The sequence below is a fragment of the Leptodactylus fuscus genome, chromosome 5, assembly GCF_031893055.1.
Source record: "Leptodactylus fuscus isolate aLepFus1 chromosome 5, aLepFus1.hap2, whole genome shotgun sequence".
Taxonomy (NCBI): Eukaryota; Metazoa; Chordata; class Amphibia; order Anura; family Leptodactylidae; genus Leptodactylus; species Leptodactylus fuscus.
Window position 1 is genome coordinate 31,342,477 of NC_134269.1, and position 72,089 is coordinate 31,414,565.

General features: G+C 42.6%; 2 protein-coding genes across 2 annotated transcripts in view; one reads left to right on the forward strand and one right to left on the reverse strand.

The window, feature by feature from the left end:
• ASH2L (ASH2 like, histone lysine methyltransferase complex subunit) overlaps positions 1-17,244 on the forward strand; it is an 18,967-nt gene extending 1,723 nt beyond the window's left edge. The window contains exons 3-16 of the mRNA XM_075272852.1: positions 133-275; positions 363-451; positions 1,111-1,205; positions 3,369-3,464; positions 3,577-3,672; positions 9,360-9,435; positions 10,226-10,316; positions 11,406-11,623; positions 11,745-11,912; positions 12,339-12,532; positions 12,620-12,712; positions 15,183-15,281; positions 15,372-15,431; positions 16,896-17,244. Of these exons, the coding sequence (XP_075128953.1) occupies positions 133-275; positions 363-451; positions 1,111-1,205; positions 3,369-3,464; positions 3,577-3,672; positions 9,360-9,435; positions 10,226-10,316; positions 11,406-11,623; positions 11,745-11,912; positions 12,339-12,532; positions 12,620-12,712; positions 15,183-15,281; positions 15,372-15,431; positions 16,896-17,003 (1,626 nt within the window). The 3' untranslated portion in view covers positions 17,004-17,244. The remainder of the gene's footprint in view (positions 1-132; positions 276-362; positions 452-1,110; positions 1,206-3,368; positions 3,465-3,576; positions 3,673-9,359; positions 9,436-10,225; positions 10,317-11,405; positions 11,624-11,744; positions 11,913-12,338; positions 12,533-12,619; positions 12,713-15,182; positions 15,282-15,371; positions 15,432-16,895) is intronic.
• An 8,055-nt stretch (positions 17,245-25,299) lies between these two features.
• STAR (steroidogenic acute regulatory protein) lies at positions 25,300-42,321 on the reverse strand. Its single transcript, XM_075276121.1, has 7 exons — positions 42,258-42,321; positions 36,110-36,223; positions 35,887-36,014; positions 35,146-35,304; positions 27,363-27,547; positions 26,987-27,080; positions 25,300-25,413 (listed from the first exon to the last, which is right to left on the reverse strand). Exons 1-7 carry the CDS (start codon positions 42,319-42,321, stop codon positions 25,300-25,302), a joined length of 858 nt encoding a protein of 285 aa, XP_075132222.1.
• Between the last annotated feature and the right edge of the window lie 29,768 nt (positions 42,322-72,089).

Sequence of the window (72,089 nt, forward strand, 5' to 3'; positions counted from 1 at the left end):
AATATATTAATATATTTTTTTCTGTATTGTCCCTGGCCCCCATCTCCCCCAGATCGCATAGGCATCCCCTGCCACCTTCTGCATGATGCCGGGGTTCTTACACTTTGAACAGCCCCTATCTGTCTCTTCTAGGACTCCACCGCAGAAGGCGAAGTCATGGACACTCAAACTGGTTCAGTGGACGAAGAAAATGGCCGCCAACTTGGCGATATTGAGCTGCAATGTGGCATCTGTTTGAAGTGGTTTGGAGCAGACACGTTTGGAATAGATACCACGTATGTGAATATAAGCTGTTTTATGTCTGCCATGTCAGAGTACGATGGGGTGAGGCATTAATGGCTTCTCGCTGGCTTTTTCTTCAGGTCATGTCTTCCGTTTATGACCAATTACAGCTTCCATTGTAACGTGTGCCATCACAGCGGGAACACATACTTTCTGAGAAAGCAAGCCAGTAAGTGAGCAAGAACCCATGCGTCCATCTACATGTCAAATGGACTATGAAACCTATGTATTCCAAGGCTTGGGTCAGGGATCCTTTCTATAGGGGTAGACTTATTGCAGAAATTTCTGACATCCCTTCCATACATCTGAATGTGCATGAATTTCTGTAAGCCTCATTCAGGTCAGTGAAATGGTGATTTTTTTTTTTTTTTTTTTTTTGTGTGATGTGTATGAACACACCCTTAAAGGGATTCTATCATTGAATTTTTCGAGTAGCTAACGGAACAGCCGAATGCGCATTTTCGGTCGCCGTTTTGTGGTGGTCTTGTGTAAAAATCCAATGATAGAATCCCTTTAATGGTTTTCACATGCATCTGATCGCCCAACTAGTAAAAGCCTATCCTATCTATCTTTTAAGAGCCTTTTTATATCATTAGCCAATCCTCAGTATCGTATTGTAGTCTGAGGTGGCAGCAAGTGTTCAGTTCACCTACAGTGCCCCTACAGGAAAAATTAAGCATTACAGAGTGTCCATTGAATTTATATGGGCTACCCAAGTGATGTACAGATGATATAGCATGAGTGTTTCAGGGTGTCACAAATCTTTCTACTGCACATGTAGTTAGAAGGATAATTTCTAATTCAATTCATCAAAACTTTGTCTTTTAGACTTGAAGGAAATGTGTCTTACCACTCTGGCCAACTTAACATGGCATTCACGAAACCAGGATGAACACCCCAAGACTATGTTTTCCAAAGACAAGGTGAGGTTAACATTTCTGTGTTTACTTTTGTTACTAAGGGTATAGAAAGATAGAGTATCTATCTATCTATCTATCTATCATCTTCTCCTTGTATGGGTATAAAGGAATTGAGCCCTAGTGAGGATTCTGAGCATGGAAATCTAATTTCAACAGGGGTTGTCCAGGAATTGTTTTTTTATGGCCTATCTTTAGGCTATCTGATTTGAGGGGCAACTTTTGGAAGTGTCAACTGTACAGGGCCGCTTCTGATGCACGTTCTATACACTACACATGGAAGCAGTTGGCTTCGGTGCTTGTTGTGTGGCTGGGTGCTGGTACAGCAGCTTAGCTACCATTAAAGAGGTTGTCCCATCACAAGGATCCTATCTATAATGCTTATTAATGTGAATGTAAGACTTTTCCTAAATACATTGCTTCAGCAAAACTGCTTTGTTTGGCCACTATCTCACTTTATTCATTTTTTTGTGGCCACAGCCCTGACCTAGCTGCTCCTGAGTCAAGTGATGTGTCTGCTGCTCTCAGGGGGGAGGGAGGAGGGGCTAAGTACACGGGAGCGAGCCTGGAGGGGTGGGGTAGTTTACCCTTTGGGGGAAAGGTGAAACCAGCAACATTGCTATGCTTCTGCCCTGCATGAAGACAGCAGCGGCAGAAGCGATGCTGCTATTCCGGGGCGGGGGGGCGGAGGAGCGGAATAACAACATCGCTTCTGCCGCTGCTGTCTTCATGCAGGGCAGGCACATAGTGATGTTGCTGGCTTCAGCTGTGCCGGCGCTGTAATAGGCGGATGCTGGGGACTGTTAGACGCCGGCACAGGCACATCGCTATGCTTCTGCCCTGCATGAAGACAGCAGCGGCAGAAGCGATGCTGTTCCGCTCCGGGGTCACATATGCAAAGCCAAGCGGCGAGATGCCGCCGGCCCTGCGTGCAAGCTCATACACCAGTCTAGCCTTCACAATGCTAATACAGACCCGCAGGGTGTCGGGTCTGTATTCGCATTGTGAAGGGTAGACTGGTCTATGAGTGCGCACGCAGGGCCGGCGGCATCTCGCCGCTTGGCTTTGCATATGTGACCCCGCCCACCAATGACGAGACAAAGCCGGAAGACAGAAGATTTTAGACGAACGAAGACGGGTAAGTATGCGACGTGGGAATACCTCTTTAAGATAAGCCTTTACAGTAAAGGGATTCCATCATTAAAATGCAATTTTTTTCTGGGTACCACGTAGGAATAGCCTTAAGAAAAGTTATTTTTCTCCTACGTTTAGATGTCTTCTCTGCGCTGCCATTCGGTATAAATCCCGTTTTTTGTTGGTATGCAAATGAATTCTCTTGCAGCACTGGTGGCGTCTCCAATGCTGTGAGAGAACTCTCCAGCGCCGCCTCCGTCATCTTCTTCCGGTTCAGGCTTCAAACTTCTAGGCCTAGGGCAAAGCCAACTGCCCATGCCCGCTGGCCACAAGAAAATGGCTGCTTACACAGTATTGTAAGCTGCCATTTTCTTGTGGCTGGCAGGCATACACAGTCGGCTGCCTGAGTCTTAGAAGTTTGAAGCAAGCGCTGGAAGAAGACTCGAAGAGAGGCCGTTCCTGAAGAAGATGGAGGCGGCGCTGGAGAATTCTCTCACAGAATTGGAGACTCCCCCAGTGCTGTGAGAAAACTCTTTTGCATACCGACGAAACCTGGGATTTATACCGAACGGCGGCGCGGAGAAGAATAGCCTTTCTTAAGGCTATTCTGACGTGGTACCCAGAAAAAAATTGTAGTTAATGATAGAATCCCTTTAAAAATAAAATCTCCTACTTTTCTCTATCAGTCCTGGACAACCCCTTTAAGACTCTGTAGTCTGCATTGTCAAATAGACAACATCTCCCCCATAGGTTTCAAGGGGGGAAAACCTTAGTGTGAATGAAGAAGTAATGATACATAGTTGGTGCCAGATGAGTGACGGTGCTAGACCATGTGTGAGGCTCAGCCATAGTTTACTACCATTTGCCTTGTTACACTTGTACTAACATGAGACCCTGCCAAGTACAGGAGCAGCCGGCAATAAGAAGTAACCTGTGAGCGGTCCTAGTGGCTCGGCTGTACGTGTACTAGACATCTAAATGAAATAAATTCTTTGCAATTTGGAACTTCAATTCTCCTCTTCTTATCCCTTGCAGGATATAATCCCATTTATTGATAAGTACTGGGAGAGTCTGACTACTCGACAACGGCCTGGAAAAATGACCTGGCCAAACAGTATAGTGAAGACTATGGTAAGTGTCCTTCATGCATAGTAAAAGAAGAGGAATTCTAGGGTGCTTGGTTCTACTATTTGCTGAGCTTGCTCTCTATGTGGAGTATTTATGTGTTTTTGTTTTATTTCAGACTAAAGAACGGGATGTGTTTTTAGTAAAAGAACATCCAGATCCAGGCAGCAAGGATCCAGAGGAGGATTATCCAAAATTTGGCCTACTGGACCAGGTGACCAAACATAAAAATATCTACAATTGTATTATGTCTCCTAAAGCGGTTATCCATCATGAAGGCAAAGCTGTTCCATGTTTCCTATTGGGACATATGGATGTGATATTAACCCCTTAGCGACCCTTGACGTAACTGTACGTCATGGGTCGCATGGGGATGTATGGAGCGAGCTCACACGCTGAGCTCGCTCCATACAGGGCAGATGCCAGCTGTATCATACAGCCAGGACCTGCCACTAACAGCAGCGGTCAAGGCCCGAGCCGATCGCTGCTGTTAACCCTTTACACACTGCGGTCACACGTGACCGCAGTGTGTAAACGGCGGCACGGGCGCCGCCATGTTTTGCCGATCGCCGCCCTCCTGAACGTCACATGAGGGCGGTGATCGGTTGCTCTGACAGCCGGAAGCCTATTGAAGGCTTCCAGGCTTGTCTCTGCACTAGATCTATTAGACGATGCCAGAGGCATCATGTAATAGAAGTGCTGCGATTTTCCTATTCACTGCAATACTGTAGTATTGCAGTGAATAGTATGAGCGATCAGACCCCCTAGGTTTCAAGGTACCTAAGGGGTCTGATCATAAATGTATAACAAGTAGAGATGAGCGAACACTAAAATGTTCGAGGTTCGAAATTCGATTCGAACAGCCGCTCACTGTTCGAGTGTTCGAATGGGTTTCGAACCCCATTATAGTCTATGGGGAACATAAACTCGTTAAGGGGGAAACCCAAATTCGTGTCTGGAGGGTCACCAAGTCCACTATGACACCCCAGGAAATGATACCAACACCCTGGAATGACACTGGGACAGCAGGGGAAGCATGTCTGGGGGCATAAAAGTCACTTTATTTCATGGAAATCCCTGTCAGTTTGCGATTTTCGCAAGCTAACTTTTCCCCATAGAAATGCATTGGCCAGTGCTGATTGGCCAGAGTACGGAACTCGACCAATCAGCGCTGGCTCTGCTGGAGGAGGCGGAGTCTAAGATAGCTCCACACCAGTCTCCATTCAGGTCCGACCTTAGACTCCGCCTCCTCCGGCAGAGCCAGCGCTGATTGGCCGAAGGCTGGCCAATGCATTCCTATGCGAATGCAGACTTAGCAGTGCTGAGTCAGTTTTGCTCAACTACACATCTGATGCACACTCGGCACTGCTACATCAGATGTAGCAATCTGATGTAGCAGAGCCGAGGGTGCACTAGAACCCCTGTGCAAACTCAGTTCACGCTAATAGAATGCATTGGCCAGCGCTGATTGGCCAATGCATTCTATTAGCCCGATGAAGTAGAGCTGAATGTGTGTGCTAAGCACACACATTCCGCACTGCTTCATCAAGCCAATACAATGCATTAGCCAGTGCTGATTGGCCAGAGTACGGAATTCGGCCAATCAGCGCTGGCCAATGCATTCTATTAGCCCGATGAAGTAGAGCTGAATGTGTGTGCTAAGCACACACATTCAGCACTGCTTCATCAAGCCAATACAATGCATTAGCCAGTGCTGATTGGCCAGAGTACGGAATTCGGCCAATCAGCGCTGGCTCTGCTGGAGGAGGCGGAGTCTAAGGTCGCTCCACACCAGTCTCCATTCAGGTCCGACCTTAGACTCCGCCTCCTCCGGCAGAGCCAGCGCTGATTGGCCGAAGGCTGGCCAATGCATTCCTATGCGAATGCAGACTTAGCAGTGCTGAGTCAGTTTTGCTCAACTACACATCTGATGCACACTCGGCACTGCTACATCAGATGTAGCAATCTGATGTAGCAGAGCCGAGGGTGCACTAGAACCCCTGTGCAAACTCAGTTCACGCTAATAGAATGCATTGGCCAGCGCTGATTGGCTAATGCATTCTATTAGCCCGATGAAGTAGAGCTGAATGTGTGTGCTAAGCACACACATTCAGCACTGCTTCATCAAGCCAATACAATGCATTAGCCAGTGCTGATTGGCCAGAGTACGGAATTCGGCCAATCAGCGCTGGCTCTGCTGGAGGAGGCGGAGTCTAAGGTCGGACCTGAATGGAGACTGGTGTGGAGCGATCTTAGACTCCGCCTCCTCCAGCAGAGCCAGCGCTGATTGGCCGAATTCCGTACTCTGGCCAATCAGCACTGGCTAATGCATTGTATTGGCGTGATGAAGCAGTGCTGAATGTGTGTGCTTAGCACACACATTCAGCTCTACTTCATCGGGCTAATAGAATGCATTGGCCAGCGCTGATTGGCCGAATTCCGTACTCTGGCCAATCAGTGCTGGCCAATGCATTCTATTAGCTTGATGAAGCAGAGTGTGCACAAGGGTTCAAGCGCACCCTCGGCTCTGATGTAGCAGAGCTGAGGGTGCACAAGGGTTCAAGTGCACCCTCGGCTCTCCTACATCAGAGCCGAGGGTGCGCTTGAACCCTTGTGCAGCCTCGGCTCTGCTACATCAGAGCCGAGGGTGCGCTTGAACCCTTGTGCACACTCTGCTTCATCAAGCTAATAGAATGCATTGGCCAGCACTGATTGGCCAGAGTACGGAATTCGGCCAATCAGCGCTGGCCAATGCATCCCTATGGGAAAAAGTTTATCTCACAAAAATCACAATTACACACCCGATAGAGCCCCAAAAAGTTATTTTTAATAACATTCCCCCCTAAATAAAGGTTATCCCTAGCTATCCCTGCCTGTACAGCTATCCCTGTCTCATAGTCACAAAGTTCACATTCTCATATGACCCGGATTTGAAATCCACTATTCGTCTAAAATGGAGGTCACCTGATTTCGGCAGCCAATGACTTTTTCCAATTTTTTTCAATGCCCCCGGTGTCGTAGTTCCTGTCCCACCTCCCCTGCGCTGTTATTGGTGCAAAAAAGGCGCCAGGGAAGGTGGGAGGGGAATCGAATTTTGGCGCACTTTACCACGTGGTGTTCGATTCGATTCGAACATGGCGAACACCCTGATATCCGATCGAACATGTGTTCGATAGAACACTGTTCGCTCATCTCTAATAACAAGAAGAGAATTTTTTTTTTAAAAGTATTGAAAAAATTAAAAAAATATAAATTCAAATCACCCCCCTTTCCCTAGATCAGCTATAAAAGTAATTAAAGAACATTAAACATAAACATATTAGGTATCCCCGCGCTCCAAAATGCCCGAACTATTAGAATATTAAAACATTTATCCCGTACTGCGAACAACGTAGCGGCAAAAAAAATAAAAATAGCCAAATAGTGTTTTTTTCAACACTTTGCCTCCTATAAAAAATTGAAAAAAGTGATCAAACCATCAGATCTTTCCCCAAATGGTATCAATAGAAACGTCATCTTGTCCCGCATAAAAAGACACCACAACCAGCTCCATACATGGAAATATGAAAAAATTACAGGTGTTAGAACATGATGACACAAATTTTTTTTTTCTATTTTGCAAAGTTTATCTTTTTTTTTAAAAGTATCAAAACATTTCAAATACTATATAAATTTGGTATCACCGCGTTCGTACTGACACGTAGAACACAGGTAACATGTCATTTGTACCAAACAGTGAACGCTGTAAAAATTAAACCCATAAGAAAATGGCGCAAATGCATTTTTTTTCTCCAATTGCACCTCATTCTGAATTTTTTTTTTCCAGCTTCCCAGTACATTGCACAGCATATTGAATGGTGCCATTACAAAGTACAATTTGTCCCGCAAACAATAAGCCATCATGTGACTCTGTGAACTGAAAAATGAAAAAGTTATGGCTCTTGAAATGTGAGGAGGGAAAAACGAAAATGCAAAACCAAAAAATGGCCTGGTCCTTAAGGAGTTAAAGAGGACCTTTCATGGTTTTGGGCACATGCAGTTCTATATACTGCTGAAAAGCCAAAAGTGCGCTGATTTCAGCGCACTGACGGCTTTCCTGATATGTGCCCCGGGTGAAGATTGAGTGGTCCCGGTACCGTAGCTCTTCACAGTCAGAAAGGCGTTCCTGACACGGTCAGGAATGTCCTTCTGTACAAGCAGCGCCAATAGCGCTGTGCTGTGTGAGTGGGGAGGAACGCCCGCTCCCCTCCTGATAATACTTGTCTATGGACGAGCACTGTGAGTAGAGGGAGGGGGTGTTCTTCCCCCGCTCACACTGTACAGAGCTATTGGCGCTGCTGGGCAGAAGGACGTTCCTGACCCGTGTCAGAAACTCCCTTCTGACTGTAAAGAGCTACGGTACCTGGACCGCTAGATCTTCACCTGGGGCACAGATCGGGAAAGCCGACAGTGCGCTGAATTCAGCGTACTGTCAGCTTTCCAGCAGTATATAGAACTGCCTGTGCCCAAATCAGTGAAAGGTCCTCTTTAAGGGGGAGGGTATAATGTTCAAGACCATTCACCATGAACCAGAGTGCAGAGAGCATCTTCCAGTTGACTTATGACCATATCATTATATATATATATATATATATATATATATATATATATATATATATATATATATATATATATATAATTTTTTTTTTAGGCGCCGCCCCCCTGAGGGGCTTGGCTGCCTTGATGCAGTGCTCCAAGCTGGGAGCAAACTTTTCTTTCCTTTTTCACTCTTTTTCTCTGTAACTTCAAGAATCCGGTAACCAAGCAATCTAGCACTATGAATTTAGCAACTATAAATCGAATGGAAGACCCTGTGGAGTTTTTTGTTCCTTTTGTTTCCATTGTAAAGCATGGACTCAAGACCTGGTTCAGCTGGTTTCCACATGTGCCTGTTACCATCTCCCCAGCTAGGACAGCATGGCTCACCATGCGGCAAGGAGGAGAAACCTACATGGAAATGCGGACTTCTTCGTTCAAGGAGATGATTTCTGGCGTCAATTGCTGATGTGTGAAGATGCTACAGCTGACTGGTATTTCTTTCTATTACTGTGGACACGTGGGACTCTGTTACAACCTGGGAACCTACCATCACCCACCTACCCCAGGAGTTATGGAAGCTTGGCAAGAGAGCAGCACCATGTATACCTGGATGATCTCTGACTTCCTTGGGGCAGTAGAACACTGTGGTAAGGAGGAGGAGGAGGGCTTGTGATGAAGGACATTTGGGGCATTTTTTGTGGTTAAAAGGACAATAGTGCTGATGCAAGATACCGAACTATCAGCTGTGAGCAGGAGATCTCACCACCTACCAAAGGAACTACCACATGTTATCATGATAGCTGCTTATGTCCCCCACCTCTGCAAAATTTCTGCTTGTTATATCCACATGCTGTGACCCCCCTCCTCGTGTCCTCCAACCAAGTTGGCTGTATTATTATTATTATTATAATATTATTAACATCAATCCGCACAGAGAACTAAATGATCCTGCAGTGTGTCTGTTTCTTTCTTTTTTTTTTTTTTTAGTTGCTATGATTCCTAGGATTTCTCTATCTGCCATGAGCTTCTATGTGTTTCTCTCTTGTTATATACTACTGTACCATCTATGAAACTGTATCACTGAAATTTCCCCATTGTGGGACTATTAAAGGATTATCTTATCTTATCTTATCTTATCCTTCATGGTTGCCAATGCATTTGGATGAGTGGCATGTAACTGTAAGGCTGCTGGCAAGTGGCTCATTGTTACTAGCCGAGCTGTCCGTATTTGTTCTGTTGGACTGTGCTGTCTACGGTTGTTCCTGTGTTATTTTCCTATAGCTTCATCTGGTGTTTATGGTGTGTTCGCTTTCTGTATTTTAGGACTTGGCAAATATTGGCCCAGCTTATGATACCCAGAGGCAGAGCAACGCCGTGTCCAGTGGAGGGGGTTTAAACGGTGAGACATCTTGTATTTGAGGGTTTTTTTTTGTTTTACTTAAAGGGCTTTGCTTACCAATGCAACTTATCCTCTGTCCACCGAATATGGGACAAGTTGCAAGTTAGTAAAGTTCTGACCATCGGGACCCCTATTGATCATGCACATGGGGGTGTCTCGAGCCCAGTCTGAACAAAGCAGTAGCCAGTTGGGCACACTGCTGTTTCTTCATTTGTGTGGGACCACTGTAAATGGCCAAGTACATCATGGAGTGACAGCACATCTGTCACTCCAGACTGGGGTGCAAGTTGCATGGCTTGGTAGGCCCCTTTTTAACATTCAAAAGCTCAGTATAAATTGTGTGTGTATCTATTTAATTTATTGATGACCTATGCTAAGAATAAGTCATCAGTAAACGATCAGTGAGGGTCCGACACCTAGGGCCCTTGCCGATCAGCAGTTTGAAAAGATTGCGTTCACTCATGTGAGTACTGTGACCCCCTTCTCTGTTTACACTGCATACTGTCTGTTTTATAGCAGTCGTTTAATGTAATTACAGTCATTTCCCATGAAAGTTAATGGGACTAGGTTGTCATGTCACCTTCTCGCCCTTAAAAGAGCAGATCAGCTGGTTTCTAGGTGTCAGACCTGCCCCACTGATCTCTTACTGATAACCTATCTTCAGGATAGGATAATTAATAATCATCTGACGTAGGTCAGATTAAACAATAGTTTGTTGCTAAATTTCACCTGATGAACCTCAAGCAGTCGCTTTCACCAATGGGTATTAACTGTGTTTGTTTGTATTTAGGGTCTGCAGCAGCCAGCTCTGCGAAAGGTCGAGGAGCCAAGCGCAAGCAGCAAGATGGCGGTAATTCCAGCGCAGCCAAAAGAACCAGAAGGTAATGTCTGTGGACGTGATCAGTTGCAAGCTGTCGCTCTGTACATTTTCTGACCACTAGATGGCGCCTCTTCATTCAGTGGCATTTCATGGCTTTGTTTGGTCAATAATAATCTTTTTTTTTTTTTTTTTTTATTTTGCTTACTTGTATAGCGCCAACCTATTCCATAGCACTTAAAGAGGACCTTTCACCATTTTGCCCACAGGCAGTTCTATATACTGCCGGAAAGCTGACAGTGCGCTGAGTTCAGCACACTGTCGGCTTTCCCGATCTGGGCCCAGTGTGAAGAGCTTACGGTCCGGTACCGTAGCTCTTCTATGGTCAGAAGGGAGTTTCTGCCACTCAGTCAGAGACGTCCTTTCTCACAGCACAGCCAATCGCGCTGTACTGAGAGAGCCGGGAGGAACGTCCCCTCCCTCTGCTCGCAGTACTCGTCCATAGATGAGCATTATCAGGGAGGGAGGGGGGGGGGGGGGGAGTTCCTCCCGGCTCTCACAGTACAGCGCGATTGGCTGTGCTGTGAAGAAGGACGTCTCTGACTGAGTGTCAGAAACTCCCTTCTGACCACAGAAGAGCTACGGTACCGGGACTGTAAGCTCTTCACACCGGGCCCACATCGGGAAAGCCGACAGTGCGCTGAACTCAGCGCACTGTCAGCTTTCCGGCAGTATATAGAACTGCCTGTGGGCAAAATGGTGAAAGGTCCTCTTTAACAGACACTGTCAACTAATGTTTAGACACGATTGGGCAGATTTACTAAAACTGTGTAAAGGTTATACAGTGCAAACCTAGTCTAGACAGTCTTAGTGTGCCAGATTTATCCACGTCTAATGTTTGATAAATTTTGTGCTTTATTAGACTGTATAGTATAACTTTACACTTAGGAGAAGTTGGCTTTGGTTATGACCCCTCTGTAAGCAGCCCATGTCTTAAATAGTTCAGATCACTCTGACCCATTCTTACCATTAATTCCCTTACTACAAGAGTGTATGTAAAGTGGGCATCTAATATCTGTGCTATATATGGCTCTTATATCAGATGTTATGTATGTATATTGATCTGACTAATGTGTTGGCCTTCCCTACCCAGTGATCCACTGTTTGCTGCACAGCGACTACCTCCTCATGGGTACCCATTAGAGCACCCATTCAATAAGGATGGATACAGATATATCTTGGCAGAGCCCGACCCACACGCACCCGACCCGGAGAAGCTGGAATTGGACTGTTGGGCTGGAAAACCTATTCCAGGAGACTTGTACCGATCCTGTCTGTATGAGCGGGTGCTGCTGGCCCTGCACGACCGAGGTAGGGAAAGAAGTAATAATAGTCCCTTCTACCGACCTACCATTTTGTGTGTGTGTGTGTGTGCACTTTGCATTACCATTGTACAGCATATCATTTACTATGGCCTTTTCTTTATTTTCAGCTCCTCAGTTAAAGATCTCGGATGATCGCCTCACTGTTTTGGGGGAGAAGGGATATTCCATGGTGAGGGCATCCCATGGTGTGAGGAAAGGATCCTGGTACTTTGAGATATTTGTTGATGAGATGCCGCCAGATACCGCCGCCCGGCTGGGCTGGTCACAGGCTCTAGGTATGTTTGTGATGGCATCCATTAAAGGGAGGGATTTGTGGTCACCTGGGGAAACAAATGCCATGTGAAGCCTGCCATCTTCAGCTCTATGCTTACTCATTGTATATTCTGACCCAGACCTCATTTATTAAAGGTCTCCTATTATATCTCTCACACTTCTTTAATCTGAATTGAAGGGGCTGTCTGGAATTATAAAATCATGGTTGGCATTTTTTTTTTTTAAACAAATAGTGCCAGACCTCTCCATTGTGTATAGTATTACACCTTCGCTCAACAGAAGTGAATAGGGTTGCACTGTAAGGATCACGCGACCTGTGGGAGCACATTTTAACACTCCGGATGGACAAATGAGACTAAAACCCTTCTGATATTGCAAGCTGGTATGGTCAAGCTGTAGATCAGGATAATCGTCTGTATTTCATTTAGGAAATCTCCAGGCTCCATTAGGGTACGACAAGTTCAGCTATTCCTGGCGCAGCAAGAAAGGAACCAAGTTTCATCAGTCTATAGGGAAACACTATTCTGATTCCTATGGACAGGGGGACACGCTTGGATTTTATATTAGCCTCCCCGATGACACAGAGACTGCAGTGGCTCTGCCTGACACGTACAAAGACAAGGTATAGGAGGCCTCTTGTAGAATATCGCATTGCCGTATGATGTAGGTTATTCCTATGTTAATATTTGCTGGTCCATTTCTTTCTCAGGCCTTGATCAAATTCAAGAGTTATCTGTACTTTGAAGAGAAGGACTTTGTAGATAAAGCAGAAAAGAATTTGAAGCAAGCCACAGGCAGTGAGGTAAGTCGTGTTTCCTTGGCTTAAAGGGGTTGCCCATGAGTATATTATTGATGACCTAAATGACTCTTGGCACCCCCACTGATCATCTATTTACAGATGCTGAAACGTACTGGACAAGCTCCGCTCCATTCACTGTGTATTGGCTGCGGTAGTTGCTGCAAGCTCGGCCCTAGTGAAGTCAGTGCATAATGTTTCCCTACGGCTACTCGGTGTATGGCGTGGTGCTAATTCTTGTACACTATGGTTGCTGGAAACAACCAATCGCCATGAATCCAGAGGATAGGTCATCAGTAATAAAATCCTGCATAACCCCTTCAGGTCATATGGTACAAAGGTACAACCACTTGAAAGAGGACCTTCCATGTCTTTGGAGTTGGGCAGTGGTATTTACTGCTAGAAAGCGGACAGTGTACTGACAGTCTTGCCGCTATGCACCCAGGTGCCAGAGATATTGTACCTGTTAGTTTCAGCTCTGTTATGTCTCCAGTGTCAGTAGGGCCGACCTTACTGCTCAGCGTCTTTGCCAGGCTGTGAGCAACGCCCTTCCTGACAGTACAAGGCTATGGAAGAGTACTGGGGGCGGCGATCCTACCGGCCCATAGATGACGTAGAGCTATAAGGCCTGCCCTCCTGACAGTGGAGCTGAAACTAAAGCCACTGATCTCTCCAGCACCTGTACATACCAGCAAAGCTGTCCGTCTTCAATTCAGTAAGCTTTCTAGCGCTATATAACACCGCCCATCTCTTTAATTTTCTGCCCTAAAATTGATTTAAAAGGATTATTCCAAAAGTGACTTATTCAGTGTAGAATAGACTAGTCGCTAATACAGCACATTAAAAAGCATAAGTTTTGTGTACCAGGCAACCTCAGTAAAGTATATTAACGCTCTGCCGTGGAAACTAAAGGTGTACAATTTCTGCACATTTGCCAAACGCTTAACAAGACCTGATATATAAAACAAAACAAAAAAAAACATAATCCCAAACCTGTGGGTTTGTGAAAATAGGACACATTTTACACTCATGGACACCTTCATATTACCAATGTCGGCATTGATTGGGTTACCAGTAGAGATGAGCGATCAAGATTCGAAACGCCCGTTTCTAATAGCACGCACTGTAAGCCGATGGCTGGTCAGGTAATGGAGGGGGTGTACATCTCACCCAGACTACTCAGGTGGGTGAGATGAGAAAACTCCAGGAATATTTGTTCTCAGCAGACAACTTTCATCTGCTGAGCATTTTGGTAAATGCTCAGTACTGGGCTTGATTTTTAGGAATGGCAGGTAGGTTGGTAGTGGGACCTGTCATTCCACCCCCCTCCAGTCCACACTTTGGGGATGTTCCGGCAGCGACTCAGCTGCAGAGAGTCTCCTCGTCAAGGAGGCTTAAGAAGTTGCTCCAGCAGCAACACTTTGGGCAGAGCTTGTCTGGAGAGCTGACAGAGAGGTCATATTTTTGGAGCTGTGTCCTGAATGGCTCTACTGTAGAGATGAGCAAGTACTGTTCGGATCAGTCGATCCGAACAGCATGCTCGCGTAGAAATGAATGGACGTAGCCGGCACGCGGGGGGTTAAGCGGCCGGCCGATGTCAAAGCGGAAGTACCAAGTGCATCCATTCATTTCTATGGAGCGTGCTGTTCGGATCGGCTGATCCGAAAAGTACTCGCTCATCTCTACTCTGGCTTTTGGATTTCTGTTATTCTAGGTGAGGTAACCTATCCTATGTTTAGTTAGAGCCTAGCCGGGCAGGGATTTATTTTTGTATTATTTCCTTTTGTTGCTGCACTATATTTTTGTTTTTGAGTGAAAATAAACGCTACCTTTGTTTTGGACTAAAAGAAATGACTTGTGTGTTTATGCCACCCCACCTAGCAACCCCAGACCCTGACAGGACCCATAGGAATGAATGGAAGTGGCCGGCACACAGAATTTAACCACCTGCGGCAGCATCCATTCATTCTTATGGGTGCGGGCTATTGGAAACGGGAGTTTCGATTAGTACTCGCTCATCTCTAGTTACCAGTAATTGCACCAAATACAATCTTTCAGCACTTCTTCCACAATTCTCCTTCGATCTTATTTTGTCTCCTATTCCTCAGTTCTAAATTTTAATTTATAATTGATAAATAGATATAGCTTCGAATATGTCCCGGGAAAACTGCAAAGTTCTCTTTACCTGTCCTCTGACTGGCTATAAGATAACTGGCTGCAGCAGGAGCCTCCCCTCCCTTTTTTGCAATCAGACAGAAAGATTAAGCGGCACCTCACAGCCATTCTCCAGCTGGATATAGAAGAGATCAGCAAGAAACTAACCCATATATTCTCTACCAGATTTCTACAAGCCTGAAACATGCAGAAAATCCCGCAGACTGACAAACTGAACCAGATTATGTGCCGTTTACTGTTATCACTCACTTCTAGGTTTAGAATTCCTTTGATATGACTCTTCTGCTTTTTCCCAATGTAGATTGTATTTTATAAGAATGGGGCCAGCCAAGGAGTGGCTTATAAAGATGTTTTTGAAGGGGTATATTACCCGGCTATCTCCCTCTACAAAGGCTGCACAGTAAGTGTCTTGTGAATTCATCTACGCATGCATTTTGGAAATGTAAAGTGATAGAAAAGTGCTGCAATGTGATCTATTTTTATTCTGCAGGTTTCGATTAATTTTGGACCTCATTTCAAATACCCACCGAAGGATCAGTCTTTCCGTCCGGTAAGTTATTTCAAGAAATCTTGCATAAATGAATAGTACAGGTAACCAGGAAACTTTCATAATATTTCTGGTCAGAGAAAAATGCCCCTTTCTCCACTTATCAGACTACTTTCTTCCTGTTTACTTAGTTTGCATTTTCTGTTGAGTGACTAAGGGTTGGTTCACATCTGCGTTGGTATTCCGTTTGGGGAGGGGATCTACATGGGGACTCCCCTGGACGGAATACCAAACGCAATTGCAAGCGGTGTGCAGTAAAAGCACACGGACCCCATAGACTATACTGGGGTCTGTATGCTTGTCGCCAGATCTCCGCACAGAACATGTGGACAGAAAAGTAGTTCACGATCTACTTTCCTGGTGCATGATTTGTGCACGCAGCGTGTGGCAATCACATGGACACCATTATAGTCTATGGGGTCTGTGTGCTTTCATTGCACAGCGCTTTCAATTGTGTTTGGTATTCCGTTTTGGGGGGGGGGGGGGGGGTCCTCATGCGGACTCCCCCAAACGGAATACAAATGTAGATGTGAACGAGGGGTAAGACAGTATCAGATTCCTGAGATTTCAGGTTGCTTGCTGCTCATAGACTGCTATGGAGAGGAGATGCTGCTGGAGGGATATATAGGCAGGGGATGGTGCTTCAGCTTCTAGTGAGTGTTGTACTTCATCACAATGCTGGGTTCACACCTACCGTGCTGTGTAACATCCTCCAAGCTGCTACTGCATAATACAGAGATATGGGGGACTTCATAGCAGCTAGTCTTCACCAATCAGGGGGGAATGAGAATTGGAGCTTGACCAAGGGGAAAACTAGTGAAAAGTATATATTTGAGTTGCATCAGAGCCCAGGAGAGGTGAGTAACACTGCTTTTTATGTCTGCTCAGCTCCCCTGAGCCTCAGATCTTTATACTCAGGGATCTGAAGAAGACCCCACAGTATAATAACAGTTTCAGTTTAGACTTCAGTCCAAACAAAACTGCAGGTAGAACCTCACAAATGCTGTAATGACCGAGGTGAACAAAATCGCATCGATTATCCGGGTTGACATTTGGCTTTGGTTATTTTTTGATTAATTGGCTAACCTTTGGTCTATGGTCCTACACTGAGAGGTTACCCTGACTATGGGACGATTGACTTGCTGGAACTCACAGTATTATACTGTAGATCACTATGCTATGGAGAGTTTAGTTCAGCCCAGCCGCAGGAAGTCTGCAAATGGTGCCCGCAACATGGACTGTGTTTTGTTCTGAGTATGTTGAGGGGGACAGAGGAACATGTAGTTGAATTTCAGAATAAATATACAGTAAACTCCTATTGATCTGGCAACGGTAGGACCTTAAAGGTGCTGAATTGTCAGTCTTTGAACATTATATAGACCTGCTTACTGAGGGTAGAGAACTTAACATCTTTTATTTCTTGCCGAATTGAAATTGAAATGAGCATTTGTCATTCTATCCCTACAGATGAGCGACATGGCGTGGAAGGCGGTGGTGGAGCACACGTTAGCGGATGTCCTTTACCATGTAGAAACTGAAGTTGATGGCAGGAGGAGTCCACCATGGGAACCTTAATGTTGGCTTTCATAGGGTTTTGTTATCCTTCTTTCCCATCCCTCCTCAAAGATTATTCAGTGTGTAATGAAAATATATTCCTTGTATCACTACGTCCGTTCTCAGTATCTCTGCTTGCTGTCTGTCAGTGGGAAGCATTGTTTAGTTCTTGTCAGCCCTGGTGATGTGACTGACCCCTCGTTCACATCTGTGTTTGTATTCCATTCAGGGGAAGACCGCATGGAGACCCCTCCTCCCCAAACTGGATACCAAACACATTTGCAAGCACTGTGCAGTAAAAGCACACGGATACCCTTGGACTATAATGGGGTCCATGTGCTTGCCGTGAGCTCTCCGCAGGGAACATGTGGAGAGGAAAGTTCTTCACAATCTACTTTCCTTTCTGCATGATTCATGCAGCGATCACATGGACCCCATTATATTCTATCGGGTCTGCGTGCTCTTACTGCACAGCGCTTGCAAATGTGTTGAGTAGCCCATTGGGGGTTCCCCATGTGGACTCCCCAAACGGATTACCAAACGCAGATGTGAATGAGGGGTGATACAGGTGACTGGCTTGTTACCGTATCACCAACACTGAACTAGAAGGGAGCAAAACAGATTTCACTCACTGACAGCAAGAAGAGATCTTGAAGACAATAAGGGATAAATACAGAAAGTGTTTTGGAAAAATTGTGCAAGTTTTTGTTATACAGTGGATGAATTTTAATTTCCAGGAATTTTTTTTTTTTATATATATTTGTAAAGAGAATCTGGTGGATAAAATTGATAAGGGAGAACACACAATATTTTGATGGTGGAAATTCTATTATGTCTTTTTATGGGTGTTAAAGGGGTTATGCCATGAGGTGAGAACGGGAGGTCCCTTCCCCCATTGCACATTCAGCCTGATTGTGGGCATGACTGGTGGTAGACTGCACTCCCATTCATTTCAATGGGAGCGCAGGAGATGGTAGAGTGCTAGACTTCATCCTAGCCGTCCACCACCAGTCATGCCCACGTTACAGAAGGACCTGTTTTGGGGATCGATGGGAGTCAGTGGTCACCGATCACACATCTATCCTCTATCCTATGGAAAGTAGATGACTACTTTTCATGGCATACCCCTTCAAGTAGCTTCAAAGGAGTTTAACACTGACATTGATAATATATTAATGGGACTCCTTGAGAATGGGATAGGAAAACTCCTCTGGGTTAAGGCCACTGCCTTATACACTCACCGGCCACTTTATTAGGTACACCATGCTAGTAACGGGTTGGACCCCCTTTTGCCTTCAGAACTGCCTCAATTCTTCGTGGCATAGATACAACAAGGTGCTGGAAGCATTCCTCAGAGATTTTGGTCCATATTGACATGATGGCATCACACAGTTGCCGCAGATTTGTCGGCTGCACATCCATGATGCGAATCTCCCGTTCCACCACATCCCAAAGATGCTCTATTGGATTGAGATCTGGTGACTGTGGAGGCCATTGGAGTACAGTGAACTCATTGTCATGTTCAAGAAACCAGTCTGAGATGATTCCAGCTTTATGACATGGCATTGCATTATCCTGCTGAAAGTAGCCATCAGATGTTGGGTACATTGTGGTCATAAAGGGATGGACATGGTCAGCAACAATACTCAGGTAGGCTTTGGCGTTGCAACGATGCTCAATTGGTACCAAGGGGCCCAAAGAGTGCCAAGAAAATATTCCCCACACCATGACACCACCACCACCAGCCTGAACCGTTGATACAAGGCAGGATGGATCCATGCTTTCATGTTGTTGACTCCAAATTCTGACCCTACCATCCGAATGTCGCAGCAGAAATCGAGACTCATCAGACCAGGCAACGTTTTTCCAATCTTCAATTGTCCAATTTCGATGAGCTTGTGCAAATTGTAGCCTCAGTTTCCTGTTCTTAGCTGAAAGGAGTGGCACCCGGTGTGGTCTTCTGCTGCTGTAGCCCATCTGCCTCAAAGTTCGACGTACTGTGCGTTCAGAGATGCTCTTCTGGCTACCTTGGTTGTAACGGGTGGCTATTTGAGTCACTGTTGCCTTTCTATCAGCTCGAACCAGTCTGGCCATTCTCCTCTGACCTCTGGCATCAACAATGCATTTCCGCCCACAGAACTGCCGCTCACTGGATGTTTTTTCTTTTTCGGACCATTCTCTGTAAACCCTAGAGATGGTTGTGCGTGAAAATCCCAGTAGATCAGCAGTTTCTGAAATACTCAGACCAGCCCTTCTGGCACCAACAACCATGCCACGTTCAAAGGCACTCAAATCACCTTTCTTCCCCATACTGATGCTCGGTTTGAACTGCAGGAGATTGTCTTGACCATGTCTACATGCCTAAATGCACTGAGTTGCCGCCATGTGATTGGCTGATTAGAAATTAAGTGTTAACGAGCAGTTGGACAGGTGTACCTAATAAAGTGGCCGGTGAGTGTATATGTACCATTGTTTTTGTAGCCCCTCCTGACTTTGGCTCAAAAAAATGCAGAAAAACTTGCAACACTGCACTTAGTCTAAGGCCCTATGTAGCGCCCCACAGCAAAAAAAAAAGCGCTGCGGTAAAAATCGTGGCAGCAACGCATTGCGGCTTTTCACAAAAACCTCTGCAGACTTTCTGCTTCAATTATACCTGTAGGTACATTGGACATGCAATTTGTGTGTCCTCAGCGCATATTTTTCCTGCAATTTGTGGATGGGATTCACTAGAATCCCATCTACTTTGCAAGGACTGTAAAATCTGCATCCCCCTCTCCCCCATGGTGTTTATGCCACATGGGGCCTTAGCCTTAAGGAGTTTTCCAGCACTATCTGATGTTTATCATGGATTGATATGGATGATTTATCCTAAGGGGTTGCTCCTAAATATCAGATCAACAAGTGGCTTATACCTGCCAACCCATTAATACGCTATTTGAAGTGGCAGTGAATTTCAGGTAAGGGTGGGTTCACACCTGCACCCGATCTCCGCTTTCAGGTTTCCATCTTCTGCCTGAGAAACTGGATAGGAGACGGAAACTGGCAGTCACTTTTCATACCCATTCATTTGAATGGGTTTGCAAAGTGTCCGCCCGTGAGCGTCTTCTGGTTTCCGGCAAAACCTTTTTTTTTTTTTTTTTTTTTTTTTTTTTTATATAACCGGACACAGTCAGACATGCAGGACTTTGTGTCTGGCTAAAAAAAAAAAAAAAACGCTCACGGGCGGACAGTGTCTGCCAGGTTTCAATCTCCTGTCGGCGGAAGACGGAAACCCACAAAGCGGAGACCGGGCGCAGCTATGAACCCACCCTGAGCACTGCTCTAATTTCACAGGTCAGGGATGTCTTATTCGTTGGTCATGTGACCTGTTTGCGCCTCAGTCCCTTTCGTGTGAATGGGGCTGAGCTGTACAAAGTCCAGCTGCCATACAATGTGCTGCACTGTTCTTGGTAAATCATGAAAGGGCCACAGCACTCATCCAAATGCTTCAACAACTGGTCAGTGAGCATGATGATGTTGGACCACAAAGGTCTGGTAGTGATGACCTATGTCATAAGATATTTAGGTCCTCAATATGAACCTATGATCAATATCCTAGGCTAGGTCATCAGTATCACAAGCCTGAAAACCCCTTTAATTGAATATATTTCACCAATCCAACATTCCTTGGACTGCCCTGGGTTGTTTTATGGTTACATAGTGATGGGTCAGAGTATTAATGTGTGGCCAAACTTTTTTTTTTTTTTTTTTAATAATATAACCAGGTTTTCTCATGTATTCTCATCTGCCCATATTTTAATACCTTTGATCAAGTTGTACCCTATAGTATGGACTGGATTAGACACGCCATTTGCCACTCTGCAGTAAAGTATTCTACACTATCTGGTCACCGAGGGTTGCCTTGTGTGTCGCCGAATCTTGTGGTTCACTCAGATGTAAAAAAATATTACTTGTTTCTTTTAAATAAAGTTTTTTTTTATTATTATTTACAGATATGTTTGTTTATTTACAACGTGTTGTGAAAGGATAGACCAGCATGTACAGTTTAGTAGGCTATAGAGATGAGCGAGTACTGTTCGAAACGGCAGTTTCAAATAGCACGCACCCATAGGAATGAATGGAGCCGGCCGGAACGCAGACTGGGCTGACGTCCTGCCGCTTAACCCCCTGTGTGCTGGCTGCGTCCATTCATTTCTATGGGTGCATGCTATTCGAAACTGCCGTTTCGAACAGTACTTGCTCATCTCTAGTAGTCTAGTCTTTTAGGTGGTTGAGGAATATGCTCCTCCGTAGGCTGAGTTCACACGGGGTATTTTGGTCAGGATTTTGAGGCCATATCCGCCTCAAAATCCTGACCAAAAAGACGGCTCCCATTGAAATCAATGGGAGCCGGTCAGTTCTTCTTTTTTTCCGGGAGCCGTTTCTTCCGGCTCCCGGAAAAAAAGAACAGACATGCTCATTCTTCACACGGAGTCGCCTTGCGAATCCGCCGGAAGACACTCCCTCCTCCGGACTAGGCCCATTCATTTGGGCCTAATCTGGATGCCGGTGCGATGCAGTTGCAGCTACCCGTACTTACGGAGGCCGTCTCAGGCTCTGGACCAAAAATCCCCTTCTGGCTTTAAAGGGGTCATCTGAAATACACCTTCTGTGTAACCTGCTCCCTCCTCCATGCTTTACACTGCAGATCTCTGTACTCAGATTCCATATTACCATTCTATTTGTCAACAGGGTGTGTCCATACACAGTGACATTATCCAGTCAGTGCTGATAGTGACACCCTATTGGTAAGAGGATAGTAAAACCCAGTTATATATTTCTCCCTGTATTTTCAGGAGGAATAACAGAGGAACAGCACAACACCGTTCTATATTCCCATTCTGTTCAGGAAAATGAAATACATGGTTACTTGAATACGCAACAGAGATAAAGGTGGAGATTGGCCGATGAGTGTGACAACTTTTATTATCAGACAAGGGTTGTACAGAACATGATTGCAGCCATTTATAGTCTAGTCTGAATATAACACAGTACAGAATATTATACGGGGCTAATACATGGATGAACGCAATGTTCCTGTACATATCCGACGTGTATAGTGATATAGCTGCTGACTCTGAATATTTCATTCACATAAATACTGCATAGGCAGCCATATTGGGAATCTGGAAGGGTTGGCATACAATAAACCGCATTCCCCCATGGGTCTAGGCTTCCGAAATACAAGGGATCTATAGGAGGAATTAGAAAATCACTTCTCACCCGACCTGACCAGATCACTTTGGTTCTGTATTTTCTAATCTATATCACCTCATGTTAGTGAAATTCCACTTGATCAATAAGCAAATAAAAGCTCATCCATAATATTAAATAGATAAATAAATTACATTGTTGGTTCATAAATATTAAATACAATATAATATTAATGGGTAGTAATAAATAACAAAGATATAAAAATATAACCAAGAAAAATGTGCAAAGCCAAATATTAGGCTAACCTCCAAATCCCCAGAAAGTGAGGGTGCTGGGTAGTACGCATCCCCGGTAACACCCATCGCACCTACTAGGGTTTGTGGATCAGGGTGGTCCTGATAGGATAACCCCCTTTATTTGGCGTCTATAGTGCCCCAGTTTTGGTGGTGGTGTCGCTAGCGTGATTCGGCTGTCAATGATGGTTCCCATAGCTAAGGCCTTACATAATTCCACTTTATGCTCCTGCTACCTACATAGGTTCATGGAAGGCAATTTGGTAGACAATAGTGAAGGAACTGGAGACCTGGACTCCATAGATACGTATAATGCCATGGAGGGGGAGACCATATGCGATTGTAAGGAGTGAGTATTGTACGAGGAGGAAAGGAAGAAGGTCTGTGCTAACACACAGCTGAATTACGGTATAGGCCTAATTTTTACACAAAGGTTGCCATAGAGGGGCACCTCTTCTGTATCAGTATGGAGCCTACTTTATGACTCTATATATGGAGGTATTTTCCCCTAGATGTATTGGTTCTACAAGAGAATAATTTCCATACACATGTCCGACAGTCCATCAGACAGAGGCCGTAGTGATCCATCCCATACTAAGAAGCCTAAAGGATCTGTGCAAGGTTATGGTCATGACTGAGCCCTTTGGGGTCTAAAGGCAGACAGGTGCCTCAATAGCTGATGGGAAGAGATACAGCATATCTTTTTGTCTGACTAGCCTTAAGGGGTGTTCACACGTAGGAATATGAGGCAGAAGTGGCGGATTCATTTCAGTGGCTGATTTTTATTTTTTTTTCTGCTCGTTCCGCCTGAGAACTCCCAATGACGTGAAACAGACCATTTCAATTGGTGTAGAATTTCTTCCTGCACAATACAGCGGTACTCTGCTTCAAATACAGTGCCAAAATCTGCATCGGTTTTTGTCAAGTAGAAAAAATTTTCTTCAAATTCCTACATGTAAACACCCCCTTAAAGTGTAATTTCAGATATTTAGATTATTAAATGCATACCCCATACACTGAAGACCTAGTATTATGGTCTAAATGTGGCCCAAATTTAAGTGTCTAGGAGTACTGGTCCAGTATACAAAATGGCTGCACCTTTATAATTAAAGGGGCTGTACAAGACTTGAAAACATGGCGGTTTTCTTCTCAGGAAGTGACATCATGTACATTGGTCACATGTCCGATGGAATTGAGATGCAGCATGGCCATGTGACTAATGGACATGATGTCACTTCCTGGGGAGAAAAAAAAAAAAGAAGCCATGTTTTTGAAGTCCTGCACAACCCCTTTAATGAGAGACTGTCTCCCACAACACAGCATATCAATCTTCAGTGGTTTCTCCTTCTGACGGGGCCAACAAAGTCCCATAACTATGAACGGGACTACGGAGATCCCATCAGTCGGTTACGACCCTGTCGGCTGTTACGAGTACAGCCTCATGTTACAGAATATTTATTTGACTTTAAATTTAACTTATTACTAAAATATATTCAGGTAAATTCTTTTTATGGATCCTGAGTTGTACCAGAAGGATTTGTTGGATTTGGACACTCGCCCATGGCGGCCATTGACATGAATGGGTTGCCCATATATTATCCAGATTAACGAGAACCCAACATAAAATATACTCAGTTACAATTTTGTCCTATCACATTGTTTTCTATCATCTGTGTCAACATAAAGACATTGTACTGTATATACCATCCAAGTACAATCACAATATAACAATGATATATTTATTGGAACAAGCTGTGGAACGTCATGGGGTTGTGAGTAGTATTTCTTCTAGTCATGTAATATCTATCTTATGTTTTTTTTTAAAAAATTAAATTGTATGCCTTTTTCCATATGGTGGGGTTGGTATATACTCTTTGAATAAGCAGAGTCAGCAGCTATCACCTTACCATGAGATTTCGACCTTAAAATCTTATCCATATTAACCACTTTTACCATCTGATTTCCAGTATCATATCTCAATAAAATCTGGGAACGAAATAAACCCTCATTCCTACTAATAAAGGCGCATGTTTTGTTACAGTGTATCAGGATTCTCATCACAACTACACATATATCAGGTCAAAGAAATTGGCTTCATCTTCAAAATGTCCTCCATGGGTTGTATAACACAAGAATTCAACTAAAAGGCTGTAGGAACCCAATCCAGTTAGTTAGGTATCTGTATATCTACATTGAGACAAGGACACGTCTAACACATGAACTGTAGTCACAATGTAAGGAAAGAACACTGAGAAAAACTACACAATACCCAAGGGGTGTCTTTCGTTTATACTTTGCAAGACAGCCATTTTGTAGGTGTTACTCCTACGAAGAAGACAACACGGGTGTTGCAAAATGGTCGTCTCCAATGTATTCTAGGAACAGAAAGGTAATAGTATTGTAAATTTTGCACGAGGACATGTTAGAAGATAATATTGATGGGAGTCTGTACATTGATTCCGCCACCAAAATGGGGAGACTCTCAGTAAAGCTGCGTCTTTTTGAACCAAAGCCAAGAGGCTACAAAAGGAATGAGAAATATAGAAGAAGTTCTTACACTTCTCCCTTCTGGCTATGGCTAAAAAAAAAAAAGCAGCAAAATCTACAACAAAAAGCTGCGTTACCGCAACGTGGAGCCTCAGCCTAAGGGTCTCAGAGTCTCAGATAATCTAAATGTCCAGGACTTTTGCTCAGGAGAAGTCCCCTACAAATATGGTGGACGAAGAGCCCTATAGGTCTGATATGGGTATCACTCCTTACACTCAAAATAACCTCTGGTGCTTGATAATACTTAATACATAATTTTATAAGATCAGGGATCGGGTGAAGGGTTAGCAGAGAGAGAGGCTGGCGGCAGGCATGGTGACTCTGTTGCGTAGATGTTTAGCAAAATCCACTTGCGTCTGGGACAAAACTTGGTTTATGATAGATTTTGGCAGCCATCCCTAGACAAAAGGCAGAAAAAAAATGGATTATTACATGAAACCCATAAATCATGTCCAAAAAGGTTCTAAACTGACTAAACAGGGTGCACCACTGAAAGCAAGGGACCACTGTGGAAAGTAGGCCTAACAGCCATGATGGGCCTGGGAAACGAGTCTGCCAATGGTCCTAATAGGTTCCGAATGTTATTTCCTTGTGGGGTCACCAGATTAAAGGACCTTACACCGTGTGCATGTCATCTGAACAGTTTAAGGCACTGACACACTCTTCTTTAAGTGACTTGCCTACCCCGAGAAAGAAACAATCTGGTATTCTAGAACCCAAAAGCACAATCCTTATTTTCCCCAACATCTGTTTCGTTGGGCACTCCCAAGTACATTAGTTGGTCCTTTTTTCGAAATCAGTGGGTTCAGCTAATGTTTTCTGCCACCTTTACTACTGGATTCTTCTATCGACATTCAACTGTATGATAGTATTATATGGCGCTATTATAGGGACACTGGATAGGTGGATAAAAACATGAAGAATTGAAGTGGTCTATGAGGTGAGATCAGGGGACTATGGTGGAATTATGTCGGGAAAATGTATCCTACTACTATTACTGGAAATGATTGACTCTTATGTGTAAGGACTAGAGATGGGAGAACTGCTCAAGATTTGTTTTGAGACAAAAAAGTTCAGTATGAACCACACTTTAAATTGGCTGAAAACATCCGTTATCTCTTTTGGATCTCCTCGCCGCATCCGGCGCTCTCCTGGGAACGTCTGATGTTCTTATGTGATATCGTCAGCCCAGGGGTCACAGCTGAAGCCTGTGATCGGGCCACCAGCGGTCGCATGGAAGCGCTGAGCACTGCAACGCTCAGCATGCCCAGCATGGCTGAGTCACAGGCCTTAGTGTTAAGCCCAGGCCTATGATGTCACAGTAGAGCGCCGGACGCTGCAAGGTGGCCCAGATGAGGTAATGGAAGGTGAGTATGAATGTTTCTTTTTATTTTATTTTTTTTACCTCCCTTGGGCCTCCACCTATTATACACTGGGGTCTGGAGAGAACCCAGCGTATAATATGGCAGCCATTTTAGCTCATCTGAGACGAATTTCCATTTGTTTGGTTTTGTAAAAAATTTTTGAACATTCGGGACAAACCCGGCTTGTTACAAATCCATTCACCAATCTCTAGTAAGCTACATGACAGTGAAAAACAGCTGCAAGACAGCAGTTTTTTTTACGGCCACCTAATGGCAAATATATTCACATTTCCATTTTTTGACAGACAGGAAAACGTCCAGTTAAAAATCAGATGTGCTCTATCTTTGTCCATTTTAATGTCACATAGTCCCAATAGAAACCAATGGATCCGTTTTTTAATAGAGGTTGACATCTGAGTTCCAACATTCAAGAATAAATCAGTGGGTTGGGTCAAAAAATCCATCCATTTTTTTTCAACAATCCACTAAAAGATGCAAAATGGCAGACACCCGACCATCAAAAATGGACAAACGGACTTTGAAAGGATACAAAAGAAACATCACAAACAGGTAGGGGTTACTTTATAGTGCAGTCACTTCTACATACCTTTAGATCAATACTTAGAAGCCAGGTTAGTTTAGTTTTTGAGGGGTCTTCAAGCACTGGGTGAAGGACCATACATGTTGGGCCGTTCTCTGCCCTGGAAAGAAGAATTTGCGGAAACAATTTAGATTATATCCATCATACCAGAGCCATCATAACGCAATGTGTGACATGGGATATGTCTACCAATGACATCAGACAGGGACGTATTTAAAGGAGGTACAAAGGTTCCAATTCCAACCATGCCATGGTCCTTCAGAACACCACGGATATATACAACATAGGACAATATCATGGGTCTGCTATAGATTTTGCATTTTTGATTTGATACAATCTGCACCTACGACAGGCCTATACATCCTAGTATAATCTCTTATACCTGACATATCCTTTCTGTTCCGGCATTCCATTATATCTCGTTGACATTCCGGCTAGAATACAGGTAGAGCCCCTCCTCTTGCTGCATCGGACACTCACAAAATCCCGAGGTCCTACTATATTTCCAGGGGTTTCTGCAGCTTTCTCATGAGTTATCACGGTGTCCTTTCCAATCTTCTGGAGAATCTGAATGAAACCAAGATTATGAAATCAACTAAAGACACAAATGTCAAAATAATCGAAAACCTATAGAAAGTGTCACTTCCCACTGTCCTGTCATCAGAGGCATAAAGTTACTCTATAGAACTACTCTCAGAGAGCAATAGTATCCCCCCCGCCCCCCGTCGGCTCTGAAACATGGTTGCAAGAGGCAGCAGTGGTGCCAAACTAATATTGCGCTACATTTGCCCCACAAGTAATGAACAACCAATCAGGCACTAGGTATTTGTGAACAGGATCTTCCGGAGTTCCAATTTTTGGAAAGACTCTAGGAAGAGGGTCAATGCAAAACTGGAGAGGGTCCTTTTACAAATTACGATTATCTTTAAAAAAACGGGGACCATCCAATCCACAATATATAAAGATGGAAAGAAAAATATCAGATCCGCGCTTACCCTCACACCAGTAGTTTATTCGGCTTTACACATACACAACGCGTTTCGGGACGCAGTTTGTCCATTTATCAAGTGTCCGTTTATAAACGGACACTTGATAAAAGGACAAACTGCGTCCCGAAACGCGTTGTGTATGTGTAAAGCCGAATAAACTACTGGTGTGAGGGTAAGCGCGGATCTGATATTTTTCTTTCCATCTTTATATATTGTGGATTGGATGGTCCCCGTTTTTTGATTCTATGACGTGCTAGCACGCTGATCCTTGCTGCTTTTAAGCCCTATTACTATAAGATGTATCTATTCACCTGAATAGGTGATTATTCTACCAGCTCCTTTGTTATGTGTGGAACTACTTACAAAGGATAATGCGCTAGGTGTTGCGCGGTACTGTTTTTTATTGTTTTTTCGATTATCTTTAAAGGGATTCTACAATTAAAATAATTTTTTTTCTCATTGACACGTAGGAATAGCCTTAAGAAAGACTATTCTTCTCCTACCTATATGTGTAATCAAATTTTATTGCAAGTTTTTTTTAAATACAAAAACAATAAAGAAACAATGGAAACAAGAAAGGTAACCACGGGGAAGCACACAGGCCATCCCAAAACTATAGTGGGCCAGAGGAAGTACCGCCATCCAATTAAGCAAAGTCCACTACAGAGTCGCCTACAACATCTAATATGAGCAGTAGATTAAGAATATTAAGGGGAACGTAGAATCAAAAGGGGAACAGAGAAAAATAGGGACAGACAGAAAAAAAGGGGGGAGGGAGACACAAACAAAGGGAACACAGGGAGGGAAGAGAGGGAAATAACAAGCATTCAGGGCAGGGGAAAACGGAAATCCAGGGGACCCACATCAAGAGAAAGAGGAGAACTCGGAATACTTCTGGAACAACACCCACGACCACCAGACACTGTCAAACCTGGAGGGGTCCGGGGAATCCTCCGCAACCAGGGCCTCCATTCTCCGGATAAGAAGCTTTAGATGTCTTCTCCGCGCCGCCATTCGGTAGAAATCCCGGTTTTCGTCGGTATGCAAATGAGTTCTCTCGCAGCACTGGGGGCGTCCCCAATGCTGCAAGAGAAATCTCCAGTGACGCCTCCATCTTCTTCTGGAATGCCCTCTCCCTGTGTCTTCTTGGGTTTCAATCTTATAGGCATGGGCAGTTGGCTCTGCCATCGGGCCTCGGGCAGAGTCGACTACGCATGCCCACGGCTACAAGAAAATGGGCTCTTACACCAGCTTACTGTGTAAGCGGCCATTTTATTGTGGCACGGACAGGCGCAGTCGCTATACCCAAGGCCCGATGGCAGAGCTGACTGCCCATGCCTACAAGATTGAAATCCAGGACGGAAGAAGACGCAGGGAGATAGAAGTGTCGCTGCAGATTTCTCTTGGGGACGCCCACAGTGCTGTTTGAGCGCTGAGGACCGCCTCCAGTACTGCGAGAGAACTCATTTGCATACTGAAGAAAACCTGTATTTCTACTGAACGGCTGCGCAGAGAAGACATCTAAAGGTAGGAGAAGAATAACCTTTCTTAAAGGCTCTATCAGCAAAATTATGCTGTATGAGCTCCACATATGCGTGAATAATTCTAAGTATAATTTGCATAAATGTTTTTATGGTTTTATTTTAAAACGGGGGGGGGGGGGGGGGGTGTTAAAATAAGATTAGCGGTGCCTGAATAGCCTTTTTTTATTCAGGCATATGTGGGGCTCATACAACATAATTTTGCTGATAGAGCCCCTTTAAAGCTATTCCTACGTGTTAGAAAAAAAAGGGTATTTGTACACAGCTTAGCGTCATCGCTGGGCAGTATGGAACGCCGCCTCTGACAGTAAAGTACAGGGCTATGGACCAGTATTATCCAGGGGGCGTTCCTCACAACCCAGCTAGACTATCAGGAACGTCATTCTGACAGTGGGTAGAGATCGGTAACAGCACCAATGTCTCCAGCCCTGGGGCACATAACGAGAAAGCCGACAGTGCGCTGAATTCAGCGCATTGCCAGCTTTCTAGTGATATATATGGCTGAGAACCTGAAAGATCCCTTATAGACATACTATCTTAAAGAGGACCTTTCACCATATCTGGGCACATGCAGTGTTATATACTGCCGGAAAGCTGACAGTGCGCTGAGTTCAGCGCACTGTCGGCTTTCCCGATCTGTGCCCGGTGTGAAGAGCTTACGGTCCGGTACCGTAGCTCTTCTATGGTCAGAAGGGCGTTTCTGACCATTAGCCAGAGACGTCCTTCTGCCTCGCGGCGCCTATCACGCTGTACTGTGGAGCGGGGAGAAACGCCCCCTCCCTCTGCTCACAGCGCTCGTCCATAGACGAGTATTATCAGGGAGGGAGGGCGTTCCTCCCCGCTCCACAGCACAGCGCGATAGGCGCCGCGCGGCAGAAGGATGTCTCTGGCTAATGGTCAGAAACGCCCTTCTGACCATAGAAGAGCTACGGTACCGGGCCGTAATCTCTTCACACCGGGCACAGATGGGGAAAGCCGACAGTGTGCTGAATTCAGCGCACTGTCAGCTTTCCGGCAGTATATAACACTGCATGTGCTCAGATATGGTGAAAGGTCCTCTTTAAAGACATGATACTACACCTACTGCCAGACATATTTGGGACAAACATAAGGGGAAGTTTCTCATATTAAATTCCAATGTATTGAAGTAGTCTTTCCTTCTCCCTGTGGTGGCCGCTTGGATCAGAAGTTCCTGCAGCGTGAAGCACGTTGGACCTTTAGCAGACGGTTCAGCCATGTGGGATTAATGAGACTATTTCAGATTACTGCTTTTTATAATTTTTGTATTTTTGGGACCTATTGCAGGATACACCTCCACTGCCTGCATATTACACTGTTTGCTGGTTGTATATAGTATATTTGCTTCTGTACACCTATGCATTGGAGCAATGATGCTGATATGCTGTAGTGTTACGGACATGTTATTTTGTACATTGCATTGGTTTATTGTGATGTCTCTATGAGATCCCTTGCTGTAGGTTTGCTAATCACTTATACAGCCCTCTCTTCTTTCCTAGCTAGCACTTGCCAGGGTTGCGTGTTCACAGCAAGCAGCATGTGAGGGGGGCGTGTTCAGATGTTAGACACGCCCCCCGTACTCTGTGATTGGCCGGCTAGTGCACATGTATTGGTGACGCGCAGTCCTGCCTTTGCTATGATGCTGATAATCACGTGACGCCCCCTGATTGGTTGATGATTACTTGGGGGCGGGACTAGCGCCATTTTAGGCTGACATCACTGCTAGACCTAGATCAGGCAGACATGTTTTAGAGCTGATGGGAAGAGGGGGGAAATACTACAGCTCTGTGAGAGAACCTGACAGGACAGTGATAATACTGTATAGAGACTGCCCTAGAGTCTGCATGTAGAGAGGAAGAAGATGTAGGGACCAAGTCACTGAGCTTTGTATTCTCCATGTAATCAGCATGTGCAATGTGCAGCTGCTGAAATGGGGAGCTGGCTGTAAGGCCTGGTTCACAACTGTGTTTGGTGTTTCATTCAGGGAGTGTGCTTGGGGACCCCCCGAACTGTATACCGAATGCATAGACCAGGGGTGAGCTTATGAAGGCACATGGACCCCATAGACTATAATGGGGTCCATGTGTTTTCTGTGCAGTGTCCACATGAGTCATGCGGAGAGGATAGTAGCTCATGAAGTACTTCACATGATTCGTGCAGGGAAAACACACGGACCCCATTATAGTCTATGGGGTCCATGTGCTTTCATAAGCTCACCGCTTGCCAATGCGTTCGGACTCCCTGAATGGAACACCGAACGCAGATGTGAATCAGGCCTCACTAACGGCAGAACTCCTAAAGAGAAGGCAGGGAAGGGTTATTACTTTCCCTGTCTTCCCAACGAGCCCTGTATACAGCGCTATGGGCTCCGCCATGATGCGACTGCCCTGTGGTCCTACTGGACCCAGATCAGCTCAATAGTAACGTGCAGGAGGAGTACCAGCCCCAGTTACAGGAGAAATCAGCCTCCTCCATAAAAAAACCTGTGATAGTCCCCAAAGGTCTATTATCTTATGGGGTCACAATGTGATTTTTTTTTTTAAATTAATAGAAATGTAAAAAAATATTACAGATTGAGTACCCAGACAGAGTCAATTAAAAATAATATATTTTTTATTAATACTCATTAAAAGCAAACTCTCATTGAGATGTCTACCTCCCACACACAAATAACCAATGTACAGGGGCTCCTACAACAATAAGAGCATATAGGGTATACTAATCCACAGACCCTACAACAATAAGAGCATATAGGGTATACTAATCCACAGACCCTACAACAATAAGAGCATATAGGGTATACTAATCCACAGACCCTACAACAATAAGAGCATATAGGGTATACTAATCCACAGACCCTACAACAATAAGAGCATATAGGGTATACTAATCCACAGACCCTACAACAATAAGAGCATATAGGGTATACTAATCCACAGACCCTACAACAATAAGAGCATATAGGGTATACTAATCCACAGACCCTACAACAATAAAGTAACTCTCAATTACTGTTGGATACAATAAAAAGAGCTCGATATAGCAGAGCTGTAGGTGTGACACATCCATTCCTATTTAGTGATCCTATACTGGCAAGTTAGTGAAGGGGTAAAGCGGGATATATACAAATAGAGATAATCCCCTATACAATGGATCAGCAAGCTCCCGGACTATCTATTGTGAATACACCAACTACCACTGCAATCACTACACACCTACTGCAAACAAGGACACTGACAGTATTGTCCTCCATAGCTCCTATTACAGCTCTACGCGTATCATTCATTAATAATATCAAACTCATCAGTAGAACCTGCACCTAACAATAAGCACAAGAGAGAAATTATGTAATTGCGGTAAAAAACGCAGTTCCCGGAGCCTTAGTGGTAGGCTACGGTACTTAGGTCAGCCAGTAAAACCGCACATACAAAACCCCCAAAAATGTGTCTGCTCCTAGACCACAAAAGTGGTTAATGGAAAAGATGAGCCAGTTTTGTTAAAGGGAATGGGTGAGATAAGAAAAGACTTTACCTTTGGTATTGTAACTTAGATCCTTTCATTAGAGAGAGGCTCAGCTGCAATACCTGGCACAGCCAGTAAACAAGATTGGCGCTGTTTTGGGTAATAACATTTTTTCCAATATTTCACTGTGAGGCGATGTTAGTCTTTAATTTGATAAAGGGGTTTCCCAAGACTTAAATTGATGACTTAGTGGTGGAAAAAGTAAAATTTGTACATTTTTGCTAAAAAAATCTGATTTCCCCAAAAAAGTTTAATTTTGCCAGAAAACTGGCATACAGGGTGTACTAAACCTACCCAACAACTACTACCCGTACTATCCGTTATCTTGCATTGGTATTCTTTTTTTTCTTTTTTTTTTTTTTTTTTTTTTTAAAAAGAACAACTTTGGCCTACATATTCTATATTCTAGCATAGAAATTCCAGCTAAAAGGTCTCGAGCTCTTCCAAGTGAAATTGTCTGAAATTAGAAAATTGCAGACGTTAGGAATGTGTTTTCCCCGAGCCCAGAGCAGACACCAAGGCCGCGGTGATAATAAGCCAAGGAGATAGATGATAGGAGAACACTGCACGCCAAAAAAACCATCAACAATAATCTGAGCCTCGTAATTATGATAAGAGGATAATTCAGGAAAAAAATGGCCACAGATGTAACATTATTGAGGATTTTCATTGAAACTATACATCCCATCCCGTAAAGGTGGCAGCACATGGACAATCATGTATACTGTAAGCAGTAGCATGTAGTACAGTCGATGAACAACCAATACATGGCAATAATATTTGGCACTGTCTGGTTTTGGAGTTAAAGGCCTTTGGTATTGGGATAAGTTATTTAATAAAGTTAAAGGGGTAAAATATTCTCTTACACCAATTTAGGGAAATTTTGGGTAAAGGAAAGAGGGGGGAACTCTGTTCAAGATGGTTATAAAGAGAGTCTCTCTCTCTGGAGGACCCGTCCTGTCCTGTATTACACAAACAACCCATTCATTAGAATGAACACTGTGTACTACTTCTTTCTCCCTGTGGTGGCGCTGCAGGACAACTGATCACTGATATTATGGGGTTGTTTATCAGGGGTTGGACTACGCATTTTATTTCCAGGGAAGGGAAATATGAATGCGCCAGCATAACACGACATATTGGGATATTGTATACTTCCAACTTTTTGGGGACAGTTCGGTGGCCCTTTTATGTTCCAAAGTGTACAAAGCAAGGTCTATAAAGACATGGTTGGTGAGTTTGGTGTGGAAAAACATGATCAGTCAACAGAGCCCTGACCTTAACCCCATACACCCAAGAGATGACATAGAACGGAGATTGTGAGCCAGGCCCTCTCAGTATCTGACCTCACAAATGCTCTTCTGGATGAATGGGCCTAACTTCCACAGGCACACCCCAAAATCTTGTATAAAGCCTACCTAGAAGTGTGGAAGAAAGTGGGAGCAACTCCATAATAATGTCTATAGATTTAGAATAGGATGTCATATAAGCTTCTGTAGGTGTAAAGTGTACGTCTTCCAATAGTTTTCTCCAGATATTGTCCCTGTAGCCAAACTGCTAGATAAAGTGCATTGTCTAGTTTACTGCCTGTTTTCCTAACATATTGCATCTTATTACTGGGATCCTTCTAGAAAATCATGGAATTCCTCTTCATTTTCCACTCCTGTATTCGACTGGACAGGAGTGCCGATGTCCTGCATTCTGCTGCTGACTAGGCTTAGATGAATGGGTCCAGCAGGGAGTCTCGAGTCACGGAATCCGTGGAAAGATCAAGCAGGACACAGATTTTTTTCAGCATTCAGGCGATCTCTGCCTCCCTTTGGGGAGCAGATTCCAGGTGGAATCTGCCACGGATTCAGGGGTGAGATCCTCCCTCAAATCCGCAGCGAATTTCTACTTGTGAACATACCCTTACTGCTACCAGGGCAGTAAGGTGTACTCATACATCATGATTTAGGTAGTTAGCTCTGGTAGTTTTCCTATTCACTGGACAGAAGGTCAATGACCCATCTATTTCTGGTCAATGTTGTGCCATTTTGGTGAGGAAATGCCCTACTATTGCACCAAAGTGAGAACAATGAGAACAACTTCCTACCTTAATTTCTTTGACATTTGGATTCCACTCTCCCATCTTCTCCATGTTGTCCACCAGTTCTCCATAGACATTATCCAGCGGCTTCTCCACTACTGCTTCCAACTTAAAGACCTTTCCAATGTCCGGGAGGACTTTACTGAGAACTTTATCTCCATTTGCCTTCATAAAGTATAGAAACATTGTTATGATGAAGATTAATATTATTTTATAGTTCATTCTAGAATTGACTTCTAACATATGACACTTTATTTAACCTTAGTGGTGGTTAGATCTGTGTCCAGTGTTGGAACAGCCCACCAAATAATCAGAGGAACCTTCAATGGGCCTAACAAAATAATGGTACAGCAGAAGACACCCAAATTTGAAGACTACTATGGTCTATTTCCTAGGGACTGTTGGAGGGTGAGCTCTAGAATCATCCAAGGATCCTCAGTCCGACACAGTCTGTATGGAAATTACTTCCATCTATCATTAAAGCCCACGTCACTGAAACATCTTGATACATATTGATGAATCATGGATTAGCGATGGACTATCTTGGCACCAGCCTTCTTCTGTGTGTCTATGTTATACAGAGTCACGAAGAGGTTTCTCTTCATTGGTTCTGAATGTAGTCCATGTGCAGTACCCAAACAGCTAAATGTCTAATTTGTCCAAATAGTAGATACAGTTTTGACCAGATGGAAACCAAAAAAGAGACAAGATGAAGATATAAGGTATAATAAAGAAAACTAATCTTACCGCAACAATTTCCACTTTCCATCCATCTTGTTCTTCTAGAATATTCATTGACTTTTTTAGGGCTTCTTCTCCTTGCTTGATGTAAGACATCTCAATTTCATTGTAGGGTTTCTCATCAAGCCTGGAACCTAAAAGAAAAAAAAAACATGACGCAATTATCTTTCTTGATTTTGCCCATTGGGTAGAGTAAGACGTGTGATGGAGAAAACCAGTGGTGGCTTACTCAGTAGAGAGCTTCTTCTTCTAACTTGATTTATCCACCGACTGGGTCCTGGCCCAACTAGCGCCAACTTTTCCAGTTCATGTGAAAGAGCAACTGCAGCTGTTCTCCTGAGACCTGGGAAATGAGACGAGTATATATTACCGGATATTGTATACTGTGTTACAAGAAGTCAATATTACATGTCATGGTATTGTGAAAGAAGATCAACACATAACGTATTACCCACAACTGTACAAGCCAGATAAGTTCCATAAAATTGTTCCGTCACATAGAACTTCCCAGGCCTTATACATCCACACAAGACCATACAGATGTGTCAGCCAGAGAACTGCCCAGACCAATGTGCCAACGGTGCTACAGTATTCCAGCAATGTGGACCCATATTTCCCCATAGTCAGTACTTTCTTATATTAGTAATCCTACTATGTGAAAGTTTGGATGTTTGTGAGTCAATCACACAAAAACGTTGAACGTATTTGAATGAAATTTGGCACATAGATAGATTGTAACCTCGATTAAAACATAGGCTACTTTTTATCCCGGTAAATGACATGGCTTCACAACTGTTATGAATTTATGTTCACATACTATATTACACTGCTCTTGCAGCAGCTTATCTCAGCCAGGTCTGTTATCTCTATATGTAAACACACGCTAACCCTCAGGGATTCTGTACATGCATTTGTATATTATCTGATCAGCTCCAGGCAGTGATGACACACTGGATGGAAAAACAGCTTTAATCCAAATTGGCAGTTTGTTACTTTTAAAAATGCGGGGAAAAGAAAATCTAATTTGTTGCAAAATTCTAAAATGACAGCTGTGAACGTAGACTGAAGTCACAGAGCTCTCCTCAAGCGGAGCTGATGGGGATCACCAGCACCAACAACACACTCATTATATGGAGTCCCAGCGAGGTGCTGCGATGCCAGAACAATCACAGCACAAGGAACGAGTTCAGCGGCAGGCCAGCTTGACAGCTGCCGAAACACCGGAGCAGGTGGATCATCAATGCCAACAACACGCTCCTTATTTGGCATCCCAGCAAGCTGCTGAGATGCCGGAACAATCACGGGCACAGCACAAGGAAGGAGTTTAGCGGCAAACCAGCTTAACAGCTGCCAAACTGCCGGAGCAGGCAAACCACCGACGGCAGCAATTTGCTGAATATAGGCGGATTATCGATGCCAACAACCCGCAGAGGCTAGTAGTAATATATGTAGAAGCCCATGTCGCAGGGACTACATGGTAAAACTGTAAATGCGGTGGCTTAGTAATAATCCTATACTTTTCATACGATATATGATATGACCACACTGCATCAATAAACTCTTTATGTATCAAGAGGAAACAGATCTATGGGGAAATTATATTTTTGTGTGTATTTTTTTTTTTTGCGAAAAATATAGTGACCAAATGACATATACTGTATATGCTTATGAGAATGGATTGCTATTTATTTGCGTCCGTTTTTGCAACCCCTAAATGGATGTAAAATATGTGATCTAAAAAGAGCCTTGTAATACGCTGTGGTTGTTCCCACCGTCTCCAAACCACAGCGTTTACACCATTTGGGGCCTCGACGGAAAAGCTGCTTTTTCAAAAACACATCATATTAACTTTAGCTGTGAAGTCACAAGTGTGATTGCCAAGAAAAACGCAGCAAAAAATCTGTAAGAAATATCGTAGAAAAATGTTAATGCAAATCACTGAGGTTTTTTTTGCAGTGGTTTGTGGCAATGTGTGGGGTTTAGCCTTAGGCTAAGACCCCACTGGGCGTAAACGCAACGCTAAAGTGCTGCGGAAAGAACCGCGGCGTGATTGCATTGCGGTTCTTTCCGCAGCGTTTTCAACAGAAAATTCACGGAGTTTTCCTCTGCGGACTTTCTCTAACATTATATCTACGGGAAAGCCGCCGGAGTTTCTGTAGATATAATTGACATGCTGCGATTTACAAATCCGCGACGACTTTGCAAATCGCAGTGTGTCCGCCCTGCGTTTTTTTCCCGCAACGTGGGCATGGGATTCACATGAATCCCATCCCCTTTGCTTGCACTGTAAAATGCCGCGATTTTGCAGACAAATCGCAGCCTTTACGCCCGGTGGGGCCCTGGCCTTACAGTGTATTCAGTTTTGGTGCAGTTTTAACTACACAACTGCTCTGTGTGAATGTGCCCTAATTTAAGGTGAATAAAGGTATTCACAACACCATGCCAACAAAATGATAATCTCATCCACACATGGCATGAAAAAAAAAAAGCTGCACTTTTAAAATCGCAGCATGTTAGTTTCCCTATAGATTTTATAGGAGAAGAAAAATTTGTGGGAAAACACAGCAAAAACTCAGTGAAAAAACTTTATTTTGCTACATGGGCCTTATTCACACAACCGTTCTATTTTTTTTATACATATATAAGGGTGCTTTCATACTGAGCATACGCTCAGTTCATTCTGAACGTAAAACACGTTCAGAATGAGTGCCTACAAAGCAGATCCCATTCATTTCTATGGGTGCTGGCATACGCGCGTATCACATTGAAAGCAATAGGGGAAAAAAGCCGCCCATTCATTTCAATGGGGAGCGCTCGTATGCCGGCACCCATAGAAATGAATGGGATCTGCTTTGTACACGCTCATTCTGAACGTGCTTTACGTTCAGAATGAGCTGAGCGTATACTCAGTGTGAAAGCACCTTTAGGGAGCCTTCACACGGAGTAAACACGCGTGTATTTTTGCAAAAATAAGACTCCCATTAACTTCAATGATATTTTTTACACGTGTAAAAATACCCCTGTAAAATGTCATTGAAGTCAATGGGAGTCTTATTTTTACACGTGTATTTTGCAAAAATACACGCACGTTTACTCCGTGTGATGGCTCCCTTGGTGAAAAATAAAAATGAATAAATATAGGACATGCCAGATTTTTTTGACTTGCCATTTTTGCTGTCCGTTGAAAAACTGACATGTGAATACACCCATAGACTTTAATGGGTTTTAAAATGTCCGCGTGATGGCCGTTTTTCACTGCCATGTAAATGAAGCCTGAGGCCTCCTGCACTTAGGGAGCCTTCACATGGAGTAAACGCGCATGTATTTATGCAAAATACACGTGTAAAAATAAGACTCCCATTGACTTCAATGACATTTTACAGGCGTATTTTTACACGTGTAAAAATATGATTGAAGTCAATGGGAGTTTTATTTTTACACGTGCATTTTGCAAAAATACATGCACGTTTACTCCATGTGAAGGCTCCCTTAGACTGTAGTGGTTTATACTGTCCGCAGATACTGATCCACAATAAACATGTCCATGTGTGATCCGCAAATAGGTTTGTATGATCCCCTACACAAATGCAGGCCTTGGGTACAACATGGACACACAGCTGCAAAAAATTAGCTGGTATATCTGGGACCATAGAAAGTAATGTGTCTAAAGGTGCATTCACACTACGCTGAAAAAACTGCATCGGGATAAACTGCATGCAGTTTTGATGTCTTCTTTTAATATAGTCTCCTAATTTTATAGGTAAAATACAATAGTTTCACATGTAAAATTAAAAACTGCATGAAAATTATTTATAATAATACCAGTTTTAATCCAATTTTACCTGTACCCAACGGTACTATCTGGTTGGAACCTTAAAAATTAATATAAAAACCTGATGTGACTGGTGTGGTGTGAACTAGAGCATGTTTCAGCTGGTGTCTCCAGTCAGTGTTTGGACAAGCCTGAGCTGCTCATTAAAGTCTCCATAGCACCTGGTTTGGTACTGAATGGGTCAAGAGCAGTTTAGGTAAAATCTGGAACGTACCAGGTGAAGAACTACTGAGATAAGACGGTGACCAGTCATAGGGCCGGCCCGGGTCTTCCTTCCACCCTGATAACACGCAACAGGTGAACAGGCTTTATATAAGGACCTGTCTAAGGAGGGGAGGGGGTTTCTAATATCTGATGCTAGTCTAGGAGATGTCATGAGAGCAGCAAATGTAGAAACACTGGCACTGAAAATAAGGGGTCAAAATAGGTCTTTGTGAAGACCATAGATTGCTGTAGGAATGGTGAAATTTGGGTTGGAAGTGTCTTAGATCTGAGGTATAGGCTATTAACATAGTAGATGAGTTTGGATAGAGATCTATCAAGTCCAAGCTATAACCCTACAGACTAAAGCAAAAACCCCATCAGATTGATAGAAATGTCCCCACGTCCGGGGAAAAGCTGACCTAGAATAGAGAAGAAGTGTGCTTACAGTGGGTAACATTGAACCCAAATCCACTGGCCTGTAAAGTAAATCTACATGTACTGTATGGAAATGTATGGAAGCTGTGATGAGGGTGGCTGGGGTTCATCCTGTACCTGGACTGAAGTGGCTGATAACAGAGAACAGCAGCCTACACAGACAATTAAGTCAAATACATTAACAATACTTATAAGGACTACAATGTAGTATACGGCAAAGGCTGACCAATGACATGTGTGTGCTTGGTGACTTTGGACGCGTAACACCATGGATGTCACAGTAATTGTGACTCCCTATAGCTGCACCTCTTCCCTGCAGCCATAATACGTTGCAGCAGACTTGCTTTTAGAATTGGTAACAGATCTTATATTGTAACGGAGCAAAAGTATACGTCCTTCCTCCGGAAAATATCTTGAATCAACAGGGACGCAAGAGGCCGGGAGACAACAGCAATTTATTGTAATCCACAAAGTTAGTAGCCGGCGGCGGTCACATCAACCGTAATAACAATAAGTCCACAGAAGTCACAATCCAATGATAGCTTTGGTTCCTTGGTCCTGTAACTAAGTCCTGGCTCTCTGCAGAGCTGTGCACAGGCCGCTAACACATACTAACTCCAGCTACAACTATATACTAAGACTGTTACTTCCTCTATCTGTGGGTGGGAAGGGCTGAGTCACAGATCCTTCCCCCCTCACCTATACCAAGGAGAGCAGACTCCCTGTCTACTATGGACAATGCACAGTCCAACATCTTCTTGGAGACACCGATCAGATTATCTCCACCCATTGTCCTCACTGGTCCTCACTAGTTAGAGGTATTTGCATACAATGTGCTAACACACTAGACCCTAATCAGCCAACTACACATTGATGTATATAACAGGTTAGAGAATACATTCCACATGAAATATATATTACACATGGCCTATAGTATGGACTCTAACCATCCCGTGACATATATATTTTTACATTAATCGCTTTTCAATTCCAATAGGTTTTCTATATAGGCTTAAACACTGTGCTATTCACACCTGCTGAGCTGTAACCTTTCCAAAATTACATGACCGGGATTGGTAGATGCAGTCACTTCTCTTATGCCCTAGTTTGCAGCATAGCGTTAATATTTGGGGATCCTTGTCTTAGTGGATAAAGCTGAGAGGAGAGGGGGAGAAGTTCAGGGAATAGCTAGTCACCTTTGTGCCTTTTCCAAATAAGAAGACATAATGGCTCATGATAGCTGGGGGCCCTGTTAAGTATTCTGCATTAGATGTTGTATACCCCAAACTACTTGGCAGAAATTGAATTATTTCCAAACCGTTTTGAGAATCCAATATCTTTAAGATCAGAATTTCTTGGTCAAGATCACCTGAAGAACGTGACTGTGGGTAGTTGGAATACACATTGTAGTCTATTTCAAAAGAGAATCTGGGGTCCAGAGGCAGACCTATAGAACGTGGATAATTCCTTGAATTTTCTTATCATAGGGAACCCAACCTCAATAATTTTTAATTTTTTTTGTAGATTTTAAATTTTTCAAAAATACTTTGAACATGTATCCTCTAATGGACAAGGATCAATATCTGGGACTGTAGCTGTTAAAAATTCTTGGCCTTCATTCTGTTTATGTATTCGCTATGCTAAAAAAAACATAAAACACAGAATACTATGAAATACCCAGGGTACCATTGACTCTGGGGCAACTATCTGAGAAAAAGGTACATACATGTATGTGGTTAATTATTACATACATGCAATAATATGTCCTCAGCTTCCCCAAATTATCCTCATAGATGAACATTTTTGGTTCCTTCCTTATCAACAGTGTAAAACAATATATTTCATTAAAAGAAAAAAAAATTTGACTTAAAAAATTCTTAAGTTTTATGTAGGCCCCATAACTCACCTGTCATGTTACGCAGATGTCTGTATGATATCCCAGCACAGAGTTTGAAGGTGGCAGGTAACATGGCTTAGATAACAATTTTGTTTGTAGAGGTGAAGTGACTGTATTCTCTAGTTTTTCTGAGGTTTCCTGATCTGGATATGGTAGGTTGGTGGTAACACTTTCTAAAGTCCACTTTTGTTGGAAGGCGGTGGGTGGTCGGGTTCTCTGTATTAGCAGCGATGAGTTAGGTAGACTTTTTTGCGCTGTGTATATCTATGTAGTGCTGAGCAGGATCCAGAACTCCTTTAAATCCTCTCCTGTGAAGGATACAGAGCTGTAATGACAGAGATAAGAACGCATCATTATTTACTGGAGGCCAGGGGGAGCAAGGCCGGGGGCTGACAAGTATGTCAGCGATGATTAAGCTCTGATACAACACATCAAGGCAAAGATGAAGCAACTACCACTGGGCCATTAACCCCATAAGCACGATAAAGTCCGAAATTTGAGGATAGTCATTCTGGTCAATTTGTAGCCATGGATCCTACTTTTCCATTTGGATACACCTTATTTTCTAGGAATAGATTACGAACCACTTATTAAACTAAGGTATAGGTATGATCCGTTCACCAGTTTTTGGCCTTTTTAGGTACCAATAGGTCTTACCCACCCAGAAGCTTGCCAGATGCCCACAACACCCCTTACACCACCAAGAATTTCTTGCACTCTTATCTACAGTAACATACAGTTTATATTAAACAATCCTCAATTCATGTCTTAAACATAAATTTTTTAGATTTGGTGGTTACGTCTAATACTACGATGACACTAGTATTGAATGACTGTTCGGGGACTCAGTCCCTCATTCTGCTCAAAATATGCAAAGCGAAGTCCTGCAAGTTCTCTTTACCAATCTTAATTGGAAATCCAGCAGATCCCATTATAGTGAGGTCTGCGGGTTTCCATGGATGACCACTTTTTTTAAATAGGGTTTCCATTTTTGGGGTCCTCAAGCAAACGGGAACCCAAACTCTAGTGTGAACCTAGTAAGAAGGCCCCAATTGGTAGGCCATTGGCAACGCAATCTGATTTTGTATCACTCTTACTTAAATGTGCAATTGGTAAATTACGTTAACATGAGAATTAAGTTTTCCTTAACCTAAGATGGTCAAAAATCATTTAGAAAAGTATATAATAGAAATGTTACATGAGTTGACATTAGATAACTTTGTGGAGTTTCCATACACGCTCAATGTTGCATAACTACTAGGTCAGCTCTGTACATGGTGTTGGGCAACGTTGTAGGTTCTTCCTTGTCGCTGCTCTACAAATCTGTCCCCCTCAGCTTAGGCTATTCCTACCGCTCTCAAGGACTGTCCTTCAGTTGTAATGGTAGTCATGACGGCCTTATCTAAGAACGATCTTATGTCAAGAACTCTGCCAGATTGTGCGTGAAGAGGTAATTTCCACCAGAACAGGAAAGAAACAATATTAGGTCAATGTCTGCTAGCAGATAAGATGGTGTCAAACACTAAGGATTGAATACAATCATAAGGTCCCACTTTGTCTTCTGCCAGTCTCTCAGAAGCCTCTTGATCTTGAAATAAGGTTCTTCATGAACAGGTCAAACTTTGAACTTGGATCTCAAACATGGCAAAAGTCACAGCTTTCTCGAGGTCTTTATTAGATTGGACCATAGTTCGTTTTGTGAACCTTCATGGAAGTAACAGGCTCCTGGGTCGATATGGAGAGACATGTAATGACTGAAAACTGTTGTAATATAATCCTGTACTCCAGGAATTGGATATGTAACTGGTTATATAGTCCCTAATTGAAACTCTGACTCTTAAAAGGACTGGACCACCTTATTAACTCTTTCTCTGGGCCAGTCCTCCAGTGTCGGCCATGGATCAAATAGAAGAACTCTAAACCAGAAACTGCCATCTGTGCATACAGTTCAGTCTCCTTGGCTAGAAAGGCTGAAGGACCTGTGATGAAACCACCACCAGCTGTCCACAGCTGGAGTCCACAGGCTGAGACATCATAGGTACACTTAGATAGGAGACTCATCGCCTACTGTTGTGGGGATCCTACTGACAGTGCTTCATTGGGGAAAGGTTTGCTGCAAGTTTAGAAAGTTTTATTTGGGGAGAATATTGGTCCCAGCGGGATAAAAGTGCAAAGGGAGAGTCTGTACCTGCCCTAAGGAGAGAGGAAGGTTGGGGAGGCGTGCTCCTACCAGCGACACTGCACTGCTATGGTATCTGGCTGACACTGGTGAGTGTATTATGAGGGGACGGTGGCATTTGTTTGATGCTCCATGGTATTTTGTTGCTGGTGAGACCCCGGCCTCATGAAAGACTGACTAGTGAGGCCAGAGTCCAAAAGAAAAAAGAGAAGTCCTGCTCTAGAGAGAGCAAGAGATTGATATGGAATCCACATGGGATACATGAGTATAGCCCTATCGTATCACACCGTAGCCACACAAATATTACCAAACTTTTGGGAATTGGAAAAATTCCCAAAGACTTCACCACTATCCAGGTATTTATGGAGTGTTTCATTTAGAGATCCAGTGCCTGAGATGCAGGTACCATTGGGAATCTTAGATAACTTGTCAGATTTTGCCATATCGCAATATTTATCAAAGCCCCAAACGTAACTTATTCAGTAAATTATTCAGCAAGTTTTTAGAGGATACAGAAAGACCTTTACCTTATTAATGAAATGCCTGTGCATCATGGAGTATAGTCAGATATTGAAATTGCTTACCCTTTTCTAATTTGTAGCTTCAGTGGACATGACCCCCACAATTCTAGTGTCACAGCCACAGCAGATACAATGACTACAATAGATGTTCCAGTGTGACAAAATCCACCACATGATCCCCAAACTTAGGGGACTAGACTGTAATACTATAATACTATAATTGGAGTCCTGAATCTAATTTCAGTGGAAATTTAAGAATCTAGCCTACAGGATGGGGAGACTTAACACAATCCATTACAAAACCATAGGGATATAATGGTTCTTTTTGTTTAAATATAAAAGGGGATATAGCCAAAGAATTCAGATACCCCAGCCAAAATTTAGCTGTTCACTTAGACTTTTAGGAAAGACTAAGTAGACAATCCACCAGGTCTCTCTATGGAGGATCATCCTATCCCAAACTCGGATACTTGCCATAAATGTAAACACTGAAGGTCTGCCATTATTAAATATGAAAGAGTTTGTGAAGAAATAGGATTATATTCAAAGATTAATCAATTCTCACATGATATTCAAAGATGACAAACAAGGATTTGCACGTGAAGAATTCTTTTATGGAGAATCTGTCCTAGGTTGGGAGAAGTCACCTCTATGACTGCAGAACACCAAACAGTGTAGGCAGGGAAACGTCCCTTTTCTTCTGGGTAGACAAGAATGTCTGTCTGTCTGTCAGGGTATACGACCAACACTGCCCATGTCTGCCTTACTCCATTTGTCTCTTTGCTTTCTATTTTCTCTTACAGAAGCCTCCCCATATCTGCAATAGCTCCTCAATCTCTGGGAGTGTATGTTGTAGTGTTGGCTAGTGTGTGCATACTATGGGGGCTAGTTTAGAGGAAAGTTTAGTGGATGGTATTTATGTATGAATCTGATACGTTTTTCTATCTGAAGGTATATCTGATTATTTGTGTAGTGTAGGATTCTATTGCTGTCTATTGGTGAAATTGTGATGTAGTCTAAATTGTAGTTCAGGAAAAATGTTGAAATCACTGAAAGTATAGAAGTAGAAAAAGTAAATTAAACTGAACTATTAATGTAGATAGATTGTAAGCTCTTGCGAGCAGGGCCCTCAGTCCCATTGTGTGAAACGACTTTCTTTGTAATGTATCTTTCTGTTTGTATTTGAACCCTACAAATTGTACAGCGCTGCGGAATATGTTGACGCTATATAAATAAAATTTATTATTATTATGTATGACAGGCCTTATGCAACGTGTCATACAAATGCCAATATTTCGCAATGCATTGTTACAAAAATATTTTTCCAATATAGTAAAAAATTAGTCAGGTTTTTTTTTTTTTTTTTTTTCACTGATAAATTTAAATGAAAAATGATCAAAGCAATTGACTTTCCCCAAAATGGTTTAACTAAAAAGTACACCCGGCCCTGCAAAAAAAAAAAAAAACGTCCCATGCATCCCCATACGTAGAAATATAACAAAATTATGGGTGTCATAATATGGCAACTTTTGGCAAAAAATTTTCTTGCAAAGTTTTTTTTTTTCCCCACTTTCCCAGCACATTGTACAGAATAATAAATGGTAGCCTCATGAACAATTTGTCTTGCAAACATTAAGACTTCATATGGCTTTGCATGTGGAGTAAAAAACCATAATTGGAAAATGTCACCGGTGGAAAGGGGTTAATGTTCTGCTGAAACGGCTTTTGTTTCATTTCTTGAGGTGATATTTATAGCGCTCCAGCATGTCCTTCAATTGTCTCCTTATAAACATCTCTGGGCTGTATCTGTTCCTTCAGTTCATCCAATGATTCTAGGTTCTTTAGTTTATTCTATGAGCAGTTACATAGTGTAGACAGTCACAGCCTTGCTTTCCTACTAGATGGTGGGATTTCTACAGTTACTGGCAGGAGACAGTGACAGGCGTAGTCCTGTAGGGACAATAATGTTTAACGTCATTCTCAATATATTGTAATACAAAATAACGGTGGTACCGCACACACATAGCGGAGTTGTGGTGCTAGCAAAAAAAGGTCCTTCGACCTACGTAAACGCCCTGACACTTCTCCCTGCCATGATCTATTCCGATGAAGGTCTAACGACCGAAACGTCAACATTGATTGATCTAGTTTGCCTTTTTCAATTTTTTCTTTGCACTGTGTCAATGGCGTTTGTTCTATTGTAAAATAAATCATTACACCATCCCAATGCAAATATAGTGTGTGCAGCAAAATTTATTTCTACTTAATGTCATTCTCAAGACAATGAATATCCCACTAGGAACAAATTCGGTATTTTTATGTATTTATACGTTCCTTGAATGCTGCCTTGAAGGAAGAGAAGTTTGTGTAAATTCTATCTGAAAAAATATGTTCTACACTCCCTGAGGAAGCAGGGTGAAATGTACATAGTATGAGGAGGGGTCCCCCTGGGCTGTGATTATTTCAGTATATTCGAACTATGACCAGCCGCAATAGTAATATATAGAATCTCCCATAAAATAGTGAAAAAAAGCTTTAAAAAAAAAAAAAAAATAAAGTAAAAGTTGTAAATCCCTCCTTTCCCTAGAATACATATAAAAGTAGAAAATTACTGTGAAACACAAACACATTAGGTATCCCTGTGTCTGACAATGCCCGGTCTACTGAATGTAGGGGATCTGCTCCTGTTCCGTCGGGAAGGGGTTAATAGGAGCACTGCAGATCCCCTATATACAGCCAGGCTGCATTCCAAGTGTGGGAAAAAAAACTCAGCCCTCAAGCTCAGGGAAGGGGCAGACAGACAACCAAAACACCCCCTCCCCTTCCCCAGCAACTACCGCACCCAAAAACTCCGACCATTTTAATTTTTGAAAATTTCCAGTAGCTGCTGCATTTCCCCCCCTCGGCTTATACTCGAGTCAATAAGTTTTCCCAGTTTTTTGTGGTAAAATTAGGGGCCTCGGCTTATATTCGGGTCGGCTTATACTCGAGTATATACAGTATATAGATAGAATTTTTGGTATTGTAGCCCATGATGGCCCCTTCCTTTGAAGTTTGTACTGACCATTTTTGTATTTTTTTTTTACATGGTCAGTGAGGTGTATATACTTTTACTATTTTGTTTTTTGTCATTGTTCTTTTAAGTGTGAAAAAATATTAACTTTACTCAACCACGGTGTTCATTCCCATTTTTCCCATTCCCATTCCCGTGTACATACTAAGAACCCTCAGTACTGAAGGACCCGACGCATTTCTAGACATGTAGTTTGTCATCAAGGGTCAAATCCTTGCTTATCGGTATGTCATGTCCTTCATTGAGTCATGCGTACAATGCATCAGTGTTGTCATGCATTATTTTACTTGTACTTCTCATCTAATTTTGTCCAATTTTTGCTCCCTTACTCTTTACTTCCCACTCCTGTCTGAGACAATATCCAGGTTCTACTGTAAAAAAAGAAAAACAGGGCGCCGAGCCGACCCTAGTGCAGTAATTTCAATAAATGGAATGGAAATATAAGATGAAAACAGGATGGCCTCTCACCTTGGCAGGTTGTGTGAAACACAACAACCTATAGGCACAATCAAATGGAACATTCAGGAGGGCAGCAGCTGAAAAGGCCGTCAGGAAGACGTGAGGAATTCAGCAAATTAGGACCAGACTCTCCAAAGAGAAGTACAGAGGCAACGCTCACCCAAAAAGACTTTATTTGGTAACAGCACAACGCGTTTCGAGCCAATTTTGCTCTTTCTCAAGTGCATATAGATAACCTTCCCACAATGGATAATGGTTGTCTTTACACCCATTTTGCTGAATATCCAGGTTCTATAAATTAATCTGCTACCTCCTCTCAGACTGGAAACCACCATCTTTTTTACACCCTGTATTACATCTATCAAGAGTTCTACTTGACTAAACCTTCATCTGAACGTCTTCCACGTGTCTTAGAGGAGTTGAGCTATCTGGTAATGTTTAGTGGTATAATCAGGTTTTTATGGGACCTTGGACGACAGAGCCTCAGTGGGCCCCCTTGTGGAGCAAATCATGTGGCAACAGTAAAACAGCAGGTACCACAGAGACCCAAATATTTTATTTAGAAAAAAAATGGCAACTTAGAAAAACACTAGTGCAAAATAGAGAGTGCAAGATATCAGGGAAACTTTTGAAAAATTTGCTTCTCTGTAAGTTGGAAACTTCTAAACATTATAAACATTTTATGCTAAAGTTTTGCTAGATCTTTAACAGTAATTACTTTTCTTAGGTGCACCTTTAAACCTTTCTTCTTTTCTCTGAAGCAAAATGGTGTATAACGTCATTACAATCTACACACTCAGCTTCTTCTGCCTCAATGGAAAGAATGGCCAAAGCATTTAGCCTGTCTTGAGACCTCTGGGACCTGAGGTAGTTAAGATAAGATAATCCTTTTAATAGTCCCACTGTGGGGAAATTTCAGTATGTTACAGCAGCATAGTAATACAGATACAGGATAATACACAGTAATATATTACAGACGTAGACACTCATGCTGAGAAGAGAAGATATACTAGGAGTCTATAGCAGCTAAGGAACAGAAGAAGAAAGGAGGAAGGAAGACATCATAGTCATAATCATTAGTTTTCTGTGCTGAGTGTCTTCGCTTGGTCTGATATAGATTATACAGCTTGGTCGTGGTTGGAAGGAAGGACCTGCGATAGCTCCTTCTCACACTTGGGGTGAAGCAGACGGTCACTTACAGTGCTGCCCAGTCCCATCAAGGTCCCATACATGGTGTGGGATTTGTTCTCCCGCATGGAGGTCACCACGGACAGTATCCTTCTGTCACGCACCACCTGTACTGGGTCCAGGGGGCTCCCCAGGACAGAGCCGGCCCTCCTGATCAGCCTGTCAAGTCTATTTCTGTCCCTAGTTGATATACTGCTCCCCCAGCAGGCTACACCGAAAAAGATGGCCTAAGCAACTACAGAGTTGAAGAAGGCCCTAAGAAGTGTCCCCTGGACTCTGAAGGCCCTCAGCCTCCTGAGCAGGTAGAGTCTGCTGTGGCCCTTTTTGTGCAGCGTCTCCAGGTGATCAGCCCAGTCTAGTTTATTGTTGAGGAGCACACCCAGATACTTATAGGTCCTGACTATCTCAATACGTAACTCTTAATAAGCTTCAGTTTGCTGAAGCTCCTGATGCCACTGAGACAGGAACAGTTAACAGCAATTGCAATGGTAAAACAAAATTTGTGAATGTCAAGTACAGTGAGTGAGACACTATATACTGTCAAGTCTCTTATGGGTTTAGATGATCAGGCAACATCCTAGCCAGTGTTTTCCATTCTTCCAGCATATCCTCCCCATCAACTGCTGGATCAGAAAAGTTTAAGCAGTGTTGCTTCAGCACCGATACATCAGAGGCTGATATCTTGAGGTCACTTAGAAATCCAAATTTGGCAGTGAATTGTTTCAAAAAATTAAATCTTGTATCTGTTTCCTCAAGGACGGTGTTAAGCAGAGGCTTGAAGAAAGTTTCTTCAAATTCAGTCCTTGTATCTAAAAATGACGATCCACTTGCTTGCTGGCATGCCGGCTCTCGACAATCTTTATCACTGCATTGTCGAGGTTTTTTTTTACTAATTCTGTGTGTTGGGTACACAATACTTATAGGGATACAGACGTAGTTCCAATCAGTGAAGTTAGGGTCCCACCCCGCCTCAATAGGTAAAGAAGGAACTTCACACAAAGTAGTGTCAAACCAACAAAACGTGTTTATTGGTAGAGTATTGGTAAACTTTTCGGTCTCTGTGGACCTTCATCAGACTCTGCACAAAGCATAAATTAATCATCATGAGAGAACACCAAAAACAGCAAAATCATCAAAAAAACATTGTGACGTGTGGATGACAGTAATGTGTACAGTGGGGCAAAAAAGTATTTAGTCAGTCACCAATAGTGCAAGTTCCACCACTTAAAAAGATGAGGCGTCTGTAATTTACATCATAGGTAGACCTCAACTATGAGAGACAAAATGAGAAAACAAATCCAGAAAATAACATTGTCTGATTTTGTAAGAATTTATTTGCAAATTATGGTGGAAAATAAGTATTTGGTCAGTAACAAAATTTCATCTCAATACTTTGTTATATATCCTTTGTTGGCAATGACAGAGGTCAAACGTTTTCTGTAAGTCTTCACAAGGTTGGCACACACTGTTGTTGGTATGTTGGCCCATTCCTCCATGCAGATCTCCTCTAGAGCAGTGATGTTTTGGGGCTGTCGCTCGGCAACACGGACTTTCAACTCCCTCCAAAGGTTTTCTATAGGGTTGAGATCTGGAGACTGGCTAGGCCACTCCAGGACCTTGAAATGCTTCTTACAAAGCCACTCCTTCGTTGCCCTGGCGGTGTGCTTTGGATCATTGTCATGTTGAAAGACCCAGCCACGTTTCCTCTTCAATGCCCTTGCTGATGGAAGGAGGTTTGCACTCAAAATCTCACGATACATGGCCCCATTCATTCTTTCATGTACCCGGATCAGTCGTCCTGGCCCCTTTGCAGAGAAACAGCCCCAAAGCATGATGTTTCCACCCCCATGCTTTACAGTAGGTATGGTGTTTGATGGATGCAACTCAGTATTCTTTTTCCTCCAAACAAGAAAAGTTGTGTTTCTACCAAACAGTTCCAGTTTGGTTTCATCAGACCATAGGACATTCTCCCAATACTCTTCTGGATCATCCAAATGCTCTCTAGCAAACTTCAGACGGGCCCGGACATGTACTGGCTTAAGCAGTGGGACACGTCTGGCACTGCAGGATCTGAGTCCCTGGCGGCATAGTGTGTTACTGATGGTAGGCTTTGTTACATTGGTCCCAGCTCTCTGCAGTTCATTCACTAGGTCCCCCCCGCGTGGTTCTGGGATTTTTGCTCACCGTTCTTGTGATCATTTTGTCTCCACGGGGTGAGATTTTGTGTGGAGCCCCAGATCGAGGGAGATTATCAGTGGTCTTGTATGTCTTCCATTTTCTAATTATTGCTCCCACAGTTGATTTCTTCAATCCAAGCTGGTTGCCTATTGCAGATTCAGTCTTCCCAGCCTGGTGCAGGGCTACAATTTTGTTTCTGGTGTCCTTTGACATCTCTTTGGTCTTCACCATAGTGGAGTTTGGAGTCTGACTGTTTGAGGGTGTGCACAGGTGTCTTTTTATACTGATAAGTTTAAACAGGTGCCATTACTACAGATAATGATTGGAGGAAAGAGGAGACTCTTAAAGAAGAAGTTACAGGTCTGTGAGAGCCAGAAATCTTGATTGTTTGTAGGTGACCAAATACTTATATTCCACCATAATTTGCAAATAAATTCTTACAAAATCAGACAATGTGATTTTCTGGATTTGTTTTCTCATTTTGTCTCTCATAGTTGAGGTCTACCTATGATGTAAATTACAGACGCCTCTCATCTTTTTAAGTGGTGGAACTTGCACTATTGGTGACAAACTAAATACTTTTTTGCCCCACTGTACATCTATATACAATATATACATAGAAAAGCCATGTATAAACAGAAACTAGGGTATCATCAACAAGTATCTCTTGGGAAACATGATATATACCGCTTAAGGTAAGTAGCGTCATGTCATAATATCTGGTGGCTAGAACATAAAGCTATCCAGGCAATATGGAGTATAATGAAACATAGACCTATACTATGAAAAGGAGAAAACAGAGAGGGGGTAATTCTATTAATCTGTGTTGTAGTAAGGGTAATGAATATGGAATCCGTATAGAGGTAGGGGAAATCCCAGGTACCTGCAAGTAGTATGACATATTTTAAATTTAACCCAAATGTGCCTGTTGGCCTAAACGCTTGTTCCCTAGGAGTCCTTACCTCTGCTGTAGCCGAACCAAGCCCGCTCGTAATGTGGATAGAATGCAAATCAAATGAATGTAGCGCAGAATGAAAAAGGCAGTCTGCCATAGGGAAGCACGTGTCAAACAGCGTCTCCCCTATCCTTAAAAATGGCGCCGGACCTCCGCTGATTGGTTCTTGTCGCGCCTGCGTATAGTGAGATGTACAGAAGTAAGGGCGCGCATGCGTAGACGAGCCCATGCGCGCTGCTAGATGTACGGAAATAGTAGTGTAAGTGGCATACACGCATGCGTGTACGTGCGCATGCATGAAACTAAGACAAAGCAACAGACAGCGTATATAAATAAAAGCATGAATGGATGCTTGTGCATACGCATGCATGGAACTGAGATAGCGGCGTGTATACAGTAAGATGTGCCTATGGAAGAAAGGTTTCAGACAATATAACTAAACAAGAACCAAAAGGGTGTGATTAGTACAGGAGAAATAAAATAAAGAATACTGTACCATTCATAGAGAAACGTAAGATCAGGGAAAGGAGGAAGAGAGCTGTATAGAAGATAGATAAAAGAACACAGGAAAGAAAAGGAAAGATGAAAAAAATAAAAAGATAAGGTAACGGGTAGGAAGAAAGAAGAAAAATGAAAAAATAAGTGAAAAATTGAAAGATATTTAAAAATAAAATAAAAAATGAAAATAAAAATGAAAAACTTTTTGTATTGCAAAAATTGCAAAGGATACAAATGGAGGCGGGCCCGGTAAGGTCAGTCAGAGGTGGGCCTAGCGAGCCTGTGGAGTAAAAATAAACAGGTAAGTGGATCAGAATATGACATAACTACAAAACATCTGAAAACCAATATGACATGGTATAACAGATGGAACACAGGCCTATAAGAACGCTTGAATCTCATTTTTCCCTGTTCAGACTACAAGGTTCCATGGTCTGGAGTTTGTGTATCCAATAAGCCTCTCGTTTTTTTTAGAAGGGTGATTCTGTTACCACCTCTACGTGGCATAGCTAATACTCTACCAATAAACACGTTTTGGTTTGACACTACTTCGTGTGAAGTTCCTTCTTTACCTATTGAGTACACAATAGGTATATTAAGCTTCTCACAAATACCTGCAGCTTTACTTTCTGCCTTTTTGAATCCTGATGACAAATATTCTTTAAAGCAGTCACAGATTCGACAAGTGGAAGGACATCCGCAAGATTAATGGTCTTTGTCTGGACAGCCAGGCTAATTTGAGTAACTTGCAGAAGGACATCATACCAAACACATAATGAGACAACAAAAGGGTATGAGCATACGCAGTCTAATAAAATCTTTGCCTCGCTGTATGTTTCACTTGAATATTTAGTACCATGTAGCATACAGAGCCACTGTTCTTTTAATTACATCATGGAGAATAGATTTGCATATTTTGTACCCAGAATCCCTTGTAAGTCTCTGTACTGCCTATGTAGGCACACACTCTCCCTAATGTGTATGATTATCCCCTGACCCTGGTCTATAGTCTCTCACTCTGCCAAATCAGTATCCCTGTGCTATGCTGACGAGGTCCAAAAGACCGAAACAGCGCTGTCCATAGCTGGGAATCTGTTCCTTTTGGAATAGAAATACTAATTTGGCAATAAACCCCGCATCATGTCAGTAGGCTTATTAACATGCATGATGTTAAGGGGGCTACCCCTAGAGGGTGGCATACAGAGGCACTGTTCTCCTAATTACATCCTGGAGAATAGATTTGCATATTTTTTACCTAGTACCATGTCCAAATATTTCTAGAGCTTCTACAAACTGGGGAAACTGTAATAAAACAGATTTCATGATTGAAGATGAACACACCACCGTGTCTGAGAAAAAGCTTTAAGTGTCAACTGTGACAAATGCTCTGTGGCCACTTCCCACCTTTTTTGTGGCTCCAGAGAAAAACGTATAAAGGTGATTCAAGACATCATAAAACCGTTTGGCTTGGCTAGAACGTTCTGCAGCGTGTACAATGACAAGGTTCCAATTATGTGGAGAGCAGGGTACAAAAAAGGCATAGGGATTTCTTTCTAAAATTGTGGCCTGTACTCCTTTGTATTGCCCCATCATATTAGCACCATTGTCGTAGCATTGACCTCAAATGGATACACATAATCCATGTTCGCTCAGTCTTTCCAAAACAACTCCTGCAAGGCTTCTTCCAGTTGTTTCTGTGACATGAACGAATTGTAGAAAACTTTCCTTTACCTCCACTGTTTTAGTTATTTTATCAATCTCCACATATCGCAGAACAAGTGACAACTGCTCTTTTTTGGAGACGTCTGGTGTGCAGTCCACTATTATACTGAAAAATTTAGCTTGTTTTACCTTTTGAATTATTATTTCAATCACTGCTTCTGCGATCAATTGTAAGAACTTGTTTTGCATATCCCTACTTACGGAATGGACATTGGTTCCTTCTTTAGCACGCTGCAAGCGTTCCTTCAGAACCAGATGAAAATTGGAGATTCGCTCCAGTAACTGCAGAAAAATTCCATTTTGTTCTGTAAACACTGTATCTGATGATCCTCTCAATGGCGGATTAGTTTTCGCCATCCATCGAATCACTTTTAACAATCTCAACAATACTTCACGCCACCGCTGCTCTTCCAAACGGAGTTGTCGGCGCAAATCTTTATCCGTAGTTCTCTCTGAACTGATGCTTGCCTCTAGTTCTTTTCACTTGACGTCATTAGACATGTGGCTGCTGGATATTTCATGGAGGTGCAAAGATCCCTTACCACCGACATGCTTCCAGTCTTTAAATCCACCTGGGCTAGAAAATATTGATCTACTTTGATTGTCAAATAACCGACAACAAAAATGAGTCGCCAAGCATTGAGTATATTAGCCAATCACGTGGAACCTTTTCTCCAGTACCTATCACCCTGTAATAATGAAGAAGAAAATCGTCTCTTACTACCATCTGGAAAATCTTGTTTAGGTCCCCTTTTGATAGTTTGGCATCTCAGAAGGTTGGTGATTACATCAGGCCATTCTGCTGGATCATCACTGAGTTCTGGCACAGGTAGGACTGGCTGGTCTGGAGAACCCACAGGCATGTCACCTATTTCCTCAATGCTGGAACAGGCTCCTGATGAGCCACTAACATTTGGCTGCACGTCAGACATGGTAGAAATCACAGATTCTTCATTCTCTTTACATGTAGTCTTCCTGAAGAAGCGATCAATAGAAGGTAGCTTCTTGATTTTGTCCTCCAATAACTGCTTCTCTTTTCTTTTCTGACTTCCAGACTTGAACTTCTTTGTAGGAGGTCCATGTTGACTTGCCAGTTCTTGGCCTTGATCCCTGCTATCCATTTTAGCCTAAAAAATAGTAAAAAGGGATTTTCTTTTCTCCCATTGCTCTAATAGCTGTCTTCTTGTGCATTGTTTATTCAACTTCTTGATTCCTTTTAATTGTTCCCCCTAGTTCTTCCATTTACAACGACAGCTTCTCATGCAAATAACATTCACATCATACCAGTAATGACAAAATGCCAGATACTATGACCAATATTAGTTATAAAAGTATGAAAAGAGGAATATTACTATGCAAATCACCATCAACTGGAACTGACCAAATCCAGCATACCAAGACCTATAGTGTCAGTAAGTGAAAGTGTCTTTATTTTATTTATTTTTTACTTTACAGGTTGAAATAAAGAAAGACACGGTGGTTCCTCAGACCAAAGCACAGATTTCCACTGGTCTAATGTCCATTCCTTGTGTTAAGGAACGGCCGGACAGCTGAACGCAGGTGTGAACCTAGCGTAAGGGATCCAATTCCTCAGATTATGGGATGACCTGGCGGACGAGTGAGGGATTTGTGTATTTTAGGGAGATGATGAAAAATGGAAGAGGGGTTCAGAAACGTATGTGGATAGAGGGTTGGTTTTGAGACGCCCGTAGAATTCTTTATCATTTACAATCTTTATTACATCTTTAATATAGTCATCACAGTTTTGGAGCACTATACCACTTCCCTTATCGGCAGGGCGTATTATCAGTGTTCAAGATTTTATTTTTTATATATTCTGGGGATAAATTGTCTGGATTAAGTGAATTAAGAGGGACTAGCGTCGAGAGACTAGTGTGTGGTGCCCCAAGGGCCTATTAACCCACCAGGTCTGTGGCAAATGGCATACCCCTTCAAATGGCCCTCACTTGTAGATCCCTATTAATGCTGAGCACCTTTTAGATACTATTTCTTTGCAGACGTCCTTGCTTAACGGTTTTTGCATGTCTTCCAGAACATGGAGGAAGTAGATACAATGCTTGTAAAATTTTGACCTATTAATTGTGAAGTTATACTTGAGGAACCGCCTGATGCTTTTTAGATATTTGACAGCGGTCTGACTTTTGAGGCTGCATCTGCTCAGTTTACTGAAAAACTCATTTGTCTTCTCCAATTGATTTACAAAATTCAGGCTCACTTTTTTTTTTTTATAGCAATAGTAAACAAAAATCTTGATAGTTTTTCTGCCTCTTGCTCATATTTTGGCCCCTCAGGATGTTCCACAGATAACCCAAAGTTCTTTAATAGAGTAGATTTTGTACAATGTCTTCTGTAAAGGCCGGCCTTTTTCATCTTCTTTTTGTGTAGCACTTTCCAATTTCTAATGTAGACTTTTTCCTCTTCGGCGCTGTCCTCCCCCGACTCCTCTGGAGAGCCTTCTTCCAGTATCCGCTTCTTCTGCATTATGTGACCTTAATGCCCCAGCAGGTTTGTTTCTTCTGATCATCCCTTTGTTTTCCAGAAAGTGGATGAAGCTGTTAGTACTACGTAGACTGGTCATTTCTACATAATCCACAATTCTGTCCTCTTCTATGAATGTTTTCGGGCTGTTTTCCGCTTCTCACAAGGCGCCTGATCTCTGCAGTGGAGGAATTAATTGCACATTTCTTTTGGAGATGGGTGAAAAGATTTTTGTTGGCTCTGTAGCACAAGGGTACAGATAGGAGTTATCCCGTGTATACATGTACAGCCTGCTGTCGTTATATAGCATTCACCATGGCTGGTGCTGATCACTACCGGCTCTATCTCCTGCTCCACCTCCAGAACTATAGTTTTTGTCTTCGGATAGGCCTGTTGGGACGTATAAGCCACTAACGATTCTTGACTGCCATAAACCAAAATAAAACACACCAATAGTTTGGGGTAAAACAGGGGTCGACCACAACATGTATTTGTATATACAACCTTAAACACTTAAACACAATACGATGAAATTCTCGCTCCCTGAATCTTCCTATGTTCTTCCACCTTTGCCCGAATGCCAAACTGCTGTCAGACAGCGGGCATGTGGACCATTTCTTCTTATCCCCAGGGTGGGGTTCATCTTATCAATGTCACTGACAGAAGTTAAAGCTCCTCCACACATGCCCCCAGATATACAGTGGCGGCCAATAAAACCGCACCATTTCACAAAATGTAATGATTGTAGCGCAAATAATTACTTGTCTTTTTCCATTGCTATCTCTACTCACTGTAAATTTAGCAAACTCCACCTTCGCTATTAATCCTGACCTGACCTGGAGGGGGAGTCATTACTATCAAAAATAAATAGCCAGGATGCACCTATACACCGACTAACCTACCGAGGTGTGTGGCAAATGGTCCGTACATGTAGGTCCCTATTAATGCTCAGTATATAGATACCATTTATTTGCAGACGTCCTTGCTTAACGATTTCTGCTTGTCTTCCAGAACATGGAGGAAGTAGATGCAATGCTTGTAAAGTTTTGGCCTGTTAGTTGCTAAGTTTGTTGCTCTCAAGTTATACTTTAAGAATCGCCTGATGCTTTGTAGATATTTGACAGCTGTCTGACTTTTGAGGCTGCATCTGCTCAGTTTACTGAAAAACTCATTTGTCTTCTCCAATTGTTTTACAAAATTCACGCTCACTTTTTTTTTATAGCAATATTAAACAAAACTCTTGATAGTTTTTCCGCCTCTTGCTCATATTTTGGCCCCCTCAGGATGTTCCACAGATAACCCAAAGTTCTTTAATAGAGTAGATTTTGTACAATGTCCTCTGTAAAGGCCGGCCTCTTCATCTTCTTTTTGGGGTAGCACTTTCCAATTTCTAATGTAGACACTTTCCTCTTCGGCGCGGTCCTCCCCCGACTCCTCTGGAGATCCTTCTTCCAGTGTCCGCTTCTTCTGCATTAGGTGACCTTAGTGCCCCAGCAGGTTTATTTCTTCTGATCATCCCTTTGTTTTCCAGAAAGTGGATGAAGCTGTTAGTACTACGTAGACTGGTCATTTCTACATAATCCACAATTCTGTCCTCTTCTATGAATGTTCTCGGGCTGTTTTCCGCTTCTCACAAGGCGCCTGATCTCTGCAGTGGAGGAATTAATTGCACATTTCTTTTGGAGATGGGTGAAAAGATTTTTGTTGGCTCTGTAGCACAAGGGTACAGATAGGAGTTATCCCGTGTATACATGTATAGCCTGCTGTCGTTATATAGCATTCACCATGGCTGGTGCTGAGCACTACCGGCTCTGTCTCCTGCTCCACCTCCAGAACTATAGTTTTTGTCTTCGCATAGGAGTGTTGGGACGTATAAGCCACCAACGATTCTTGACTGCCATAAACCAAAATAAAACACAGCAATAGTTTTGGGTAAAACGGGTCGACCACAACATATATTTGTATATACAACCTTAAACACTTAGAAACACATAATGACGAAAATTTCGCTCCCTGAATCTTCCTATGTTGCCCGAATGCTGAACTGCTGTCAGACAGCAGGCATGTGGACCATTTCTTCTTCTCCCCAGGGTGGGTGGGGTTCATTTTATCAATGTCACTGACAGAAGTTAAAGCTCCTCCACACATGCCCCCAGATATACAGTGGCGGCCAATAAAACCGCAACATTTCACAAAATGATTGTAGCGCAACTGATTTCTTGTCTTTTTCCATTTCTATCCTCTTCTCTCCTGGATGACGAGTATTTGACAATTTTATACGTCACGTGACATTTTTCAGTCGATTTCGTAGTAGGAGGTATACATATCTGCAGGGACTCAATTTATACGCATCACATACATTTGACAAAATCCACTGGTGCATTTTTTTTTTTTTTTTTGGCCGCCACTGTAAATTTAGCAAACTCCACCCAAAGTTCTTTAATAGAGTAGATTTTGTACAATGTCTTCTGTAAAGACCGGCCTTTTTCATCTTCTTTTTGGGGTAGCACTTTCCAATTTCTAATGTAGACACTTTCCTCTTCGGCGCTGTCCTCCCCCGACTCCTCTGGAGATCCTTCTTCCAGTATCCGCTTCTTCTGCATTAGGTGACCTCAGTGCCCCAGCAGGTTTATTTCTTCTGATCATCCCTTTGTTTTCCAGAAAGTGGATGAAGCTGTTAGTACTACGGAGACTGGTAATTTCTACATAATCCACAATTCTGTCCACTTCTATGAATGTTCTCGGGCTGTTTTTCCGCTTCTCACAAGGCGCCTGATCTCTGCAGTGGAGGAATTAATTGCACATTTCTTTTGGAGATGGGTGAAAAGATTTTTGTTGGCTCTGTAGCAAACGGCACAGATCAGCGTTATTCCGTATATACATGTACAGCCCGCTGACTGTGACAACGCGTTCCTTGCTGCTCCGGAGTGCCAATCCTTCGATCGCATGCCCCCTGCATTACTGAGTGGGCGTGCCAGGGGAACGTGGCATTATTTACTGGCCTGAATGCATGGCCTTCGCAGCAATCTTGAAAAGGTAAGTATCGCAAGGCAACCAAGTACAGTATATCACACAGTAGTTACAGAGTGCTGATCAGCAAACCGAAATAAATAGCATCTGGAAAATGAGAGGCCATCCAAGTGGAATCAATTGGCCATCAAGTGGAATTAGGATGGCTCATGTATCCCTATGCATTGTGACTACATACATTTAATTTTTGGACCTCCCACTCCACTCTGCTACACATAACCGAGTAGCCAACAGGATACAAGATGTGGGGAATATACAATGAACCCCATTAATAGTGGCATTCAACATAGATTTTGCCATACTTCATTATTTCTAATGGTCCGTCATCTCAATAAGGAGTGATATCACATATAGTAACTAGCTAGCAAGGTCATATATGTTTGATACCATGTGTACCACCACTTGGCGTCCACTCAAAAAGATGTCAATATCTACCCCAGTTACATGCCGCTCATGTTACTACAGCAAGAGTAATGAATAATGCACCACTCTTATCCATCTAAAGGAAATATATATGTGAATTATGTGGTCTAATAAAAGGACAGACTGGCCACCGCAATGTCAAATTCCCGATGTCTCTACTCACAAAGCAAACAGGAGGGGGGCAGTTATATTCCAAACCACACTTTTAGTTTGTAGGCATCAATATATGGGGTAATTGAAAAGCAAGGGGCCCATATATACCAGGCTGAGTTCAAGTAGGTGTTCATCCGGATTACCTCCCTCAATCCTACAGCATATATGGTACAGGAAAACTGGCCTAAAAGCCCCCTATCCCAATCCTATATAAACAGGGTGAATGATAGTCATTCAAACCCAGTGGCTTAACCGATTGAAATCTGAAAATCCACTGGGCCTCTCTTAAGGTAACATTGTTCCAATCGCCACCTTGTATCGATCTTGGGACATGTTCCATTCACTGAAATTTAAGGGAGAAGACATTGCCATTGTGTATCGCCCACACATGGTTAGCGATAGGGGTATCGTCTCTTCTCACCACATCTCCAATGTGGTCAAGTATGTTTCCTAAACTGCATCCTGGTCTTGCCCACGTAATTCAGTGGACAAGAAGAGGAGGCCACATACACGACCCCCTCTGTTTTACAGTCGATGAAATTGCATGTCTGGAACCGCTATCCAGTAGAACATGCCAAGACTTTGGGACCCTTCTTAATTTAACCAAAAAAGAAAGAGAGAAATCATCTGCTGCACACTCTTGATTCAGTGATGAATAAACAAATACATTTATTGTGAAGTTAACATAGGTTGATGCGCCATGGAAAAAATGGTATTTAGTAGAGATGAGCGAACACTAAAATGTTCGAGGTTCGAAATTCGATTCGAACAGCCGCTCACTGTTCGTGTGTTCGAATGGGTTTCGAACCCCATTATAGTCTATGGGGAACATAAACTCGTTAAGGGGGAAACCCAAATTCGTGTCTGGAGGGTCACCAAGTCCACTATGACACCCCAGGAAATGATACCAACACCCTGGAATGACACTGGGACAGCAGGGGAAGCATGTCTGGGGGCATAAAAGTCACTTTATTTAATGGAAATCCCTGTCAGTTTGCGATTTTCGCAAGCTAACTTTTCCCCATAGAAATGCATTGGCCAGTGCTGATTGGCCAGAGTACGGAACTCGACCAATCAGCGCTGGCTCTGCTGGAGGAGGCGGAGTCTAAGATCGCTCCACACCAGTCTCCATTCAGGTCCGACCTTAGACTCCGCCTCCTCCGGCAGAGCCAGCGCTGATTGGCCGAAGGCTGGCCAATGCATTCCTATGCGAATGCAGAGACTTAGCAGTGCTGAGTCAGTTTTGCTCAACTACACATCTGATGCACACTCGGCACTGCTACATCAGATGTAGCAATCTGATGTAGCAGAGCCGAGGGTGCACTAGAACCCCTGTGCAAACTCAGTTCACGCTAATAGAATGCATTGGCCAGCGCTGATTGGCCAATGCATTCTATTAGCCCGATGAAGTAGAGCTGAATGTGTGTGCTAAGCACACACATTCAGCACTGCTTCATCACGCCAATACAATGCATTAGCCAGTGCTGATTGGCCAGAGTACGGAATTTGGCCAATCAGCGCTGGCCAATGCATTCTATTAGCCCGATGAAGTAGAGCTGAATGTGTGTGCTAAGCACACACATTCAGCACTGCTTCATCACGCCAATACAATGCATTAGCCAGTGCTGATTGGCCAGAGTACGGAATTCGGCCAATCAGCGCTGGCTCTGCTGGAGGAGGCGGAGTCTAAGATCGCTCCACACCAGTCTCCATTCAGGTCCGACCTTAGACTCCGCCTCCTCCAGCAGAGCCAGCGCTGATTGGCCGAATTCCGTACTCTGGCCAATCAGCACTGGCTAATGCATTGTATTGGCGTGATGAAGCAGTGCTGAATGTGTGTGCTTAGCACACACATTCAGCTCTACTTCATCGGGCTAATAGAATGCATTGGGCAATCAGCGCTGGCCAATGCATTCTATTAGCTTGATGAAGCAGAGTGTGCACAAGGGTTCAAGCGCACCCTTGGCTCTGATGTAGCAGAGCCGAGGGTGCGCTTGAACCCTTGTGCAGCCTCGGCTCTGCTACATCAGAGCCGAGGGTGCGCTTGAACCCTTGTGCACACTCTGCTTCATCAAGCTAGTAAAATGCATTGGCCAGCACTGATTGGCCAGAGTACGGAATTCGGCCAATCAGCGCTGGCCAATGCATCCCTATGGGAAAAAGTTTATCTCACAAAAATCACAATTACACACCCGATAGAGCCCCAAAAAGTTATTTTTAATAACATTCCCCCCTAAATAAAGGTTATCCCTAGCTATCCCTGCCTGTACAGCTATCCCTGTCTCATAGTCACAAAGTTCACATTCTCATATGACCCGGATTTGAAATCCACTATTCGTCTAAAATGGAGGTCACCTGATTTCGGCAGCCAATGACTTTTTCCAATTTTTTTCAATGCCCCCGGTGTCGTAGTTCCTGTCCCACCTCCCCTGCGCTGTTATTGGTGCAAAAAAGGCGCCAGGGAAGGTGGGAGGGGAATCGAATTTTGGCGCACTTTACCACGCGGTGTTCGATTCGATTCGAACATGGCGAACACCCTGATATCCGATCGAACATGTGTTCGATAGAACACTGTTCGCTCATCTCTAGTATTTAGGTATAAATGAAAAATTGATCCAATGTTAAGCAGGGACGTTTCGGTCTAATGGCCTTCATCATGCCTGATCAATGTGTGAAGTAAAACGAGCCTCCATGGCGTGCCATGGAGTAGGTCGGTGCAGCAGGACAACCCATTACAGTGCCCCACCGCTATTGGTAGACCCACCCGTTGAAGAGGAAGGAGTTATATGCAAGTATAAAATGAAGTAATTCCAACACAAACACATTGTGTTGGCTGAATAGAGTTCCCTGGGTCCCCAAGAAGTCTCCACAGCTCCACACCCCTGGTCATGGGAGATGGAACTGTAGAGCGCCTCAACATCCAAGGTAGCAAGGACAACCCCTGGTGGTACCTGGATGCCCTCAAGATGTCTGAGGACATCCATTGTGTCCTGGACATATGACAGGAGAGTGAGGATGAAGGGGCGTAAGATCTGATCAAGATAAACACTTGAAATTTTATTAAACATTAGAATTGCATAAAACGTAGTCAAAATCAAAGAAATTTTGCAAAAAAAAAGGAATGTAATAAACGATGTGATTTCAAATCATCCGCTCTTGCCACTCAACCCATCCTGTGTTTGAAATGAAAAATTCAGCAAATTGGTCCCTCATTCGGTTTGCTGCAATGCCTGCTCGGAGTCCAAAAGTTTGCAAGCCTTGCATTGTAAACGCCTCAGTTTCTTCAGGATTTATTTTGAAGTTGTGTAATACTATACATTCTTTCACCACATCGTCGTTGCCCTCTGGTGAAAGTTGAATGGCCTTTGTCAAGATCCTCCATTTTTGACTGAGCCTATCTCCGGGCTCTGGAAAGCCTGTAATTAAAAATCCTTTGAAAATAGTTCAAACACCAACTTGCATGTAGCTTGATCAGGTTGACGCACATTTGAAAGGCCTCATCACAAACAAGGGTAAAGGCCATAGGCTGGACATCTATTCTTGGAAAGGGTCTTGGTGGTGGAAGTCCGAATTGCCCCAAGTACAGTCAGCGTCCCATAGGTGAGTTTTTCAATACACTTGAGTCATTGCTTTGGCCATATTCTCCAATGTTTACAGCAATGAATCAGTACTTTGCATCCGCAATGGCCATATGGATGACTGAGAAATAACGTTTATACAGTAATTGAAGAATTTGGATCCGGTCCCAGGGGCATTCTGGATCCGAATGTGTTTTCCGTTCTCCGCACCAACACAGTTTGGAAATTGCGTGACTTCCTAAAATGTTTCCGTGCTCAATCCAATGTTGTGTTGATGGATCTGGCATGTAATCAGGTGGAAGAACGTTCCACAGGACCTTGTAGGTGTTACGGACAATGAGGCTCACAGTTGACTTTCCTAGCCGAAATGAAGTGGAGGGAAGACAAACTTTCTCCTGTAGCTAGATAACTAGAAGGCAAGATTAAAATATCAAAATGTAAAGAAATTTTTTAAATGATATTAAAGTAAAAAAAGCAAAGCAACAGTTTTAAAATGCAATATGGAGCAAAAACTATATACATTAACCTTGGCAAACATATCATATATGGATTTTTTACAAAATTTGTTGCTGGATATATATGCTAATAAAAATGGTAAAATAATACAACATAGTAAAAATGTTACATTCTAATTTTATAGAATAGATTATAGTCTATGGGGTCCATGTGCTTTCACTGCTCACTGCTTGCCAATGCGTTCAGTAGTCCATTTGGGGGGAGAGGGGGGCATGCGGACTCCCCCGAACCGATTACTGACGCAGATGTGAACCAGGCCTTATGCCCAGGTACGTGCACACTTGGATTTTGTTTCTGCGGCTCTATAGTCCATCCTCTTGTACTGGCCGGGTGTGCAGGCATGCCCAAGACAGGAGAAGATGGGCTGCAGAACCAACAAGTATAACTAAAAGTAATGATACAGATTGTTTTGGAAAATGATAAACTTTCTCTCACTTTTATCAAATATATATATATATATATATATATATATATATATATATACAGTTAGGGCCAGAAATATTTGGACAGTGACACAATTTTCGCGAGTTGGGCTCTGCATGCCACCACATTGGTTTTGAAATGAATCCTCTACAACAGAATTCAAGTGCAGATTGTAACGTTTAATTTGAAGGGTTGAACAAAAATATCTGATAGAAAATGTAGGAATTGTACACATTTCTTTACAAACACTCCACATTTTAGGAGCTCAAAAGTAATTGGACAAATTAACATAACCCAAACAAAATATTTTTTTTTCAATATTTTGTTGCGAATCCTTTGGAGGCAATCACTGCCTTAAGTCTGGAACCCATGGACATCACCAAACGCTGGGTTTCCTCCTTCTTAATGCTTTGCCAGGCCTTTACAGCCGCAGCCTTCAGGTCTTGCTTGTTTGTGGGTCTTTCCGCCTTAAGTCTGGATTTGAGCAAGTGAAATGCATGCTCAATTGGGTTAAGATCTGGTGATTGACTTGGCCATTGCAGAATGTTCCACTTTTTTGCACTCATGAACTCCTGGGTAGCTTTGGCTGTATGCTTGGGGTCATTGTCCATCTGTACTATGAAGCGCCGTCCGATCAACTTGGCAGCATTTGGCTGAATCTGGGTTGAAAGTATATCCCGGTACACTTCAGAATTCATCCGGCTACTCTTGTCTGCTGTTATGTCATCAATAAACACAAGTGACCCTGTGCCATTGAAAGCCATGCATGCCCATGCCATCACATTGCCTCCACCATGTTTTACAGAGGATGTGGTGTGCCTTGGATCATGTGCCGTTCCCTTTCTTCTCCAAACTTTTTTCTTCCCATCATTCTGGTACAGGTTGATCTTTGTCTCATCTGTCCATAGAATACTTTTCCAGAACTGAGCTGGCTTCTTGAGGTGTTTTTCAGCAAATTTAACTCTGGCCTTTCTATTTTTGGAATTGATGAATGGTTTGCATCTAGATGTGAACCCTTTGTATTTACTTTCATGGAGTCTTCTCTTTACTGTTGACTTAGAGACAGATACACCTACTTCACTGAGAGTGTTCTGGACTTCAGTTGATGTTGTGAACGGGTTCTTCTTGACCAAAGAAAGTATGTGGCGATCATCCACCACTGTTGTCATCCGTGGACGCCCAGGCCTTTTTGAGTTCCCAAGCTCACCAGTCAATTCCTTTTTTCTTAGAATGTACCTGACTGTTGATTTTGCTACTCCAAGCATGTCTGCTATCTCTCTGATGGATTTTTTTCTTTTTTTTTCAGCCTCAGGATGTTCTGCTTCACTTCAATTGAGAGTTCCTTTGACCGCATGTTGTCTGGTCACAGCAATAGCTTCCAAATGCAAAACCACACAGCTGGAATCAACCCCAGACCTTTTAACTACTTCATTGATTACAGGTTTACGAGGGAGATGCCTTCAGAGTTAATTGCAGCCCTTAGAGTCCATTGTCCAATTACTTTTGGTCCCTTGAAAAAGAGGAGGCTATGCATTACAGAGCTATGATTCCTAAACCCTTTCTCCGATTTGGATGTGGAAACTCTCATATTGCAGCTGGGAGTGTGCACTTTCAGCCCATATTATATATATAATTGTATTTCTGAACATGTTTTAGTAAACAGCTAAAATAACAAAACTTGTGTCACTGTCCAAATATTTCTGGCCCTAACTGTATGTGTATATATATATATATATATATATATATATATATATATATATATATATATATATATATTTATATATATATATATATAAAAAAAAAATTTTCTTTAAATTTTTCAAATAAAAAGAGAACTATATACAATAAACCAGAAGAAACCAGTAGCGGTGTATCTACTGGTGGGGGGTTATGTTTCCGAACTGCCGGTCCCGCTGGCTTTGGAAGAAGACTCCTGTAGGGACCTCAAATAAGATTCCTGTGATCTAGAACTAACCAAAGGAGGGACTTATTGAGAATGGACAAAGGATGACTCAGAGAAACTAGTGATGGACTGATTTCCCTGAGGAAGAGGGAAGGAAGGCTGATGTGGATGGGATGTAGGAGGAGAATGGGGGAGGGTTTTGGGACTGGGGGCGGTGTATGCAGTCACAGTCTATATACAAAAGAATGTTTCAGCTCACCCTGTAATGGCTGTGTCAGCGTCTCCGGGAAAGCACGGCTTGCAGGTGAACCCGCCTGCTTGAAATTAGTGGTCAAATTGTGGATAAAACACGCCAGCTGTACCCAGGAGGTGGATGAAGAGTCCGCGGTACTGGATGTAGTAAAAATTTAACTTTATTTCATATATATAAAAGAAAGTTACATAGTAACTGGACAAACATGCCCGTCTGCTAGCGACGCGCTTCAGGACAGTGCGTCCCTTCCTCTTGGCTTAACCATCTATTATGACAAAGGTCTATATAATTGAAACAGAGACAAGCTAGACTCCTCCTACTAATAAATTGATTAACTCTGTGTTGACTATACTTAATACTTAAGCTAGACTCCTCCTACTAATAAATTAATTAACTCTGTGTTGACTATACTTAATACTTACAATTGTAGCTGTTATAACAGACATAAATATAACAAACATATAATAAATATCCATATAGATTGACTGTAACAAGATCTCAACAGCTACACTATGAATACTTTTTATATTAACAGTACCGCACTATTGCTCACAGTGTGACCTGTAACCAAAGTATGACATATTCGACATAAAAAACAATGATTTTCATACTATATTATGCAAGACACCACTGTCGTGAACATAAAAGAATGACAATTTATATGAAAAATAAACCATATTATGATATATACTTACGAGCACTGCAGCAAACACATCTATAGCCGATCATGTGATCAAGGCACGCAACATACTAGCTGAACGCAACGGAGTCCCTGCATATAGCCAGTCATGTGACACGCCATACAATCACATGATCGAATGCCTAGAACTAACTACAGAAGATGCTATATGCAAAACATACAGTGTAAAGATACCAAAGGTTACCAACAGCAAACAGGTAAGTAAAACAACATGTAAAAAACTAATAAGGAAGAATCAAAAATAGGTATTATATATGTGCAATTTTAGAAAAAATAATAAATGACAATTATAAATTACCTGAAGTAACTAGTATATTGCAAACTAAAATAATTATGTATGAATATATCTCAATTAAAAAAAAATATAGTAATAAATAACAAGTAAAAATTCAGTAAATGTATAATAAGTCAGATCTTATTTTAAGACCGTTAGGGGAACAGGTGTTCAGGCATTTAATCCAGAAAGCTTCCCTTAAACGGACTTTCTTATGCCAGTCCCCTCCCCGTGGGGGACGAGTTACTTTTTCAATGGCATAGAAAGTGAAATTGGAAATATCGCCATTATTTACAGTGGAAAAATGGCGTGCTGCACCTGAGGAATTTTCGTGATTAGAATTAATACTAGTGATATGTTCAGAGATGTGTTTTTTGATTTGTCTAATGGTACAACCGACATATTTAAGTTTGCATTTGGAAAATTCAATAATATAATATATATATAACGTGATCACTGGAGCAATTAAGAAAAGAAAAAATGGTATAATTTTGTGTATTAGTGGAATTGCAGAATGTTGATGTTTTATGTGCATATTGGCACATATTGCACCTAGCTGTGCCGCATTTATAGAATCCCGACATATTAAGCCAATTTTTTGTGTTGACAGGCTTACTAATAAATAAGCTAGGGGATAGTTGATCACCTAAACTGTGACCACGGCGTGCCACTACCTGGACCCCCTGCTGTAATATTTTGCTAGTTGCTGTATCTTGCATTAATATCGGCAAGTTTTTGTGAATGATTTTTTTGACTTTAGTAAATTGATTTGAATATGATGTTGAGAAAACTAGTTTAGAAGTTTGATTATATCGTTTTGTGTGTCGATTGGTGTTTTGTAAATAGGGATTCACGAGGTTTATTGTCCACTATATTAGATGCTCGTATTAGGCTCCATTCGGGATAACCTCTTTTGCGTAATCGTTCTAATGTCTCTTTGTTGACAATATTCATTCATACTAGAACAGGTTCTACGAATTCTTAACAGTTCACATACAGGTATTGAGTTCAAGGTATGTGTAGGGTGTAAACTGGTTACCCTTAACACATTGTTACCCGCGGTGGGTTTTCGATATAGAGTAGTATCTACTGTGCCTGAGATGTTATTACCTATTAAGGTTATGTCCAAAAAGGATATTTGATTAGGATTGCTGGAATACCTTAGGTTGATGTTATTATTGTTAAGGTATTTTATAAAAAGGTCAATTTGAGTTGGATCACCTTCCCACACTACTAGCAGGTCATCAATATACCTGCCGTACCACACGATGTTGCCGTGGTAGGGATTGTCAATTGTGAAAATGAATCTTTCCTCCCACCAAGAGAGGAAGAGATTTGCAATCGAGAGTGAAAAGGGGGCCCCCATGGGGGCACCCTTTATTTGTAGGTAGATTTGGTTATCAAAACTGAAAAAATTATATTTCAATAGAAATGAAGTAACCTCTATAATATACTCCGATAAAACCGGAGAAAATTTACTGTAATTAAATAAATGGTATGTGGTATGCTAGGGTACAATTGTTCAACATCGCTGGCAATCCAGGTGTAACCTGGCCGCCAGTCAAAATTATGAAAAGCTTGTAAAACAGCTTTGAAATCACGGAGATAGCCTGAAACACGTTGTACTAATGGCTGTAGAAGAGAATCCAGCCAGGCACATCATTTTTCATTAACTGAACTGATGCCAGCCACGATGGGTCGCATGGGTGGAGGTATTAGGCCTTTATGTGTCTTGGGAACGTCATGTAAAATTGCCTTAATAGGATGTTCAGGAATTAAGTTCCTGGACTGGGTTTCAGAAAAAATGCCTAACATAACACCTTTGTTGACCAGTGTTTGAAGTTTACTTAAAACATCAGGGGTGGGATCGTGATCTAGAGGTTTATATGTTGATTGGTCTGACAGAATTTGTAAACAGCCATTGCGGTAATCACAGCTGTTCATAATGACGGTTTTACCGTCATTGTCAGATTGTTTGATATCTTTACGTTGCTTAAGAGCTTTTAATACTTGCAATTCATGTACAGAAATATTATGTTTAATTGTACTAGACCGCATATTTGTTTTTAAAACCTCAAGATCAAGCTCCACCGCTGATTGAAATTGACCATACACCTGAGCTCTGGACCCTGTGGGATAAAATTGAGGGTTAGAACCAGTAACATTGACACGATGAACTGAATTATCATTGAATGGTATACTGATATTCTGTAATGCAGTCACAGGTCAGAGTCTGGATACCAGTCCTACACACGTGCAAATTGGCAGGACCCAGTTGTTCCAGCACAGGTGCCACACTTAGGAGGAACAATGCACTATTTGAGAGATTATTAAATGACGACGCCCCCTCCAGTTGTCAAATATGTTCCAGCATTTCTGCTCTGAAATTTTGAATATATTCCGCCAATCTCGACAAGGATTCATGTCATCCTGGCTGGTGGGGATTCAGGCGGTGCTATGCTGGCAGTCGAGCAGTTGGTGTTGGTGCTGTTGAAAAAAAAAAAAACGAGTTTAAAATTGGAAAATGTGTATAGCTTCACAAGGTAGTTTACTTTTATTACATGGATAAATTGGTATACAATTTTACAAAAAAAACCTTACATCCGAGTTGGCAGGTTCGGCCTTAGGTACTCCATTTGGGTAGCAAAGATGTAGGGCCTTATGTTCAAGGTATTAATGTCCTTCCAATGCGCTCGCATTGAGCGCCAGCGCAGTTTGACACTTTTGACTGTAATTTAAAATATATATACAGTAAAAAAAAATTGAGAACAAAAAATCCAAAAAATTTAACAAAATATTTCAAATATTACTTTAAAAAAAAAAAAAACTGCTTTTCATATACATCTTGTAACGGGCAACACAGTGAATGCGCAAAGATGAAGAAGAAAAAAAAAGGCCTTGAAAGCGATCACAACACCGCAGAGCATCAAGGATAGGCCCCAAGTAGTAATCACTAGAGTACAAATCCAATCACATCAGAAAATGTAATGCACAAAGTCATAAAACATAGCATTTATTTAAATACCCTTAAAATGTCCTGAATCGCTTTTTCAGGATATCTAAAAGTTACACACCACCTTAACAAACACCTATTCAAATCTCATCATATCATATGTAGGTATATATGGACCTCTACCTCCTACGTCCACAAACAGGTCTACGCTTGGGATCACAGTATATCTCAAGACAAGTCACGTAACATGTTACAAATATGATTAGATCTTTACCCAATTTGAAGTCACACATGTTTGAACAATGTTCTGGAACCAGGATTCTCAGCCATCCCTAACAGGTCCTGGGATTCTCACCCTGTACC

Coding starts and splice junctions, on each gene's coding strand:
- STAR (XM_075276121.1), bottom strand. CDS start 42,321: ATGTTACCTGCCACCTTCAAACTCTGTGCTGGGATATCATACAGACAT. Junction 27,548..35,145: donor CAAATGTCAAAGAAATTAAG/GTAGGAAGTTGT, acceptor GGTTTCATTCAG/ATTCTCCAGAAGATTGGAAA. Junction 25,414..26,986: donor TTCTAAGTATTGATCTAAAG/GTATGTAGAAGT, acceptor CCTTTTGTCTAG/GGATGGCTGCCAAAATCTAT.